At 44.7% G+C, this 71,595-nt stretch overlaps 1 protein-coding gene and 1 long non-coding RNA gene across 3 annotated transcripts; one reads left to right on the forward strand and one right to left on the reverse strand.

Annotated features, from left to right (window-relative positions):
- The first annotated feature begins 8,019 nt into the window (after positions 1-8,019).
- Positions 8,020-28,189, forward strand: LOC118933444 (myosin-3). Of its 2 annotated transcripts, XM_057500860.1 has the most exons (41): positions 8,020-8,096; positions 8,732-8,790; positions 9,474-9,685; positions 10,351-10,494; positions 10,858-11,014; positions 11,506-11,533; positions 11,901-12,009; positions 12,550-12,642; positions 13,393-13,456; positions 13,536-13,634; positions 14,474-14,577; positions 14,662-14,800; positions 15,223-15,341; positions 15,424-15,573; positions 16,297-16,467; positions 16,555-16,861; positions 16,968-17,038; positions 17,575-17,662; positions 17,749-17,866; positions 18,245-18,368; positions 18,451-18,587; positions 18,673-18,928; positions 19,111-19,353; positions 19,443-19,619; positions 19,730-19,875; positions 19,955-20,045; positions 20,476-20,865; positions 20,967-21,093; positions 22,151-22,269; positions 22,443-22,639; positions 23,010-23,193; positions 23,889-24,054; positions 24,340-24,464; positions 24,966-25,274; positions 25,383-25,586; positions 25,658-25,783; positions 26,623-26,793; positions 26,886-26,990; positions 27,154-27,249; positions 27,358-27,495; positions 28,046-28,189. In XM_057500860.1, exons 3-41 carry the CDS (start codon positions 9,482-9,484, stop codon positions 28,070-28,072), a joined length of 5,823 nt encoding a protein of 1,940 aa, XP_057356843.1. In that variant the 5' UTR covers positions 8,020-8,096; positions 8,732-8,790; positions 9,474-9,481; the 3' UTR covers positions 28,073-28,189. The 2 variants fall into 2 exon arrangements, with proteins under 2 accessions (XP_057356843.1, XP_036783624.2); XM_036927729.2 differs by having other exon boundaries at positions 14,474-14,800.
- A 15,226-nt stretch (positions 28,190-43,415) lies between these two features.
- LOC118933449 (uncharacterized) lies at positions 43,416-47,861 on the reverse strand. The gene is made up of 3 exons (XR_005033118.2): positions 47,561-47,861; positions 45,068-45,140; positions 43,416-44,955 (listed from the first exon to the last, which is right to left on the reverse strand). It is a non-coding gene; the product is annotated as an uncharacterized LOC118933449 (long non-coding RNA).
- Between the last annotated feature and the right edge of the window lie 23,734 nt (positions 47,862-71,595).

A 71,595-nucleotide genomic window follows, 5' to 3' on the forward strand; every position in this document is an offset into this window, starting at 1 on the left:
AGATCAAGGCATTCCTGGGCTGGCTTTCTTTCTCTGACCTTCCGTCCACCTGGAGTGCAGAGGATTTTTCTGGTCCTGGCAGCTCACATTTGACAGAAACTTCACGTGTGTGTGTGTGTGTGTGTGTGTGTGTGTGAGACAAACTGTACCTCTCCCCGGTCCCTGCCCATCTTAGAGTATACACAGCCACAAGCTTGGGACTCCCGTGGAGGACCGCCTGGCCACCTGCTTTCTTGCCAGGCCCTCCTCTAGTTCAGCTACTTTGGTTGACAAAAGAAGTGGGTGGTCACCCCTCAACCTCTGCAGCTTGGGCCTCAGGTCACTGGAGTTGAGACCTCCTGACTGCTTTTCACATTTTCCTCCCAGAATCATCCCCACCCTGCCCTACCCACCTGCTCAGCTCTGCGTCCTCTCCTTACCCACTTCAGGTGCTATTTAGGGAGCATCTGCGGGCTTTCAAATCTCCCTTTCCACTCCAGAAGTCTCCCTTCTAAGCCATGCCTCTCTCTCTCCCCTCAACGGCCCCTCACCAGGAACTCTGCATGGCTGGTTCTCAGATGTGGAAGTATGTTAAAGCCCAGGGTGCACGTTAGAAGGGAGCTTTACAGGACAAGGCCAAGCCTCACACCTAGAAATTCTGGTGCTGTTGGTCTGGGGCAGGGCCTGGGCCAGGGTTTTGTTTTGTTTTGTTTTTTACATTTCCCCCCTAAGTTCTTATCTGACCATTTGCAAACCTAGAGAACACCCATTTACTCCTCTCCTGGAGTCCCGAATTTTCAGGTTTGCCCCTAAGAACTTTCTTTTTTTGGCTGAACCATTTGAAGTTCATTGTATAAGTTATGAGTTCTCCTGAAATAGTTCCGCATGAAATTCCTATAAATAAAGACGTTCTCCTACGTAACTACAATCCATTTTCGCACCCAAGAAAATTCACAATGATTCTGTAAGTATCATCTGATGTCCAGCCTCCATTCACATCTCCTCAGTCTGTCCCCAAAACGCCTTGTCCCGCTGTTCTTTCCTCCCTTCTAAACTTCAGTCTTTGTTGCCAATCTCAGATCTCACCCAGGTTCACGTATTGCATTTGGCTCTCCCCTCTGTGGTCTCTTTTAACCTAAAACAGATTTTTAAAAAAATGGCATGGGTTCATTTTCACCCATCGAGGCCAGTTCCTCACAGAATGCCCCCCACCGTGGTTTCTTCATGGTGTCACTGCCCTGAGCCTCTGTCTGCTTTCTGGAAGCGTGAACACTTGTGTGCAGAGGCCTGATTAGTATTCAGGTTAACATTTTGGTGGGACTGTCTCGCAGGAGATGCTGTGGAGTTGGCCCTGCACCATCCTTTCCGGGGTGTCACATTGCCCACTTTGGGGGGGGCTGAGGTTCACCCCCAGGGTGGTGCCGGTGAGTAGCTCCCCCTGAAACGCCCTTTCAGCCTGTGCTTCTAGTGGCACTGATGGCCCTTACTCAGATCAATTAAAACAGGTGGCAAATGATGATTTTCCCCATTCTGTATATTAATTAGCGGCCTTCTACTGGAAAGAAGTGCCCACCCCTCCATAATAAGTTATTTTCTATGCAATGTGTTGATACTCAAATACAGTCATTATTCTTTCAGATGCTCAAACTGATTCATACTAATAGATCCTGTTCGAATTAACGTTACTGGGTTTTTCTTACCTTTTATTTTATACTCGTGTCTTTTTTCTTAGTGACATTTTCGTTTCTCATAAAATTAATGTGTTTATTTAGTTACTTGCATTAGTCAAAACATGTATCCATTTTTTCCAATTAAAATCCAGTATTACAACCAATAATGAAGTTCCTGAGACCTCCCAACTGATTGGCATTTCTTCTTACTCTTTGAAAAGATCTCCCTCGAACATGCAGAACACTTTGTGAAATCAGCAAGAATTAAGTCTTTTATGTTATTAATTTGATATACATTAGGTTTAGTCTGTTGGTATTCAATTTTAGGAAAATTGCTTTTTTTCCTTCTTTTTTTATTTACAATTACTTTGAAAATATAAACCATGTATTCAAAAGTAAAAACCACATCAGAAGGCATAGATAGTTCTCACGGTTCCCATTCACCCTCTATAGGAAACCATTTTTATTAGTTTCTGTTTTAGCCTTCCTAAATTTCTGTTTGCAAAAATGAACAAATATGTCTGACTAGTCTTATAACTACTTTCTCACACAAAAGGTAGCATTGCCTGGTCCTTTCTTAATTGGCTTATGATATATCCTGGGAATTGCTCTCTATTGGTTCATATGGATGGAATTCTTTTTTATGGCTGCATAGTCGTAGATCCACCTATTCCATTGTGTGGCTGGAACATAATTTATTCAATAAACATCCCATCAATAAATAATTGGGCTCCTTTCAATCTTTTACTATTATAATAAATAATCTGCCACAATGAATAATCTGGGGCTTACAATGTTTCAGTGTTCTCTGACGTGTATTTTAGGGATGGATACCTAGCAGGGTTTTGTGCATCAAAGGGAAATTGCATGATTAATTTCATTAATTTTTTCTAAATTCCCCTCCATAGCAGTTGCAGTTTCTCACCCATCAGAAAAGTATGAGAGTGTGTGTCTCATCATAGCTTGCCAACAGAATCTGTTGCCCAGTATGTAGATTGCCTCCATTCTGATTGGGGAGAAAGTGTGGTATTAAACACATTTCTCTTAAAATAAGCATGAGCATTTTTCCTGTTTTAACACCACCTGTATTCCTTTCTGGGAATTGTCTGCTTGTCTGTTTGCTCCTTGTTCCTATCTGAGGGTTTATTTTTTCTTTTTCATCTCAGCCTTTAAGAATGTTTTATATAAGCATAAGGAATATAGTCAAAATATTGTAACAACTTTGTATGGTGATAGCTGGTAGCTAGAATTATCATGTATATAAATGTTGAATCACTGTGTTGTACACCTGAAACTAATGGTTTACAGTATTAACTGTGTGTCAACTACCCTTCAGTAAAAAATAAAATAAATAAATAAATAAAAATAATGTTTTATATATTAAGGAGAGCAGCCCTTTGTGACTGGAATTGCAAATATTTTCTCACAGTTTGTCATCTGTCTTTCGACTCTGCAAATTGTTTTGCATTTTTTTTGCCTTTATGTTTTTTTAAATTGTGTGATGTTGAGTTTATGTATTTTTTCTTCAACTCCTCTGAACACTGAGCCACAGCAGGCTGTCCCCACTCGCAGACTGTAGGGAAATTCACCCCCCTTCTCTGTAATGCTTGTTCCATTCCTTTACATTTAGATCTAACGCATTCATTACTTAATCTGGAGTGTGGTCTGAGATAATGGATCCATATTTATCTGTTTCCAAATAGCCATCCAGCTGTCCCTTCACACTCATTAAGGAGTCTATCTTTGCTCCACTGATTTGAGATGCTACCTTTATCCTAAATCAAATTCCCGTACATATTTGGACCTTTTTCTGGCCTTTCTGTTCTGTTGCTTGGGTCAGGCCGCCCCTTCATGCACCAGCACGACACTCCCCATTATGACTTTATGGTGTATGTTCTAAAATCTGCTAGACTGTCCTGACTGTGACCTTTCTTTTTTCTTGACTATGCATGCATGAAATTTAGAATTAATTCTTTAGTTCCAGGAAAAAAAACAATTTTGGGGGGGCATTGCATTAGATTTGGTTTTATGTATTAACTTGGGCATGATTGGCATCTTTATGCTGTTGAATCGTCCTATCCAATAGCAAGGAAAATCCACTTTTGTGTCTTTCAGTATTACTTTAAGGTTTTGCACATATCTTGTTAAGTTTATCTTTTAGTATTTTGTCTTATTTGTTGCTATGGGGTTTTTTCTTCCATTTGGGGCCATCTCTTCCAATTGGTTATTGCAAAGTTTTGTTTTCCTTAAAGTGCCTCAGATGATTCGGTGATTCTAAGGTATAGCTAAATTTGAACACCACAACTTTAAATGAACATCAGTGGCATCCCCCAATTTAAAGGTTATGGCTTCAGTCTTAGTCAAATGCCACCCCAGAAACTGACCACCTTTCTTAGATTCTTTATTATCCCAGTGCCATTTTGTTGTCCACTGGTGGTCTTTGAGCTTTACCTTCCACATTGCAGAGACAGCTGGTGGGCTAGTTACTTGCTTCCTTCTCTATGGCAGTGTTCAGACTCATGCATTACTTTTCATTCCTATCCCCGAGTGCCCTGGCAAGGTGCTGGGCCATGCCTGCCTCCTTACAGCCTCCCTTCCCCTGGAATGCTGTCTTCTCCCATCCCACTGAGAGCATTCTTCCCGGCTGCAGTCATATCGCTCCATGCTCCCTGCCACAAGGGCCCATCAATCATGAGCCAAATGCAGACTGACAGCCGCCGCCACTGCCCCACCTTAGGCATGGATGCAGCTCCTCTTCGCCAGCGACCACCTCTCCAGGTACTCTCACTCCCCTTGCTATGCCTCTCCTTGGCTTTTCAGTGCATGGAGTCATTGTACCTGGTCCCCTTTCAGCACCAGCTCTCCCTGCTGCTTATAGATTAAGGTTTGACATTTTCAAGAAGTTTGCTCTGATCAGTTTCACAAACTCAAATCAACTCCTCAACCACCCATTCCTTGAACACCTCTCATCCAGACCGTGAAGCGGCTTTGACATCAAACCCCACTGCATTATAATCCTGGGTGTTTGTTTCCTATGCTTTGAACTTATCTGTACATTTGAAATTCTTCATAAGAGAAAATTGGGGTGTGTGCTTGTCGAATCGAATCAAAGGGGAGTCATGGGCTCCTCTGTTTGAACTTCTACCTGGGCCTTGTGTGCCAGGAAACGCTGGGCTCAGAGTAACCGAGTTCCTTGCCCCCGCTGACACCTACCTAATCCCTCCCGCAGCAGGACACAGAGAAGGCCCGTGATCCCGGAGGCATCCGCTCGGAGGCTGACGTCATGCTCGGGCAGAGAGCAGTCTGGGAGTGCAGCTGTGCAGTGGAGCCCTGGGTCCACGTGTGGGGCAGCTCAGACAGTAGCGAGGCAAAGAGCTGGCAGGAAGCGGCCAGGCTCCGGGACGGGATGAGGGAGGCCGGCAGCCGGCAAGCATTCCTGAGCCACGATACCTTTTTTTCCCAAGTCACCCAGAAATCATTGCAGTTCTGTGCCCTGGCTGTTGCGATTAGCTCTAGCTGGGTGATGGCTGAAAGAGCAAGGGCTCTTCCTGTTCCCCAAACACTAGCTAATAATATACTGGTAACTCATCTGTCCTTGCTCATCAGAAGAAGAATTCCACAGCGAGAGTGCATCCAGTTAGCCCTGAAAGCTGCCTCTTGAGGCAACAACAGGTTGTCTCCTTTAAGATTTCTTTCTCTTTCGATGAAAATATATTTTAAAATATATATTATATATGTCCCTTTCCTCCTCCTCATCTCACTAAAGCAAATATTCAATATAATCCACTCAGGGTCATTAAGAAAATCAGTTGTACTGTGCTGTAACACATGGAAACCTTCAGAAAGAGAAGAGAATTTAAGCATGTGCATTGTGCCAAAGAGCACCAGGCACAGTGGTGGTGACATTTTAATACTCTAGTGAACATGCACAAGTGGTCTGCGGGGCGGCTCCATCATCCCCACGTTACAGATGAGAAAACAGAGGCTCCAAGAAGTTGGGCACACAGCCCGCCCTTGCGCAGCTGACAGGAGGACAAGCTGTGGGATTCACTTGCCAGCCAGTCTGACTCCAAAGCTCCACACTGTTCCTGCCACGACCTGCAGCTGCCACCATTGCATGTAGTCCTTCCCTCTCCTAGGCATGATTTTCCAAATGCCCGTGATTTCATGTTTGATTCCTAATATCTAGTTTTTAAACCGGTTTCTATTTGGTGCTGTCGTCACCTCCATCTTCTTCGGGGTATCTTCTGGAAAGCTGAGCTCCACCTCTAACACTGACCCCCTTTTTATGGCCTGGGGCAAACTTCCAAGGCAAACTTCTGACCTGCCCGCTTCCATGTGTTCTCCTAATGCAGAAGCAGATCGTTCAGCAAACCTCTGCTCTTTCAGCTGAACACTCTGCGATTCTCCCAGGAAGAGGTCTGAGGGAGAAGGAGGGAAGACGGTGTACTTCCCACCCCCGGGGGTGGGAGGCCATCAACATCTTAGAGTTTGCACCTAGTCTAGTGATGTGACATGGCACTCTCCTACAAGAAACCTGAAGAAATCCTGCACCCTTTCGGTTTCCTGCAGGTGGGAATGGATGTGGTTGTGCAGAGAGGTGGGTAAGCTGGAGACTACAAAAGGAAAAATCCAAACAGACCACGTTTGCTTCCCACAAAGTCTCTCCTGGTGACAGCTCGGCTCTCTCACTGTTGGAGAGGAAACTGCAAGCACCCACCCCCACCCACAGCCTGTGGAGTCACTACCCAGGGGTGGCCAGGGCCCCTCCCATTGTCACTTGGCCCCATGGGGCTTACTAGCACCTCTGCTCCCCCAGCGGACATTCATCTGTCCCTGGCTGTCCTAACCAGGCCTCCCGAGGGCACAGCCCACCAACAGCATACAGACCTGGACTGCCATGTGGCTGAGGGTCAGGCTAGGGCCCCAAGGAGGTGACTGGAGGCGGCAGTGTGCAGCGCTCTCTCCGTGGACGTGGAAGAGGAGGGCTCCGAGGCTGGGTGTTTCAGTCCCCTTGGAAGGGAAGGGGCGGTGACATGCAGCCACCCCGAGGCCACTTGCCTTGCCTGGCCTTCACGGAACAGGCACTTAATAAGTGTGGTGTTCTGATCCGACATCAACTACATCTCAAAAATGATGGACATGTCGCTTCTCATATAAACGATTCAGAGTAAAGGCTGCAACTTCTGTCTCTCTGCACCTTCTTGAAGTGCTCTGTACAGGGGCTGCAAGCAGTGGGTGTTTAATTCCTGTCCCTTCGTCCTGAGGACCGCAGTTTTCCCCTTGCGCACTCCACACACCTTTGAGTTGCCTCGAGGGCTTGTGCGGGAGGGCTGGGAGGTGACACTTCTTACCTCAGGTGGGAAAGGTTGACAAGCAGTTCTGTGTAGAACATAAGATGCCCAGCAGGTCACGCTCCCAAGGGGAAAAAGTGGGAAAGAGAATAACAAAAAAAAAAGAAGAATGGGAATGGGCAAAAGCTTCAAATATACCCTTATTCTTCTCTTGAGGCTTTGTTTTCCCAATCCTGATATAGGAACAACCACATTTGTTAGACCCCCTTGCCCTCCCTTTCTCCAGGGGCCTCTGCCATCCCCTCCTCTGTCCCCCACCCAGGCCAGCAGCTGCTCTTTCCTAATTGGTAATATATCTTCATAACAACACGTCTTCAGGCAGCTGGTGCTGTGAATGCTGGCTGGCGGGATAGCTCCCTGTCATTATTTTACTTGTTGGTCCTACTGGTGCTTAAGGAAGGATTAAGGTAATAACAATACTAAGGAGACAGAAAGTTGCATAGTAAAAGGAAGAGGAGAAAGGAAAGCTGGGGGAGCCGGAGGAGGGAGAATTATTATTATTATTATTATTGTTCTTATTTATTCCTGGCATGAGTTTTACAATCACTGAGTCCTGTCACAACCCTGTGTGGGGACAAAAGTCTTGCTCAAAATTCCAAGGAGACTAACTTTTCATCCTCAGTTTCATCCATTTTCCCACACGATGAAGTTTCTAAGCAATTTGATTGAATGTGCTCCACGGCGAGGCAGGAGCTTGCCCCTGCCTGCAGCCAGCCTGTCCGTCACATCGAAGGAAGAAGCCCCAGCCCCAAGCTCAGAGAAGGGCATCTCAAACTTCCAACTTTCTACAGTTGGAAAATGGTTATGGATTCTGCTCATTTCTATATATACTTTTCTATTGGCAATGACAAAAAAAAAAAAAACGTGAGGAAGGAACTGCTTCTGAGCTTGTGGTGTGGGTCATTCTCTTTCCAAATATAGAGAAGGAATGAGCCGCAGGGGCTGGTGGGGGGCCTATAAAAGCCCAGACAGGCAGCAGCCCCCTGGTAGCTTGCTCTCTCTGAGGGGTGGAGGTAAGTCACAGGGCCTCTCCTGTGTGTGATGCCAACTTGGAGTGGCCTGGCACTCTGTACCACCACCCTGCCTGGCTTTGGTAAGACTTAGATGTGGAGCCCGAATGCCCATCCATCTTCTGCCTCAAACACCCACCAAAGCAGGGCTCCTTCAGGCTCTCCTTCCTGCACCCCACTCTCCCCTTCAAGTACCTCCTGGGCAGGACGCCTCCAGATGCCCCACGGACTGCAGCCTGATGTTCTCCTTGGCCTCTCCAGGCCGCACAGAGGGCCAGTGGGACCTGCGCCTTCCCTGGTCCTCACCTTCCCCACTTGGGCTACATGCCTGGGGGATGTTCTGTCCTCCCAAGACCACTCTGGCTGTGGAGCCAATCCCAGGGATTCCTCCCTGTGCACAGAAGACAAGGACACCTGACCCGGACTTGGGGCCACAAGCTTTTTAAACAGGGACTCTGTCCTTAACCTCCCAATTCTAAACAGGAGGCATCACAGACAGAGGAGGGTGCCATAGTGGGCTGGGGACATGGGGGCTTTTATTACCTTAATGGCTTACCTGTGGGTCGTGTCCATCTGCTTCTCCAACTTGCCTCTGGGGTGAGGCTCTTTTTAAGTTATTTATCCCTTATCCTTATGTATTTACTCATCAAGAACTGATTCGAAACTGAACCAGACTCTCCTACGTGTCCTGAGTGTTCTTTTTGCCCATTTATTGCAGGTCTGATTTCCCAAGGCTGCTCTTGTCTTCTGCTGTCTTCCTGCGGGTGTGACTCTCAGGTGAGAAATCGAGTCAGGGCCTCGCCTGTCAGAAGTCTCCAGGGGAACCAGTTCCTCCACCTCCCAGTGGCCTTTGGGGTGCAGAGTGTAATAGAGCCCTGCAAAGACAGGTTAGACTGGAGAGGAACTCAAAAGGTAGCACTTTGGGAGACTTTCCAAATGGAAGCTGATGTCAGATGCTGCTTCTATTCTCAGCAGCTGAAGGAAGCAAAGGCCATTTCCTTGTGTGAGGAGGTAGCCACCTTGAATCAAAATGGTTCAAACATTCCTTAGCTATTTGTCCTAATTAGCACACTCCATGAAGAAGGTCACTTATTTTTTATGGTGTTTATTTTTAAAGCTTCCCTCAGCAACACTTGGGTTTTACAGAAAAGGAAAGTGAGGTCCTAGAGCTGCACCCACTCCTGGGAGCCCTTTACCAACCCGGGCCTCAGCTAATCCAAGAGATGGGATTACATATGCTCTGTAAGCTTTGCCCAGAAGAGCCACTCAATGAATATGTTCCCGTTTGGTTTTCCCAGCACCTAAGTCCTGCTGGTGGAGCTCCTGGGACCAGGGACAGCCTTGCCCCTGGGGCTCTGCCTCCGAGACTCCTGTGGCGGCTGGAGGGCAGAGGGATGGGAGACAGGCCTGCAGGCCGGCTCAGGAGGCAGCTGGGCTCATCTGGCGGGCTTGCCTTCCAGCCGGCACCATGAGCAGTGACACAGAAATGGAAGTGTTCGGCATAGCCGCGCCTTTCCTCCGCAAGTCGGAAAAGGAAAGGATCGAGGCGCAGAACCAGCCTTTTGATGCCAAAACCTACTGCTTTGTGGTCGACTCAAAGGAAGAATATGCCAAGGGGAAAATTAAAAGTACCCAGGATGGGAAGGTCACGGTGGAAACTGAGGACAACCGGGTAAGCCTCGTCCACGCCCTCTGCTCCTCACGGTTGCCTAGTCTATGCATCCCCCCACCCCAGTCTCCTCCAGATGTGGCTCCGGCACCAGAATGCCTCGCATTGTGCCACTGTCTTAGCTTTCCAGGTGTCCTCAGAGAAAACAGGGCACCTCAGGGCACTGAAAGGGGCAAGATGCAGGTGGGAGGCTGGACAAGCTGCTTTCAGGGAGCTCGGAATGTGGGCTCCATGTTGATCCAGGGTCACCTCCTTCTTCCCTTCCTGGCCCCGCCTCAGGGTGCTGGTGGGCATGCCATGTCCTCTGAGTGGGTCGGAAAGACCCCTCAGCTGCCAGAGCTCGGTTGGGTCCTGCTCGCATTACTGAACTGCAAGGTCCCTGCTGGCTCCTGTGCCTGCACTGTCCCCCATGTCCACTTCTGTCATCCTTCCTCACCTTTGGGCCCATGGTGGGGGGAGCGGGGACATGAGGCCTGAGTCACAAACACCTCGCATTCTGTCGCCACCCCCACAGCCACCCCCAAGTCTTGTCTTCCCTGGCTGCCCATGGGTGTTTTCTCCAGTGCTCGCTCCCTCTGATGGGGCCCCAAAGCCTCCTCCTGTGAGAGTGTCTGCAGAGGGCAGATGCCCAGGGAGTGCCAGGCGAACACGTGCCACTTCCCTTTCAGACCCTGGTGGTCAAACCAGAGGATGTGTATGCAATGAACCCCCCCAAGTTTGACCGCATCGAGGACATGGCCATGCTGACGCACCTGAATGAGCCAGCTGTGCTCTACAACCTCAAGGACCGCTATACCTCCTGGATGATCTATGTCAGTGTGGCCTTGGGGGGCTTTCCTGGGACGTGTGCTGGGGCGGGGTCCGGGGGCCCTTGTGTAGGTGATGGGATTTCAGAAGATTCCCATGTGAGTAGCACCAAAGAGGGGGACATGGTGGGGAAAGAAGAGTAAGACAGAAGATGAGGAAGTGAGAGACGGACCTCCTGGCATTGTCACTTACTGGCTGGGGGCAGTCTGGCTACTCTCCTCTTTGCATCTCTGCAGCCTCACCTATAAAGAGAAATCATAGCTTCCCTTCTTTTATTGCAAAGAAAAGTGAAATAATATGGAAAGCAAAAGGTTTTGTATATACACATACACACACAGACATACACATGTATTGGTTACCCCCCCCAGACCTACTCGGGCCTCTTCTGCGTCACCGTCAACCCCTACAAGTGGCTGCCGGTGTACAACCCCGAGGTGGTGGACGGCTATCGGGGCAAAAAACGCCAGGAGGCCCCGCCCCACATCTTCTCCATCTCCGACAACGCCTATCAGTTCATGCTGACTGGTAGGTTTCCGAGGAGGGAGCCTGGGCTGGTGAAGCCGGCAGTGGACAGGGCTCGGGAGGGCTGCTGTGTCATCCTGGGCCTGCCTCCTCTGGAGTGTAACCTCCAGCACAAAGGGGAGGTGCGTACAGGTCCTGAAACAGGCAGAAGGAGGCCAGACCCTTTAGAGCCTTGCAGGCCCTGGAGAGGAGTTTGGATTTAATGCAAGAATCAGCTAAATCACATGAAATGAACATTTTTGTGGGTCCAAACCAAAGAATGACAATTTCATATGGTTCTACCTGATACAATTAGTAGCTGTTGGCTGGTGTTAAGCAGGGAGTTAACCTGAGTCTCTTGGTCAAGAAGGGGGATCTTCAAGCCCCCAGCGAAGACTACACGAAATACCACAGGGAAGAGGACTTGCACACTGAACTCTGCTTGAAAAATGGAGGAGAACTGGAAAGCTCTTTTTGTATTGCCACCAACTCTGTTTTATTTTTCCTATTGGCAGATCGTGAAAACCAGTCCATTCTGATCACGTAAGTACCTGAGACACAGAGTGGTTTCGTAGCTGTGGCTCTTTGTCCCCAGTGCACAAGGCTTGATTTGTCTTCCTCATAAGAAAATACTTAGAGCAAAGTCTGTGATGAAAAGATAGGTATGGGGATAGCCAAAGAGGTATGTCTAAGGCCTCTGAAAACTGGCATTACCCATTCTGGGGTCAGCTCAGCTGGGGTGAGTCTGGCCTTGGCCTCTGCCTCCCAGAACGGTTGCCCACATTTGTTTGGTAGGTGTGGGTCTGATGTGTCTCAGAGTATGTCCGGGCCTCTATGTGACTCTTGGGGAGTCTATTTATACTAACAGGACCGGTTTCTTTTCTCGTTCTCTTTTGATCCCTCCTAATAGTGGAGAATCTGGGGCAGGAAAGACTGTGAACACCAAGAGGGTCATCCAGTACTTTGCAACAATTGCGGCTACTGGAGACCTCGCCAAGAAGAAAGACTCCAAAATGAAGGTAGGGAGAGGAAAACTGTTTGCTTTGTTTCCACGCCCAGCCTTTGTCTTAACTTCAGAAGGAGGGGCCTTTCCCAGGAAAGGAGAGCAGGCCATGATTTGAAATCTTGACAGGTAGGCAGTTACTTCAGACAACCCTGTGTGTGGTTGATCTAAAAGGACCAGATCCTGCGATTTCTGAGAAAATAAGTCTCTTACATCATCTGGAGCAGCTCAGAGAGTTTGTTCTTTTATAGCAGAATCACATATACTGACTTCTCAAAATGAATATACTGCATGAAATAAATACAAACTTATTGGAGAATCAAGGAACTGAAGCACTAAGGGCATTTTAAGTCAAGACACCCAACTGTAACCAAATATTACAAAATGGCAAAAGTGTTTGGAGTGAGTCATGCAGATGATTCGGTTGATAATCAAATCAGAAAGTCAGGGAGGGACTGGCTCTACCACTGTTAGCTGGCTGGTCTCAAGTGATAGAGCTCGGGAGCAACTTCTGCTGCCTTCAGTGGCTTCTTCCTGCCCTGGTTTCCTGCATTAGGGGACCCTGGAAGACCAAATCATCAGCGCCAACCCGCTGCTGGAGGCCTTCGGGAACGCCAAGACCGTGAGGAATGACAACTCCTCTCGTTTTGTGAGTCTGAGTTCAGTTGTGCTGGGATGTTCTCTGTGGCCTACGAGATAGACAAGGTCCCTGTCCTCATGGAGCCTGCAGTCCGGTGGGGGACAGATGCTGAAACATCAACAAGACAGTTTCGGATAATGATACCTTTGTGTGAAATTCAACAAACAGGGCATGCAATAGAATGACCAGGGGGCAGGGTCTCCTTAGATAGGGCTGGCCGGGCAGGCCTCTCAGGAGGCTGGCCTGTGAACCCCGGGATCTGCACAATGAGGACAGGCAAAGGAGAAGGCGAGAGCGCACTCTCCAGGGTGGGAGGGGCCTGGTGCGGTCAAGGGGCTGAACCAGGAGGGTCCACGCAGCTGCAGCACGGGGGGCAAGGAGGTGAGTCCTAGAGGTGAGGGAACAGGTGCAGGAGGGCTGGTCACAGAGGAGCGTGTAGGCCATGAGGAGGGGTCATGTTTATTCAGGAAGCAACTGAAGGATTTTTGTAAGCAGGAAAATGATACGGTTTGATCTGAATCTTGAAAAAAAATCACTTTATCACTGTGCTGACTGGATGGGGTGGGAAGTTTGGAGGCAACGTGGAACAAAGGGGATGGAAAAAAGGAGCACATCAAACTGGAAGGAAAAGAAGGGAGAAGAAGGAGGATGTGCTTAATTTCAAACCATAGGGGAATAGAGCTCCTAGTCACACTTCCCAGGGGACTAGCGGGAACACTCGGAGCCACGGTAGACACAGTTCTCCCTTTCCCCACTCAGGGCAAGTTCATCCGAATCCATTTTGGTACTACTGGCAAACTGGCCTCTGCAGATATTGAAACGTGTAAGTAGATTACAGATTAGATAATGTTTCAGGGTAGCAAGGAGCAGTTTGGAAAACAGTCCTGCATTTGTGTTTATAGATCTGCTGGAAAAATCAAGAGTGACCTTCCAGCTGAAGGCTGAGAGGAGCTACCACATCTTCTACCAGATTCTTTCCAACAAGAAGCCTGAGCTCATAGGTGAGGGAGTCCCCAGTAAGGCTGGTTCTGCAGCAAGCATTTTGGCTCTGAAATCCCTGGGCCGAGGAGGGTTGTACTTGTATATGCATAGGTGACTCAACAACTAATGGAAGAAGTTTGTTTTGGAAATGAGTGTGAGTGTTTGGACGGTGTGTGGCCATTTGACAGTTTGGCCACATCTAAGGTATAGTAACAAGAACAAACCGCTACTGAATTCAGCACTGGTTTATTAAAACCTTGGGAACGATTTAGCGTTTCATCATCCTTCCGCGCCCTCTAGTGTTCAGACAAAGAAACCACCTTTCGCCGAATGTGAGGCCCGTGCAATAGGAACAATCCAGCCCGAGGATATTCACCTGCCCTTTGTTTCACACCACACAAAGGCCTCTTTGGTGATGTGTGTTCAGCCTTCTGGCCCCAGAGCCTGGAAATAGGCTGCAGCTTTTCAACAGGTTTTGGAAAAGGTGACCATTATACCAAAAAACCTGTGCTTCCCTCTCAATGTGGGCTTCTGTCCACAGTCAGCCAGTTTTCCCTGTTAACTTGCCCCAGACTACACGGATACGCACCATTCACGTGCAAAGCAAGATAATTTAAATATTCTCTCCAGGGTTCTTAATCTACATTGCATGGACAGGCCACTGAGGTTTCCTGGACTTTCAGCTACACCCTGAGAACTTCCAGGCTGTTAAGAGAGGTTTCTAACTCTGAATTCAACTTGGGCTCCAGCAGTCAAAGTCAGTCTCAGCCCAGAGTACAGTAGCTCACATCTAATGGGTGGATGTTTTCTTTGCATCTGTGTGACCTCCTCACATTTCAAATGGAATTTATTATTTCAGAGCTGCTGCTCATTACAACCAACCCTTATGACTACCCATTCATCAGCCAGGGTGAAATCCTGGTGGCCAGCATTGATGACGCCGAGGAGCTCTTGGCTACAGATGTGAGTACAGTGTACAGGAAGGTGTGGGGATGCATGCTCCAGCACAAGGGACAGCTGACAGATGTGCTGTTCTCTGAATGCCAGAGTGCCATTGACATCCTGGGCTTCACCCCAGAGGAGAAATCTGGACTCTACAAGCTGACAGGTGCCGTGATGCATTATGGGAACATGAAGTTCAAGCAGAAGCAGCGAGAGGAGCAGGCAGAGCCCGATGGCACTGAAGGTACAAAGTCACCACGACCAGCCATAGGCCAGAGCTGGTAGTTGTTCAGCTGAGGTCCTTTGGTGCCTTTTCTGAAAGCAATTAGTCCTGCTTCCACCTAGAGGTGAACCTCTTCAGGGCTCAGAGGCCTGTAGGCACTGTCACCAGCCCTATTTGCTGAATCACTGGAATGTTCCTGTTTCAGATGCACTGATGAGAAGTGACCGGGGCTTTCTAGAACCCAATCATGCCTTTTCATAAACTCTAGTATTTTCTGAGTGACTTAGCTTCCCTGACCACATATACACAGTCTAGAGATACAGAATGTACAATACATTGAGGCAACTTAGCCAAGCTTTGACACACCTGGGTGGTTTTCCAAGCAGTTCTACTTGGCCAAGTATCAGGGGGTTCCGTTTGTCATCGTTTTCTTTTCTTGGCAGTGGCTGACAAGACAGCCTACCTGATGGGCCTGAACTCTTCAGACCTCCTGAAAGCTCTGTGCTTCCCCAGAGTGAAAGTCGGGAATGAGTATGTTACCAAAGGTCAAACTGTGGATCAGGTAAGCGACTGCTTCACGTCAGGGATGCGGTTTCCCACAGTCACTGCTCTCTGACTCATTAGCTGGTCTTTTCCCCTAACAGGTTCACCACGCTGTGAATGCCCTTTCCAAATCAGTGTATGAAAAGCTGTTCTTATGGATGGTCACTCGCATCAACCAACAGCTGGACACGAAGCTACCAAGACAACACTTCATTGGTGTTCTGGACATTGCAGGCTTTGAGATCTTTGAGGTTTGTGTTATTTGTATTCATGTTTTCATGTGCCTTTGGAAGCAGGGACTAGTTATCATGGCCCTATAGGGAAGACGTCAAGGTGGGCCATGTGTTGTAGCATCATATCTTGTAGGAAAGCTTGTAGGGTGGATCAGGTAGAAGAGAAGTACCATGTGGGGAGGGTTTATATTATTTTAAGAGAGGAGAAAACGGGTGGCAAGTAGAATTTTTAAAGGCATCATTAAGTGAATAAAACAAAAACAGTCAAATGCAATATTGACTTAGGGAGAGCCAGGCATATAGAGAATTTGATGATAAGCCAGTTGTGCAGTATTTTACACAAATATCGTATTTGTTCTGGGATACAGGCAGATGGCCATTCATCAAAGTGTATACTTAGTGTCTGCCAGATACAAGACATGCTGGTGAATGGAAGATGAGCTTGTGTCTGTAGAGGAAAATGGGAAGGATACAAACATATAGAAGAGTAACTTCAAAATTAGGCAGCACACAGGAGAGGCCTGGAGCATGGGAACTCAGGAGAGGGAGAAATACCTCCCAGCTGGAAGTTAGAGAAGACTCAAGGAAAAGATGTTACCTGAGCTAGGCCCTGAAGCAGTGACCACAGCTGAAAGTGTAAATGAGCAGGCGAGAACCTGTGGCAATGAGGAGGAAGGCCGATGGGTCTCTGAGTCTGACAAAGGTCTAATGTCGCCTGTGAACATTGTGTTTTGGTGTCAGTATAACAGCCTGGAGCAGCTGTGCATCAACTTCACCAACGAGAAACTGCAACAGTTTTTCAACCACCACATGTTCGTGCTGGAGCAAGAGGAGTACAAGAAGGAAGGCATCGAGTGGACATTCATCGACTTCGGGATGGACCTGGCTGCCTGCATCGAGCTCATCGAGAAGGTATCCTAGTGTATCTTCTCATATACAGTGCTCTTCCTCCATGCAGCTCATATTTACCCACATGCATTATGCCTTCTCTTAATCTAGCCGATGGGCATCTTCTCCATCCTGGAAGAAGAGTGCATGTTCCCCAAGGCCACAGATACCTCCTTCAAGAACAAGTTATATGACCAGCACCTGGGCAAGTCTGCGAACTTCCAGAAGCCCAAGGTGGTCAAGGGCAGGGCCGAGGCCCACTTCTCGCTGATCCACTATGCAGGCACCGTAGACTACAGTGTCTCAGGCTGGCTGGAGAAGAACAAGGACCCCCTGAATGAGACCGTGGTCGGGCTGTACCAGAAGTCCTCCAACAGACTCTTGGCACACCTGTATGCCACCTTCGCTACAGCAGACGGTAACAGACTCCACCTGGAGTTCACACTTTCTCCCTCTGTTGAGGCCACAGGGCTGAAAAACCTCTACAGATGCTAACAGCATGTGCCGTCTTTTATTTCTTTCAGCTGACAGTGGAAAGAAGAAAGTTGCCAAGAAGAAGGGTTCTTCCTTCCAAACTGTCTCTGCCCTTTTCAGGGTAAGATAAATAAAAGTTTATTGGCCTGTAATTGGTTTAACTCATCTCAACATAAGCGATGTAGAGACTTTAAACTTGGTTTCTTCAACAAGAGTAATGTAGTCTTAATCTGATTGCTGTTGCTTCGGGGGCAGCAGTGGCCCTATGATAATATATACATGAGGTTTAACAAAGGTAAGACCAGAATTTAAGTATCATTTTGTGCTTCAGCTAGTTGGGTGGGCTGGCCTGGGAGGTGAGCCCCCAGCACAAATTTCCCAACTTGCTGAAGGACACAGGCAATAGGATCTCATGCTCCCAGGGGATTCTGGAGAGCATTTTGTACTTGGTTAGTGTGTGGTAAAGAAAAAAGACCATTATATCAGTTATTTGCCTACACCTCTATAGGACTGTTAAAAGAAACAGTCGAGTAATTTCATCATTCTTTAGAATTCATGGTAAGTTTAAAATGTATGTCTCATTTTCCATTACAATGTATCTCTGTCTTGTAAAAGCCTGCAGTAGGCTAACAATCAAATTTAATCTTTTTCTTTTAGGAAAACCTGAATAAGCTGATGTCAAATTTAAGAACTACCCACCCTCACTTTGTGCGCTGTATAATCCCCAATGAAACCAAAACGCCTGGTAAGACGCCTGCTGGCTCTGTAGGTGGTGCTTGGGTTTCAAGACATTCTGTGCGTGTTCCTGATGTTTCTTGTTTCTCTTCTTAGGGGCTATGGAACATAGCCTTGTCCTCCATCAGCTGCGGTGTAATGGCGTCCTGGAGGGCATCCGTATTTGCAGGAAGGGATTCCCAAATAGGATTCTCTATGGGGATTTTAAACAAAGGTGTGTAGTAAAAACATTCTATTGCTTCTTGGTGAGACGCATAAATGCTGGAATCTGAGAGGGAGAAATACTGGTATAAAAAGACCCCTTTCAACGGAACAGTTATGGACTTCCAAGTACAAGAATTAACCTACCCCTCAGCCTAGGAATACATATTTCTTCCACACTTCCTCAGGAGCTTCTCTGATAGACAACAGGGCAGGAAACAATCTGACCTAACTGTCAGGAGGCCTGGATTCCAGGCCACTATCTAGCAGTTTCTTTCCCTCTCTGGACCTTGGCCCTCTTACCTATTAGAAGAGAGGCCTGAACTAGTTGGTCTGCAAGGTTTATGTCTTTGCTAATAGTCTATGATTGTTTCTGCATCTACAATGGCAGATACCGAGTGCTGAATGCCAGTGCGATCCCTGAGGGACAATTCATTGACAGCAAGAAAGCTTGTGAAAAGCTGTTGGCATCTATCGATATTGACCACACTCAGTACAAATTTGGACATACCAAGGTAATGCATTGATTTCAACAGATGCTGGCCTTTAGACTGCTCTAGAACACTCACTCATGTCATCGTTCTTCTCTCCTCTAAGGTGTTCTTCAAGGCTGGCTTGCTGGGAACCCTGGAAGAAATGCGGGACGACCGCCTGGCCAAACTGATCACCCGAACACAAGCTGTGTGCAGAGGGTTTCTCATGCGTGTGGAATTCCAGAAGATGGTGCAGAGAAGGTCGAGCAGGGTCTCTGTTCAAACATGAGCTCTTTGGGGGAAGTGGGGGAGTCTCTATTAGAAGTAACCGACATTTTGTTTCTAGGGAGTCCATCTTCTGCATCCAGTACAACATCCGTTCATTCATGAACGTCAAGCACTGGCCCTGGATGAAGCTCTTCTTCAAGATCAAGCCCCTCCTCAAGAGCGCGGAGACTGAGAAGGAGATGGCCACCATGAAGGAAGAGTTTCAGAAAACCAAAGATGAACTGGCCAAGTCAGAGGCAAAAAGGAAGGAACTGGAGGAGAAATTGGTGACTCTGGTCCAAGAGAAGAATGACCTGCAGCTCCAAGTACAAGCTGTATGTGTTTAGGATTCTTTTCCCTTGCTTTCCTTCTAGATTTCATTATTTAGAAAAACTGGAGTTTTGGTGGGAGTTTTGCTTTTTAGTTGGGAGGCTTTGTAAAGGACTTTATACATAACAAAATACTAGAATGTCACAAATCTAACCTCATTAAAGGAAAACATGACTCTTGTTTTAAGGAAAGTGAAAACTTGTTGGATGCAGAGGAAAGATGTGATCAACTGATCAAAGCCAAATTCCAGCTGGAGGCCAAAATCAAGGAGCTGACTGAGAGGGCTGAGGATGAAGAAGAGCTCAACGCCGAGCTGACGGCCAAGAAGCGGAAGCTGGAGGATGAATGTTCGGAGCTCAAGAAGGACATAGATGACCTTGAGCTGACACTGGCCAAGGTGGAGAAGGAGAAACATGCCACCGAGAACAAGGTATTCTCTTAAAGGGTCTCTCCAACTTGATGTAGTCATTGCAAACCAAACGTTATTTCTTCTTATAATGGCTTGTGGCTTCTTCTTAGGTTAAAAACCTTACTGAGGAACTTGCCGGGTTGGATGAGACGATTGCAAAGTTAACCAGGGAGAAGAAAGCCCTCCAAGAGGCCCACCAGCAGGCCCTGGATGACCTTCAAGCTGAAGAAGACAAAGTCAATTCTTTGAGCAAAATCAAGAGCAAACTGGAGCAGCAAGTCGATGATGTAAGTAAATAATGCTAATCGGGAATCCTAGAACGTCAGGGCTGGGAGAGCCTCCGAGAATCCTCTGGTGCAACGCACTTATTCTCAGAAAGAAATGGTGCCTTTTTCAGCTGGAAAGCTCCCTAGAACAGGAAAAGAAGCTCCGTGTAGACCTGGAAAGGAACAAAAGGAAGCTTGAGGGTGACTTGAAGCTTGCCCACGAGTCCATATTAGACCTGGAGAATGATAAGCAACAGCTGGACGAAAGGCTCAAAAAGTAGGCCCTCAAGCACTGATTCCGGTTCTCCAAGTTGCTGGGAATTTCGTCTTCACACATTCTACATTTCCTTTCCCAGGAAGGATTTTGAATATACTCAACTGCAAAGCAAAGTGGAGGATGAGCAGACTCTGGGCCTCCAGTTTCAGAAGAAAATCAAAGAGCTCCAGGTAGGAGGCATTTGGGGTTTCTCTTTCACCTGTACGTCCCTCACAGGGGGCTGGGAGCGGTCCACCAGGAGCCATTTGGAACCAGCGGGCAGGACCGCGGGTCTGCCTGCCTCATTGGTTTCCTCTCTGTTAGGCTGACACAGCAGTGATGAGCAATTTTTCCATAATTTTAAGTGAGATACATAATTAAAATATCTGGGGTCAACATTTGGTTGAAAGGACAATGTCCTGGGTTGGTCAGTGGAGGGGCAATTGCCATGTTAGGGCAGGAAAAAGTCATATTAAAGGAATTTTGCAACAATTCACATTTCTCTGGGAAAAGTCCAAGAGTGGGCTCATCTGTGGGGAATGGCAGCCATCCTGTTCTTGACATTCCAAATAAGTCACTCTGGGGACAGACTGCCCCTGGGTGACTGGCTGCCCTCCACAGGCTCGAATTGAGGAGCTGGAAGAGGAGATCGAGGCCGAGAGGGCGACCCGCGCCAAGACAGAGAAACAGCGGAGTGACTATGCCCGGGAGCTGGAGGAGCTGAGCGAGCGGCTGGAGGAGGCGGGGGGCGTCACCTCCACCCAGATCGAGCTCAACAAGAAGCGCGAGGCCGAGTTCCTGAAGCTGCGCAGGGACCTGGAGGAGGCCACCCTGCAGCACGAGGCCACGCTGGCCGCGCTGAGGAAGAAGCACGCAGACAGCGTGGCCGAGCTTGGGGAGCAGATTGACAACCTGCAGAGAGTCAAGCAGAAGCTGGAGAAGGAGAAGAGCGAGTTCAAGCTGGAGATCGATGACCTGGCCAGCAACGTGGAGAGCGTGTCGAAATCCAAGGTGTCGGACAGGATGGGCCCAAGGCTCTAGGTCAAACAGACCTCTGGGGTCATTCAAATCTGAGTATTAACTTACTTTTCTCCCCCTTCTCAATCCTTCAGGCAAATCTGGAAAAGATATGCCGGACCCTGGAGGACCAGCTAAGTGAGGCCAGGGGCAAGAATGAGGAAATTCAGAAGAACATGGGCGAGCTGACGACACAGAAGGCTCGCCTTCAGACTGAGGCCGGTGAGCGGCGGAAATGGGAGGGGGCGACACGTCCCAGACCGTCAAAAGGGGGCGACTGGTCAGAACCAAAGGGCAGTATTTGTTTAGGGGGAGAATTTCTAGGAAAGCATACTTTCAGGAGAGGAGCCATCAGAGTAACTCACAAAAATGGCCATTCAAAATGCCCTGAAAGAGGAAAACATTGAGAGCTTAGTAAAAACAAGAGAGAAGTAGATCCGAATGAGGAGGGACCCAACTTTCACCTGGTCTGAGAGCTTTCAAAACGAATTCCTTGCATCAAAAAAAACCTGAATGGCAGAAACAGAACTAGAAACCTGGTACTATCTATGGCTTTTCTACTTCTTGCTGCACATAAATTCAGATTCAGTGTCTGCAATCAAGTATTTTAGACGAGAAAGAAAGAAATACGGCCGATTTGCATGGGTTCTTGGTGTGTAATAAAAGTATAGGGGACACGACCTGGGGCTTTACCTAGAAAATGTGGCTCCACCCAGCCTGGTCCTCCAGCCCACCGTTGCAGGTGAATTGATTCTTTGCTTGCAGCCATAACCAAGATGACAAAGAAAAGAAGTTTGGTTGCTACTTGTCCAATACCTTGGGAATTCACCTCTGGAGTCATAAGGCCTCTCCCCCAATCTTTTTTCCCCTCTTACCTCTATATAAACCTGAACTTACTGTATTTGCCTGAGTCTAACTGCAAATTACTAGATATAAAGCCCTAAAGAAAGCAATATTTCTCGTCGTGGCAAATCAACAAACAGCTGGAAACACCAGCCACTGGGAGGTCTAATGGGAGTTTTCAGTTGGTAATGTTTAAATTTGCAGTTGTTTTGCATGGGCTTCATTGACAGAAGTCACTCCAAGCTTCTAGTCATTTATAATGGCATCTTAGCAGGTTGTGCTTTGAGTTTCCTTTTCAGGGACACAGCCCTTCTCCCCCAAGAAAAGACCACTATTTATCATTAACTCCCTCCCCAGATCTTAGAGCAGCACCTTACACACAGTAGGAATTTGGTGAATGAATGAATAAAATGAACATGTTTCCTTCTGGATACAGGAGAGCTGAGTCGTCAACTGGAAGAAAAGGAAAGCATAGTCTCCCAACTTTCCAGGAGCAAGCAAGCATTTACCCAGCAAATAGAAGAGCTCAAGAGGCAGTTAGAGGAAGAGAGCAAGGTACGTGGCCTGAGGGAGCCCTTCCTTGACCTGATTTTCAAGTACCACCTGCAGGAAAGAAAGGCGACTTTACTCGGTGGTGAGCGTAGCAGGAACATACTCAGACTGTATCATGCACGTGGCACTAAAGTATTAATCCCCTGGGAGCTCTCCTCCTGTCTTGACTTTTATAGGCCAAGAATGCCCTGGCGCACGCCCTGCAGTCCTCCCGCCACGACTGTGACCTGCTGCGGGAACAGTACGAGGAGGAGCAGGAAGCCAAGGCCGAGCTGCAGAGGGTGCTGTCCAAGGCCAACAGCGAGGTGGCCCAGTGGAGGACCAAATACGAGACGGACGCCATCCAGCGCACAGAGGAGCTGGAGGAGGCCAAGTACCCAACTCCATTTGCCTTTGAAGAGCTAGAACTCTTGAATGATCGTATGACAGAGGGCCCTGACTTTAGAACTACTTGGGAATGCATTTGTTTTGTTACTGGGTGTTTCCCCACCTCATCTGTGTTCAATGCAGTGCTGAGCCATTAGAAGGACCTGGTGCCTTTCTCTAAGACAGTTCACCGTGATGTTGGTTAGAGGCAAGGCATGTTATCTATCACTGATTGTTAGCAGTTGGGAAATTCTCCTGGGCTATGAAAGCAAATGGGTATTTAAATCACACAGATTAGTGATTCCAACTTGATGAACAGTGATGTTCAAGAGGAGTGAAACCTAAATAGCATCTGCTTCTCTTTCATATTCTTTAAGGAAAAAACTTGCTCAGCGTCTTCAAGATTCCGAGGAACAGGTTGAGGCAGTGAATGCGAAATGCGCATCCTTGGAGAAGACCAAGCAGAGGCTGCAAGGAGAAGTCGAGGATCTGATGGTTGATGTGGAAAGAGCCAACTCGCTGGCTGCTGCTTTGGACAAGAAGCAGAGGAACTTTGACAAGGTGCAGGGTCAGCCCCATGCTGGCTGAGCACTGTGATGTGAGGATGGGAGTTGGCATGGGAGGAGGAGCCTGGGGTCCAGGCCTGACTTCCCCACCAGCAGTGTGACCTTGGGCAAGTCCCTAAACTTCTTGGGCTATAGTTTCCTCAACTGTGAAATGGGAATGGGATGGGGGTGGAGGTCCCTTTCAAGCACTGTCAGTGGAGACAAACCAGTACAATATCTACACTGCTGTTCAGTCCCAAACATTTTTGTTCCCCACACTTACTGCTGGCCTGTCTGGGCAGCTGACATATGGGAATCTAACTCAGGTCCCACTGAGGGGCTTTCTGGAAACTCCCCTCTCAGTATGGCAGGTAAGATTGGTTTCAACCAAAGTTTCAATGAAATATTTAGAAATGTAAGGTCATTTTCATATTAGGAAAAGGGCAATTATTCCCACCCACCTAATTCCTTCTCAAAGGATCCATTTGCTTCTTGGAGATGGCAGTTGTTATGGATCAGTGACTGATCTTGAGTGAATTTATGGGACAAAATCTTGGTAAGTCCAATAATCAAGAACAAGGAACTAGCCTAGAGAACACCGCTGAGGATAGCCCCAAGTCTAAGAATATTTACCTTGTTGGTTATACTGAGTTAGAAGCCTTCGTGGAGAAGAGCTAGTAAAGGGAGACTGCTTCCATCTCGGTGTTCCAGGTGCTAGCCGAGTGGAAAACAAAGTGTGAAGAGAGCCAGGTGGAGCTGGAAGCATCTCTGAAGGAATCCCGCTCCTTGAGCACCGAGCTCTTCAAACTGAAAAATGCCTACGAAGAAGCCTTAGATCACCTTGAAACGGTGAAACGAGAAAATAAGAACTTGGAGCGTAAGTAGTTTGAAATACTCTGAAATTTCTATTACCTGAGCATGTGCCAGAGTGGCTGTGACTTCAGAACTCAAGTCCCTATACACGTGCCCTTAATGCATACACAGGAAGTGTGCATCATCTGAAGGGTTATTTTTGAGTCTCTCTCTGTGTGATATCTTCTCTCTAGGAAACAGCATCCTTAGAATTACAATAAACTAGTTTAAAAGCAGTTAGTTGGTGCTTAGCATGCCTGGAAGCCTGTGCAGAGGCATTCAAATGCTATCAAAACTTATTTCTTTGCAGAGGAGATAGCAGATCTCACAGAACAAATTGCTGAAAATGGTAAAACCATCCATGAACTGGAGAAATCAAGAAAGCAGATCGAGCTGGAAAAGGCTGATATACAGCTGGCTCTTGAGGAAGCAGAGGTGAGCTGGGGTCTGGGGAGGAAGCAGCAAGTAGAGAGGCAATAACGGTGGAGCTCTGGCCTTGAGGCTGGCTGGCCCCACTCTGTGTCTTTAGTTTTGCCTCTGGAAAGTCACAGTTCTAATGTCCCATCAAATAGCCTAACTGTGAGTTTGAATGAAACAATACTGTGAATTATCTTGACTTTACTGGAGAAAATCATTCTGTTAAAGTAAGTCTAAAAATGAGATTTTACAAAAGCTTAAATGATTTAAAATATACATAAGTTGCTTTATGCTCCTAAAAATTGTGAATTCAATGTTATCACTGTTCATAGTATAATCAAAAACAAATAATGCAACAGACTTTTTTTTTCCTGCATTGAAGATAAATTAGGAATTTTTTAAAATGAGAGTTCTGCCTATTGTAGAGTTGGAGTTACACACTTTATTACCCCAAAGGGTACTGTAACAGGCTCCATACCCTCCCTGGCACTATTTCTATTTTGTTTTTGTTCTTTAAAGGCGGCCCTTGAGCATGAAGAGGCCAAGATCCTTCGAATTCAGCTTGAATTGACACAAGTGAAATCAGAAATCGACAGAAAGATCGCCGAGAAAGATGAAGAGATTGAGCAGCTAAAGAGGAACTACCAGAGAACGGTGGAGACCATGCAGAGCGCCCTGGATGCCGAGGTGCGCAGCAGGAACGAAGCCATCAGGATCAAGAAGAAGATGGAGGGGGATCTGAATGAAATTGAGATCCAGCTGAGCCACGCCAACCGCCAGGCGGCAGAAACCCTCAAACACCTGCGCAGCGTCCAGGGCCAGCTGAAGGTCTGACACCGGGAAGCCTCTGCTGTCCTCGGAAGCTCAAAGATAGAGGCTACGCTCAGGGTCCTGAGGCCCCAGGTTCAAAAGACGCTTCCTTCCTTCTCCGGCTAGGACACGCAGCTGCACCTGGACGACGCCCTCCGGGGCCAGGAGGACCTCAAGGAGCAGCTGGCCATCGTGGAGCGCAGAGCCAACCTGCTGCAGGCCGAGGTGGAGGAGCTGCGGGCCTCTCTGGAGCAGACGGAGAGAGCCCGGAAACTGGCTGAACAGGAGCTCCTGGATGCCAACGAGAGGGTGCAGCTGCTGCACACCCAGGTGAGCGGTGGGCCAGGTGGGGCGGCCCCCACCCCAGACTCCCCTGGGTGACACCGCTCCTCTCGCCCTAGAACACCAGCCTCATCCACACCAAGAAGAAGCTGGAGACGGACCTCACGCAGCTCCAGAGTGAGGTGGAAGACGCCAGCAGGGACGCAAGGAATGCTGAAGAGAAAGCAAAGAAGGCCATCACTGATGTACGGCCCTGGCTCCCTGCTCCTGCGTGGCTCCACGGCTGTATTTCATTAAAGCCCCCTCCCCGCTCCCGACCCTGAGATGGTCCCCGTTAGACAGGTCGGGGTCCCCTGGGGGCACACGGGAGGTGTGCTCTCTCCAAAAATGCTCCGCACCTCTCCTCCAACTCAGTGTCCCCTCCAGCACATTTGAAAGGTGGGTATGCGAAGTAATGGAGCACAGGGAAAAGAGGCCGGAAGGGATTGTGTTCCGTTTCCTATGCCCATGGAGAAGTATACTCTTCTTTCCGTCAGCCTGTGACTTATTCCAAATATGAAAACGAGGCCTTCGGATGTCCATGTCCCACCAAATTCCCCCTCACCTAACCCGAGGCCCCGGCTCCCACAGCGCCACCTGCCGCCCGAGGGAGGACATGACCTATTTTTCTCTCCGGCCCCTTCCGCATACCTCCCTTCCCTAAAGGCCTCCCAGCCCTTGATCTAACTTCTCCCAAACCTGGGACACTAGGTAGCAACTCAATCTTCTCTGCGTCTAAGGTTCCTTTGGGAACATATATTGGTGATAATGGTAACAATTAACGAATTTCCTTAGGGCTGGGGAAGGTCCTGGGGAGGCCCCTTTAAGAAAGGGGAAAAGCCATATCCCATCCAGGCCTTGGAGGTTCCATTTCTTATGCACTTGGTGCAGCTCTTCTCCCCTTCCTCTGCAGAAAGGGGGCTCAGTCATTACCTTACTTGTTATCTTTTCTTTAGTGGCTCTGGCCCTCTGGGTAGCCAGATTTTGACAGGTCCGAGGCACTAGATCTTTGTCTGCATTTTGGTGGGTATGATTTGCTCTTCAGGCGGCCATAATGGCCGAGGAGCTGAAGAAGGAGCAGGACACCAGCGCCCACCTGGAGCGGATGAAGAAGAACCTGGAGCAGACGGTGAAGGACCTGCAGCTCCGTCTAGATGAGGCTGAGCAGCTGGCCCTGAAGGGCGGGAAGAAGCAGATCCAGAAACTGGAGACGCGGGTACTTGCGGGATGAACCCTAGCATAAGCAGAGCTTCCCAGTCACCCCATTCTTGCTCCCACCCCAGACCAATTCCCCAACCATTTCCCCAGATCCGAGAGCTGGAGTTTGAGCTTGAAGGGGAGCAGAAGAAGAACACTGAGTCTGTCAAGGGTCTGAGGAAATATGAGCGGCGGGTCAAGGAGTTAACTTACCAGGTAAGTGGAAAGAAAACCGGATAGGCATTTTCTCCGTCAAGTGCAAACACCAACCTGGGTCTCTCCCTTGAATACAGGAAGAAACGCTTTATCCCTAGACAACTGACCAGACCTCATGCACGCCACCCCCAGCCCAGTTACAGTCCCATGTTCTCACCTTTAGAGTGAAGAGGACAGGAAGAATGTGCTGAGGTTACAGGATCTGGTGGATAAACTTCAAGTGAAAGTCAAGTCCTACAAGAGGCAGGCTGAGGAGGCTGTAAGTCAGACATGTTTGTGGTCTTAGAACAACAGACCGGTCTGCTTCTCAATAGGAGCACCAAGGGAGGTGTATGTTGATCTTACCGGTCTTATTCTTTGGTTTCAGGATGAACAAGCCAACGCTCATCTCACCAAATTCCGAAAAGCCCAGCATGAGCTCGAGGAGGCTGAGGAACGTGCCGATATTGCAGAATCTCAAGTCAATAAGCTTCGTGCTAAGACCCGAGACTTCACCTCCAGCAGGGTAGGTGGTTCCCGTGGGCACTAGATGGAGAGCAGCAGATGTGTGCTGGCATCGTGGCTCCCGAGCCAACCTGGGAAGCACTCACAGTGAAGGAGAATGTTTTGAACTGGAAGGAACCTTAGGGAACTCTTTGCTTTAGACCTGCTCAATCTCAGGCTCAGGAAAGGAAGGATTTGCTTAACGTCACTTTGCTGAGAAGGGTCCCGCTAGAACCCAGGTCCTGTAAGTCACAATAAGCCAATCACCATCCTGAAAAAGAAGTTTCTCCCAGAGATCTTCCAAGTACCCTCTGTGCACACTCAGCTTCAGTCACAGACATGCAGGTAGATGACTGTAGGCTGAAAGCCTCAGCCCATGGGGCTTATGCTCTCTGAGGGCCAGTTTTTCAGGCTGTGGGGTGACTTCCTCCCCATATGCAATTGTCTCTTCTCTTGACATCCAAAACACATCCTGTGTCCTACTGAAATATACAAGCAAGAATCTCCCTGAGAGCAGGAAGAAATGCATCCCTGCCATCTGACATAACTAACCATGCCCTCTTTCCCTGCAGATGGTGGTCCATGAGAGTGAAGAGTGAGTGATCCTCTTCTGAACAGGACAGAAAATATGCAAAATGTATATTTTCATGATTCCTATCATGCTCAATTTCCATGTGACTGCTTTTCACCTGCATTAAACTTTGTTTTCAATTTGGGCCTGTTTCATTGTATTTGTTTTCTCTTCTCTTTGTGGAAATAGTTCATTTTTGGGTGACTTTTATGCCTAATTTGGAATTCAGTAAAGCAGGTAGCTTGATGAATTCATTTGATGTGTGTATATGGGAACAGGCAGAGATGGCTTTGGGTTAAATTTGAGATTAGATCAGAAGGAAAAAAATACTCTGATGTCAACCATTGCTTTGGCAGTGGGGGAGGGAGGGAGTTTGTCAAAAGAGCAGTCCCTCACTCATGCCAGAAGATGATCATCAAAAAACCCCAACAAAGATCCACGCACTGCTACAGCTGTAGATGCACTCATCCCACCAGTTCCTGGACTTGCCATGGGAATGAGGAAGGAGATATCTAAGCTGGCCTGTGCATACAGTAAAACAACAAATTTGACTGGATCTATACTGTTGGAACTCAATCAAGAATTAGGAGAAGTGCAAATTGTAGCACTCCAAAATCTTACAACTACAGACTATTTACTGTTAAAAGAACATAAGGGATGTGAACATTCCCCAGGAATGGGTTGTTTTAATTTGTCTGATTTCTCTCAGACTGTTCAAGTTCAGTTGGACAATATCCACCATATCATAGATAAGTTTTCACAAATGCCTAAGGTGCCTAACTGGTTTTCTTGGTTTCAGTGGAGATGGCTGGTAATTACAGGTATGCTTTGGTTATGTAACTATACTCCTATAATGTTAATGTGTGTGCGCAATTTAAGTAGTAGCTTAAAACCTATACATGCTGAAGTTACTCTACAAGAAGATATGTCAAAGAAATAATCAATCTTCCCATGTTTTCTTCCGCCTGCTACTTCTATAGCTTTTCTTCTTCCTTCCTAATTACAACCCTTAAATAGAATTCGTGCCTCATATCAAATTTACCGAGTATCATAATTCTTCCAAGTGGTAAAGATACCTCAGGACAAATGCTGGGCATAGAAGCTACAGGGCATAAATATGCAAAGAAATAAAAAGCTAACCATTTCAAACAATAAGGCTTCTCTCTCACTTACCAACTTTACATTTCCCTGTATGGCCCCGGAAGATGACTGGTTAGCCAGAGACGGGTAAGATTCCTCAAGGGAGGAACAACCTAAGACAGGCACAGTCACAGGGGGGCCATCAGGTGAGAAATTGGGGATCAACAGAGGTGAGGCTTAGAACCTCATCCCCCCTGTTCTGAGAGAAATCTTCTGCATACGTGGATGTTTTATTGTCCTTGTCTAGCTTGGATTAACACATAGTCTACAGGCACACACCTGATCATCTACATTTGCTCTCTTACAACACTAAACTATGTTTTCTACCTTTATCTTCTGTCTACCTACCACTTCAGCATTTTATTAAAAATAATAATAATAAAGAGAGAAATGTGGTATCCACATATAAATCAAGTATAAAAATCAAATGAGTATTCATATTTGAACTGACTGTTTATAGTTCATAATGCATGAGCAAAACCGAAGGTTTCTGTGATGGCTGCCCTTGTACTGTTCACCATGTAAGAACTTATTCACTATGTAAGAATTTGTTCTCCATGTAAGAACTTGTTTGTTATGCCTCAGAAGATTGGAGACTGACGAAAATTAGGCTTGGGGTGGATTAATGATTGTGCATTGAGCATTGACTCCCCTATACAGAATTTTATTGTTGTTAACAACCATTTGATCAATAAATATGAGAGATGCCCTCACACACACACACAAAAAAGTACACACTTCCAATGTTAAAATAATAAGTAACCGGGATGTAATGAATATAGTCAAGATATTGTAACAGCTTGGTATGGTGATAGCTGGTACCTAGAATTGTCATGTATATAAATGTTGAATCACTATGTTGTACACCTGAAACTAATGTAATGTAATACTGTGTGCCAACTACCCTTCAATAAAAAATAATTATCTACAAAAAAAAAAAAAAAAAAAAAGAGCAGTCCCTCAATAAGATATGAGGAAAATACCCAAAGGTTCAGGTCAGGAAAACCCTGCCTCAGGTTGAATAGGATTATAGGGCAAGGGACAGATTCCCCTCCTCTACGTTCTATCAGGGGTGTATCTCTGGGATCTAGCAAAACTCTGTCGGGCAGCCCCTCCATGCAAACGCTGTGCTATCAGGAATACACAAATGAATAAAATAGCATCAGATCCTTCTAAAAGCTCGGTCTAAATCTATCATCAAGTCCTTGGTTCTGTCTGAACTATTTCAAAGCCACACAGGAGAAAATCTTACCCTTTACTCAGGGTCACCCTGGGTAATACGGCCGGTTGTTGTATTAGGCAGGAAGTCAGTATAACTGGCTGGCTGGTCTGCTACTGGGAAGAGTGTCATCTAACCTGGAATTATTTGTAAGCTCTGATAATTAAACTTATCAGAAATAGTTGACAAGTTGCCTTCTTTATCTGATTCTAGAAGATGAGGAGGTGACTCTGTGGGAATTAAAGGTGCAGAGTTCTCTATAATCTCCAGCACCAAGTTCAGAACCTTCTGGGATTTGTCATTACATAGAAAGGAGATTCAGCCTATCAGTGTTTTCAGATAATTTTGTCTCAAAGACCATCCCTCCTTGTCTTGCTCTCCTTACTTCAAGGCACCGTGGGGACTAAAACTGGCACGTCTTTCTGGTGGTGGCTGTTGCCAAGAGGAAATCACAACCATGAGGACAGGCCCAGGCCAAAGCCTGAAGGGCTGCAGTTGTCCACAGCCTCTCAGAATTTATAGGACTTCTCTAGATTGCCTTCTGGGGGAGGTGGGTGACAGAGAGAGCGCGTGCGGTTTCCTGCTGCAGAGTATCCAAAATGATACATAAAGACAGGGGGAAAGAATGGGAATATCACCATTCTGATATGAATTAGGAACCCTTCATGAGTTTCAACTACAAGTATCACAAAAATGTAGACAACTAGACATATATACCTCCCAACAGATGTACACATCACTGCCTGGGAAGAATTCCTGCCCAAAAACCTAACTTGGGTCTGATCATGCCTCTGTATGTGACCACCAACTTACAGGAAATACAGAGAACAGAGACTCAAGATACAACCAATAAACTCAACTGAAAAAAAAATCTAGTTTTTTCAATATATAAATTTCAAGGAAGAAGATAAAAAAGAAGTAGAAGGAGGAACTCAGATTGAAAGGGACTTAACAGACCAGTCCCCCAATTGCACTGTATGACCTTGTCAGGACACACACACACACACACACACTCCAATTGGTAAGATTTGAATATTGACTGAATATTTGAAAGTGATATGGGATTATCATTCATCTTCAAGTATAAAGTGATACTGTGATTACATTTTCTAAAATAGTTCTTATCTTTGAAAAATGCATAGTAAAATACAGATCAGAAAGGAAGAAAGAAAGACGAAGGGAGGGAAGAAGAAAGAAAGAGAAAGGAGGGAAGGAGGAAATAAACAAACATGGGTCATCTTTGATGTGAACTTCTTTTACAGACTTTCAGACTTAAAAAAGTTGATAAAAGAGGTCCCTCATACATTTTATGCAGAACTGGACCACAAACGAAAGCCTCTGTGGCTGCAAGACTTAATATGTCCCCTTATCAGCAAAGCACGATATTTCCCCCAAAGGAGAAGGTGAGGAGTTGGGTTCTGGAAGCTATCCATGACTATTAGGCTCTGATTTTCTGAAGAATAAACTGGAAAAACTAATTTTCTGAGAGTTCATATTATTACCAACATTGCCACTGTTCAATTTATTCCATAAAGCAAAGGGTGCCCATAACTCTAGAAAATAGAAGCCCTTTTATTGTAGAGAGAAAAATAAAAGCATGAGTCTCATTCCAGAGGAGGGCCAGATGGCCACAAAAGCAAAGAGGGGGTGAGCCTTCTTTGGGAACGGAGAGGAAGATAACACCAGACTCTATTCACTGACCTCTGACCACAGCTGTCAGCATGCACTACCTCAAGTCATTCATGTAACAACTCAGCAATGACATAATGGGCCCATCATTCTGCTTTACAGATGAAGAAAAAACTGGAGCACAGTAACTTGCTCAAAGTCAAAATGGCAGAGCTGGGATTCTCTCTAGACCCCAGGACTCTTTTGCACTACAAAGCACTGCCTACCCGAGCAGCTGGTAACACAGACACAAGAAACACTTTAGGATGTGGGGCGTGGGCAAAGCTGTGTTGGAACCGTGCTGATAAAACCCAGAGCAGACGTTCTTTTTCTTTTCCGACTGTTGATTATTTCTGTTAACTTCTTCCAGGAGCTCCACCTAACCCTTCTGGTGCCCACCCTCAGCCCATCTTGACTTCACAGTCTCCCCTCAGGCCGTTTGACCATTCAGTAGGAACTTGGGTGATCTTCAGCTCATTTGTGATAGCTACTGGTTCTTTTCTCAAGATCTCCAGAACAGGATGGCAAAGAAGGGTGAAGGGCCCTTCCTCTTCTGGCTAACTTCTGTAGATGGAATCCCACTACCTCCAAATTAAGGGGCACTGCTGATTACTTTTCCTTTTTTCTCAATAGCCTTTCTTTTCTCTTCCATAATTCTGTAATTCTTTTATTATCCAGAAACCTCAGACTTTTTAAATTCCTCACTGAGCCTCAAACCTCTTAGCAGTAGATTTCTTCTACCTTTTATAATTTTAATTACACAAGGACCATATGTTCAAGCACAGGACTAAAAAAACATCTGTCAGCTATAAAGGGACCTCAGCTAGGACGCTAGACTCCTTTATTTGGAACAGATGAGATCTTGATTTATGATTGGCAGATGGCCCCCTTCTTAAGGACATGTGAGGGACACAGCTTCTAATAAGAGTACCATGCCCTTATGGGGTGAAAACTGGTTGCATTTGCAGCCTGCCACCAGCTGGTGAGGGCAGCCTTCCCTTTCTCCATGCCTGGATCACTGTGACAGCTGAAAGCTTTAATAAAGCAAAGTGTGCCTAGGAATGTGGGGTGAGGAAGCTGTCCAGAACACGGAGGTCTATTTCCACCCTTGCCAATAATCCCACTACTAAAAACAGCTGTGGTGGAGAGGTTCTGAGGCTGCTTGCTGGAGCTGTGTGGCGATCCGGTTACCCTGAACAACGCTGAGACATTCCGGAGGCTCGCAAGCCCCTGGCAGCAGGCCATCAGGACTCAGGGCCCCAGGGCAACATGATTATTTTTAGCTAAGATGTTTTGGGCTGTCCATGGTAGTGAGGAGCAAGAGGCCCCAAGGCCTGGGCCTTTGTGGACCTTCTCTGTCCTCTACCAAATGGGACATGGCCCTCGTTCAGGAGCTCTGAGGAGATTTAGGGGAGCGGGTGATGGACACCCTTAGGGTACCTTCTTCAAGAACCCTGACACCAGCTTGCTGACAGAAGGGCAGCTCAGATGAGGACAGCTGTGGACAGTTGTCATCCACATAGGGTTATCCAGTGGGCCAAGGACAGAAAGATAAGTAGGACAGAATCTCAAACCTTGAGGACAGTTAAGGAAATACAAATACTCAAATAGTAATGATGAAAATGAAACACAGAGGGGGGATATGGGGAAAGGTGACAGGGTGACATGCTTTTATAGTCGGAGACCAAGAGAAAGTCCATCCCTTTAGCAATGAGCAGTGCTTTGCACACAGCAGGTACTCAGTGCATAATTGGACTGAATTCCAGAAGGAAAAATAAAGCGGTGGGGAATCCACGTGCCCTTGGGAAAAACGAGTTATTCTTATGCTGACTTCCAGCCTCCACATATCATTAATAGAGACAGTGAGACCCGGAAGTGGTTCTCTATAGATTTGTGAGCAATCCTGACCATGAACTCAGTTCCCTTGTATTTCTGAAACAATGTGTATGGGCATAGCTGTGTGCAATTCACATTGGCTCAGAAGCCTGAAGAGAGAATTGAGTATCAGAAAGGAGGCCCTGGGGGGTGAGGTGCGGCCGTGCGAAGACCAGCCCCAGCACCAGACCCTCTTCTTTCCTGAGCTTTGCCACTAAAAGCTTCAGTTCTGTGTTTCTCTACATGTGTATTCAATCATCTATCACTTACTGATGCCTACCATGTGCCCAGGAATGGGGAATAGGAGGAGCAGGCGTCCCTAAGAAGGCTGGATCAGTGAGAGGCAGAGAACTCTTGTCCTGAGGACCCAAGGCTCAGAATGGGGAGGGCAGGTAGGGGTGAAGGGACACACATCTCCAAACAAGGCTCAGCCTCAGCTCTGGGTGAGATCAGCATCCGCAGCAGCTGCGCCTATTTTGGGCCTGGGGTCTCTGTCCCGCAGGCAACAGGTGTTGAGACCTGAAGGGCAGGGCCCGAGATGCGGGTGCTTATTTTGAGGGCATCGTGGCATCATTCCCAGGGGCAAAAGTCAGCCTTTCGATTAACTGTGCCCAGCTGAACACAAATTTCCACCTTTTTCATTTCCCTAGTGGGTCAGCCAGCCTGCGGCTATCTCCTCCCAGCCCCCTAGCCTTGCTCTGGGACCCATGGGTTTCTGGGAAGGGGCAGGTTTGGGACATGTGCTCCTCTCTGGGCTGTACAGGGAGGGGGTACACAACTCACATCCAGCTCCTGAGAAGCCCACGGAGCAGAGTCAAGTCAGGAGGGCAGAGGGAAGTCTTCCCCCTTCTCGCCACCGACACCAGGGCTCAGAGTCCCTGTGCCTGACTGCGCTGAGGAAGGAATGATGCCAGCAGCCTGACAGGAGGACTTGCCTGGGCACTGCCAGACATGGCATTAGACCACCTTCCAGGGCACACTAGCAAGGCCGTTTCCACCACCTCCCCAGGAGGCAGCACAGGCCGCAGGCCTTGTGGTTGGAAAGTAGATTTGAAGGACATGAGTTTTTGCCTTATCAGTGACATGCTTTCAGTCCCACAGCAAATCCAGACTGTAAGAGGGTCTTACATGTAGTGTAATGAGTGATGGATAAATACACATGCTCAGATTTGATGTGGCCACATTAATCTGCCATGGCCTAGTGTGTGCAGCCCCATGGGGCTCACTCTTACCTTTGAGAGGTTCAGCTATGACCTCAATCCTGCTGCCATCAGTGGGAGCCTTAAATAGAGGGTATCTTCCTGTTTCTCCCCCCTCATCTGTGTCTCCCTTGGTGGGAGTCAGAGTGGCACCAGCTGGGCTGGTGTACCCTTGGGCACACTTCTTTCAGCAGTCAGGGACCCCCAAACTTCTGAACACCGTACAGCAACACAAGCTGGGATTCAAATTCCTGTCTGTGACCCCAGGTCCATTTCTGCTGCCTGGGCAGCTGGGTACCGACACACGGTTAACACTCACTGGACCTGGGTTCCGGCACCCCACTTCCTCGAAGTCCTGCCTTGTCTTGTAATGCCATCTACTGCCTTTGTTTCACTGTCTGAAACATGAGACTGAATATGAATACGGGCTCTCGTCATCTCTGTAAGGGAATATGAGTAGCAGTTCTGGGCTTTAAATCATGCTGAGTTGCTGAGATAAAAGACAATGAATATTCGTTATTACACAAAAGGAAGAAGCAATTTTCACAGGTCTTTTCCTACCTTTCATGGTTCCACTGAAACCCCTTTTTGGATTTTAAAGCCTGGTGATAGGAAGGTGTGGGGATCTGAAATACACACACACTTCACAAGCCATTTGGCCAAAGGAGTTAATAAGGTCCAGGGCAACCAGCGTCAGGGCCAAGTGCGTTCATATTAGTTGATGCAGCTTAGTCCTCCTTTGGGCCTACTTGGAACACAGCTCTGCCCTGTCACCACTCTGCCCAGACACATCAACGGCCCCCTCTGCCTGTTGGTTGAGTGTACAGGCCTGAGACTGACCCTCCTGGCATTCCACCTGCCCTCAGACGTGGCTCTCATTTGCTCCTCCCACCACAGCCACGAAATCCTAACACACGTGAGTTCTCTTGGTCCTCCACATCCACTAGTAGTCATCTCCTGATCCTTTGTGTGCATTTCTGGGGATGCATCTCTTTTCCCTCTACTTTCCCCAAGTAGTAGTGACTTATGGTCTTACCGTATCCCAGCAATCTTACTTTGTATCCCAGTTCCTATCCCAGGATGAGATTTTCAATTTACACACTTATACACAGAGAGTTTAGTGGAAGCACACTGAACTAAGAATGAGAAAGTCTGAGTTCCAGTCTTTGCTTCCAGTTTCATGATCTTGGGCAGCTCATTCTCCAGGTTTCAGGTCCTTACCTAAAAAAATGAGAGCTCTGAGCTGTCCCAAGGGTTCCAAAACCTAGTACATCAGAACTGCCTGGTGTACATTTTAGAAGTACGGGATTTAGGACTCCACCCTGAGTCTGATCCAGCAGGTCAGGTTGGAGCCTGTGGATCTACATTTAAAGGCTTGCCTGGTAAGTCTAGTGATCTTCCTAAAGGGAAACTCTTGGAGCAGCTATTTTGCAAAGCAGATTCCTGGGCCCCAAGCCAGAGCTTCTAAAGGGATGTCCAGGGGAGAGATCTGGTAACTTGGGCGGTTAACAGGCACCTAGGTGATTTCTACCACACAGCCGGTCTGGGAAACGCAGGCCCAGATCCTGCTATCCAAGGACCAGCAATGCCACCATCACCTGGGAGCCTGTGAGAAATGCAGAATCTCAGGCCCTTCCCCAGACTGTTGAATCCAAACTGCACTCCAAAATGATCCCCAGGGGATTGGTAGGCAGCTAAAGCTTGAAAAGTACAGCTCGAATTGGGGGTTCTCAAATATTAACATGCCACTGAATCCTCAGGAGGGCTTATTAAAACTCCCATTACTGACCACCACCCCCTGAACCCCAATTTTCTATTCTCAGGTCTAGGGTGCAGCCAAGGACTTTGCATTTCTAACAAGTTCCCAGGAGATCCTGATGCTGCTGGACCAGGGCCCCCACTTTGAGAACCACTGCTCTGGATGCATTCTCAGAATCTTTAGCTCTACATGCCTTTTGTTGTTGCTGTTTATTTAAATTCTCTGGGTAAATCTTTGCTTATTTCCCTCTTGTTAATCTACTTGGGCACTCACAACTCCTAGTCACCCACTCTGACTAAGATTCTATGGATTAGTTATAAGAATCATGATTTAGTGCCAGATTGTTCGACACAGACTGTATTTGCTCTGAAGTTTTAACCACGAGCTGCACCCTGAGGCTGGCTGCACTCCTCCACACAGGGAGCCCTTTCCTCCTCCCCTCTGTGGACTGGCGGAGATGCTGAGGTGGGGATGCCCCCTGAGAAGTCACCTGGAGCTCCTGACAGGAGTGTGTTTTGCTTCCCCCAGAGCTGGTTTTCTCACACCCGTCCGGAGTTAGAGATTTGGGCAGAGAACCCTGGAGAGCACGGGAGCCACAGAGAGGGTCTATGCCCACCCTCTCACTTCCCAAGTGAGGACGTGGAGGAAAGTGGCTGCTGTGAGGTCACCCCAGTAGTGCTGAGGCTGTCGTGGAACTTCCTGCCCTGGGGGTACATGGCTGGCAGAACTAATAGGGTGACAGGACACCACATCCTGGTCCATCTGTCGACATAGTCCCCGGCTATCACCTGAGAATGTCCCCAGATCGTGTCTCCCAGGCACAGGACACCTGTCTCCTGGACGGCATCTCTGTCGCTCCCCTGACATCACCTGTCGCTCCTTGGCATGGGAATCTCCCACTAGGTGGCGCCCCTGCTCTGCCAGCCTCCACAGTCCCCAGCCAGGGACTATAGTGCTAAAGCTCTCGGGGTGCCAGAGCTCACCGGTGGCTCTGGTGAAGTGCAGCTGGAAAGGGACAGTAGACTTCCCCTCCACCCTGAGCCGGCACTTTGGTAGAAAAATCCAGAGCTATGCTTGTGCCATTTTGGAACCAAGGCAAAAGGAAAACCCACTACAAATCCTTTCTTAATCTAAAATGTTGACATTCTGTTCATCATAGATTCTTTTACATTAATCTTGGTTGATAAAATACTGCATTGAAATGTTGATTATCTCATTAATTACCGAGTTTTTGTTACCCCTTAAATTTTGCACTCACTCTGCTCACCCCAGTCCCAGCCTGCACCAGAGCCGCGTGGTTTGTGGCCAGTGTCTTAAGCCTTATGGGAATAGCTGTGTCCGCTTCTCCCTGCGAGACCCCGACGCTGGGCTGGGCATATCTGAGGGCAGAGCCGTGCCTGGGGACGGCGCTGTAGGCCCCGCAGCTCACTGTCACGGTCAGGTGCTCATTCCCCTCAGGAGGCCTCTCATCCTCCCTGAATCCGCCTCTGCCAGCCTACACCCCCCAGAGTCCTGAATCCCAAACTGCCTCCGCCTGGCCACAGGCCAAAGCCTCTGCATTACGGGGCACGCTCTCCAGCCCCAGCTCAGGGATCACCCTGCCTTCTGGAGTATTCTCCTGCCCTCTGCGCGGCTTGGTCAGACTCGTTCCCTGCGGGAATTCAGTGCCTATCACGCCCTCATGCATTGCTTGAGCTCTTGTTTCTCTCTCCTTGTTTTGGGAGGGACCTTTTATTTTCCCTCTCTGAATGAGCTAGTATTCTTTAAAGCGTCTGGTGACATTTCTTTTGATGCGTCTAGTTGTTTTCTGTGGACTCCTGCAGAGTTCAGTGAAAGACAAGAACCTGCAGCAAGCTGCACTAAACCAATAGAAGTAGCAGGGTCGAGGCACTCAATCAGTCCCTTCCCCTAGGCCCAGGGGAGCTATAAAAATCCCAAGGCCCAGGCCACACCCAACTAATTAAATCAGAATCCTTCCCTCCAGTGAATGCCCTCAGTGAAAAGATACCAGGCCAAGTGAGAAGCCCGGCACACAACGGCTTGGGTCCCTTCTGAGCCAAGATTGCCACCTACAGGCGGGCGTGGGTACCACAGGCTCGACATCAGAGGCTTTTAAGGACTTACTACCCACTAGCTGTACCCATCAATGATTCTCCTGGTAAACTTCCCAGCGGCCTCCTGCTTATGCCCGTCCAAAGATGTCACACCTCAACACGTCATTTTCACTGGTGGGACAGTCCCTACTAGCCAGCAAAATGCTTTGACATGCAGCTGAAATCTGCCATGAGCAACCCACGGCCCTGGCCCTGGCTCTGTACGCAGGAGACACACATGGAATATACCCACTCTTGGCTCATCAAGGGTCACACAGCAGCTACCAGATTCTTATAAAGCCATGCCTCACAGGGGGAGAGAGTCCCAGTTCTTGTCGCCTGCCCCTCCTTCTTGGATGTCCTCTTCTGGATATGCTTGACTGGCATATGCCTTCATCACGTGTGACACCCAGAAAGCAGTCTACATTATAAAATACATAGAGAAGTAATATATATTCATTATGGAAATGTTTCTGTAAAACATAAAATAGAAGTGTCTCTGCTCCCTCCATTCCCCTCTCATTCTCACTGTCTGGGGTGGGGCTGGGGGTGGGGGTACTGTTGTTAACAGGTTGGTGGCACCCAGGACTGAATGTTATATTCTTGCAGCAAGAGTGAAGCTTCCTCTCTGAGCCTGTTTCTTATGGGCAATGTGAATAATTATAGCACCTTTCCTAGAGATTAATATTATGGCACAAATAAAGGTTCTAGCACAATGCCTATCATATACTAAATGTTTACTAAGTGGTAGTTCTTAAAGGCTAATTAAATTGTCTCAGGCTGTTGGCAGAATCAGACAAAGGCATGAAGTACATTATTGTTCCTGATTATTATGCTCATATCATGGCAGGATTGAGTTCATGTAGATTGGTAATATTAGTCTGAAAGCCAAATGCTGAGGGCATCTGCTAAGAAATTGTAAATAAAAACAGGCTCCCCAAGGAATCCTTTTAGTCAATGTGCCTTCGATGGGATTTGCCTGCAGAGGGCAGTCCTGGGTCACTAATGGAGGGATGCCTTCCTGGTTAGTCAAACGCGCGCCCATGGAGCAGAGCTGCTGTGGAGGCTGCCTTATTCTGCTTACTTGGGGTTGAGCCTGGGGGCATCCTAGACCACTAGTCTGCCCAGGTCTGAGCTCAGCAGAGGCCTCTGGTATCAGGTCATCCTGAAATGGATGCACCCAAACTCTTCCCCGGAGCCCATCTGTAACTTAGGGCCACTTGAATGTCTTCAAGTTCACATCTGTTCCCACTTCCCACAACAGGACTCCGCATGCGCTGTGCTGCTCTCCCTGGCTCGCCTGCACCCACAGCAGATCAGCCCCAAATTACAGCATTTCCCGCTAGGCCTCAGGCTCTTCTTCATCTTCTCATGCCAGACGGTGCCTAACTGCTCCGAGACACCAGAGATGCGGTGTTACTGCCCCGCAGATACTTACTGCATCTGCTGTGGGCCAGGCTCTCTTCTACTAGCCGTCCGTTCCCTGCCCAAGGCAGGCCCAGTGAAGGGCTGGTTTCTGTGACAGAGACTGACTTTTCTTGGGTCTCCATATTCACAGCCACACAGAGCTGCTCTCAGCAAGTATGCCCTAAACTTCTGGGCTTTTCCTGACCATGAGCATAAGAGAAGCCCTGAAATCTCAAATTCCCGCCACCTACTGCTGGTCAGACCCTGCCGCGCTCTTCCAGCCAAACGCAGGACGGCGACACTTCCCTCCCTGACAAACTGAGTCAAACCTCAGGCCACAACCTCTGTAAGAGCCTGAGCCAGACCCAAGCCGGTGCCCCAAGACTCTTCCCCCTTCACCTTATTCCTACCAAAAGGTGCAGAAAATACAGAGACTCTGCTTTCCAGGGCAGTTTAGATGTCAAAAACCCTCTCTCCCTGCCACACATTGAAATGCTCTCGGACTTGGCAGAACATGCGCCCTGCTGACTTAGGGGCTGCTCTGCTCCAGCCTGCCTGGAGGTTCAATCCGAGAATGTTTTGATTATGCATGCTCTTCAAGGGAAATAAAAGAAAGACTTCTTATGCAATTTTAGAGAAAGGGAAGTCAATAAAGTCCTTGACAGGAGAGCCACAGACTATTTTAAGAAAGACGAGAGGAAGGATAGAAGGAATCAAATGGTTTAACACTGCTTAAACTAGAGAGATCATAAACTCCTTGTGGGGGATTTATCTCTAAGATAGAATTTAGCTGACTGAATGATACAAGATGCTGAAGACAGCAATAAAAGAAGAGGAGTTCAGCCTGTTTCATCACTCCCAGAGAGGGAGTGAAGCACACCAAACAGGCCCACAGTGAAGTCACATTAAGAGCCGGGTAAGGGAAGATGTGAGACCTCAGGTCTGATCTATTTTAGGTACTAATGGTCCAACTTTGCAAAAATGAGAGGACGGGAAAGGAATAATTAAAATGAGAGTTAAGGGTCATAAAGCAAGGTATTCAAGAAGGAGCAACAGAGCCCTGACAGAGTCATGCACGTCTTATAGACCATGGAATCTGGAGGCAAAGAGCCTTCCTGCCTCAGAATTTCATGAGGTTGCCAGAGCATCCTGTCAATAATAATAAGCCCAAATTGTCAAGAGGACATACAATACTATTAACTCAACTCTGTTTCAGAGAATAAGAACAAGAGACCACATGTTATATGATTCCATGTAGGTGACAAGCCCAGAACAGGCAAATCCATAGACAGAAATAGTTTAAAGGAATGCCTGCTTCACAGGATGGAGGTTTTGGGGTTTGGCGAAATGTTCTAGTATTAGATCATGGTGGTGTCTGCACCTCTGTGACTATACTAACCGCCACCGGACTCTTACAGGTGAATGTTAAGGTATGTGAAATATATCTCAATAAAGCTGTAAAAAAAAAAAAGAAGATAGGAAGGTATGTAAAACAACATGTGACTATACCATTAGAAGTTATTCCAAACTTCAACAATATAAAGGGATTTGATTCATTGACCTGGTGAACTCTGTGGGAAATTTCATTCTCAGGCAATGCTGGAAAAATGAGGTATCTCTAATATAACCAACGGAGTTGAATTTAATAAAGACATTAAAGAAATAAAGTACAAGAGATACCCTCAGTTCCAGAGAATTATTATAGACTCTTAGAAAAGGGACTCTAAAGATCTTATGATCATTCAGATAGTACCTCTTGTTTAATGGGTGAAGGAGCAGTCTAAAATAGCAAAAAGATTTTAAAATAAAAAATAACGTCTCTTTCCTTCCCTAGCTCATCAGTCCCCTTTCCTAAAGTAATCAGTTTCTAATTTCTTGTACATCCTTCCATACATGTTCTATTCGTGTACAAGTACCTATACATACACACAATCTTGTGCATATCCATCCTCTGTGGTCCAATTAGACTGTAAGTGTGGCAGGAAAAATATACATGAACCTTAAAGAAGAGCATCCCTAATATAAGAGCAAGTCCTCAGAGTTACTCTTACATTTTTATAAGATGGAAGCACTTCCTTTTATTTAAGCACACTAAAAACCGGAGGACAGCAAGTGTTGGAGCCTAAAAAAAAGTATGCCCCAAATCAGACACTGGCAAACTCTGCAGGTGAGTGACCGTGAGCCACACTCACACGGCTCTTTGAATCAATGGTTTACAGGGATGTAGAAACATACCAGTACCTGGGCAACACAAATACATCTCTGTTCCTCTGATGTCAGGTTTATGTGGAAGCTCACAGATCATGCTACTGGGGGTGGGAGATGGAGGTGGCACGTAGGAGCATCATGACACTCACAGATAGGAAAAATGAAGTGTGAGCATAATGCCCAGGGAAGGTGGGCTACGTGCAGATGGTGCTCTGAGGGCAAGCACAGGCAACATGATTATTGGCCACGTTGGTGGGGAAAAGGTGACATAATCACAAGGCTCAGCATCAAGATTGGCTTCTAATCAACTATAACATGAAATATTGGTCTAGCAAGTAGCATACAACTTAGCACAGTACAAGGGCTAGTGCCTTGAGACTATGGCACCAAAACACAAGAAATACTGTCCAGGTTGCAAAGTCTCCTTGAAGATTCGTCACCTTCCAAAGTATTTTTAGTTGTGGTAACTGTAGACGGGGGATGAGGCACTGCAGGCCTCAAAATAAGACGGCTCCCAAAGCATAAGGTCAGCAGATGCCATTTCTGTAAGTCAAGCTTGCAAGAAGGATGGGATTAGCTGTCTACAGGACAGCTTTCCTGAAGTAACCCATCTTGCAGAGTGATTTGCAGTGACCTTACCAAGGAGATTAAAGTGCCTGTCCCAAGTATGTCATTAGCAGGCAGCCTCCTAACTCAAGTGCAAAACGATCTGACACTTAGGAAACTGTGTTGTGGTAACAAGTGTAAACGGCAGGGTGGTGGTCTGCATGGATATTTGGAAAGGGGAGGTTGGAAAATGTGTCACCAGGAGGTCCTCCAGCTGCTCTGGTTCTGGATGACTGAGCCTGACTCTTTACATAAAAATAGCCTTAAAGAAGTGGAGGCCAGGCCACCAGATCATCAGAACTCAATAGGAATAGCACATAAGAAGGTCCAGCTTTGGTTCTGTGCTCACCAAGTAACCTCCTGATCCATTCACCAAGAAGGGACTGCAATGGGACAAAGAGTGGTTCCACTTCTTGGACCCAGAGGGCTCCCTTTGGAAACAAACTGGAATTCCGGTATAAAAACTAGTCTCTTAAGAGTTTGGTTACTAATTTCCAACTGCTTGATGAATCCTAGATGCCCTGATTAAATATGTTCCTGAACTTCAACCCTCATTATTTCATCCAATATTTATTGAGCACTTACACTCTACTAAGCACCAGGGTAAGAACTGGCAAAACCCAGATAAAGGACATAGTCCCCACCCTCAGGGAGCTTCCAGATCAGTGCTGACCAAGCTTGGACAGTAGTTAACTATCACACTTGCTGTGGCCAAGCCTACAGGGGGCAATGAGCCTCCTCCACTGTCACTGAATCAACAACCACTCTGCATTTGTAGTCTGCCTACAGGATCAGGAAAATCCGTTGATCTGGGAGGAAACTCAGACCTCATTGTATCTAGGGCCCATCCTGCTAGAACATAATCACCTGGAGAAGCTTTTTTGAAATACAGATGCCTGGCCTAACCCCCAGTGACGTTCACTGAGTTGGTCTGGAGAGGATGGCAGGCATCAGTATTTTAAAAATTTGCCCTAAGTGAATTAAATGTGAAGGCAGGGCTGTGAATCACTGATCTAGTCCAGTTCCTGGATTTTCCAGGTAGGTAAACTGAGACTCAGGGAAATGAAGGGAGGCCCCCAAAGCCATGCCCACCTAAGTGTGCTGCTCGTGTAACTTCGGTGACATACAGTACATTCAGCCTGGCAGCTCTGGCTCAGGTAACGTGCCCCAAATCTAATCATTTCCATGTGATCTGAGCAATACCTGCCAAATTCACATGCACTTTTCCGTACTTAATATTTTTATTTTAAAACTATGATTTTTTAAACTGAAATGCTCATTTTAACCTTGCCTCAGCAATTACATTGGTGACATATGCCTCAAAATTAGTAACTGATAAAATGCAACAGACTGTGAGCAGTGGGCCCCCTTGGTCTATCCTGCATACCATTTCTAGGCATGCAGCACACTTTGGGGCACAGGGCTTAGCTGTGGGCAGCACTGAGAGGCCTTGGGAAGGTCTGGGGCAGGTGTTGCACGCCTCTGCAGCAGGTGCTCAGGTGACCACAGGTCCCAGGCTGTGGCCGATCGTCATGGGCTCTGTCAATCCTTGGTGGCTCTCAGATGGAGAAGACAGACATATGACAGGGCCGGAGGGAGGCAGGAGGGGGCAACACCAGGAGGATTTATTTTACCTCTTCTGGAAAGGCCACAGGTCACTGTACACGAACAGACGATCAAAATGAAGCGACCTGTCCATCACCTGGAATCTGTTGATACACACACGCTGTAACTGACCTCGAAGGAGGGAAAAAAATATCATCAGAGGATGCTCATCAAGTAACAGAGTAGGGACATCCGTCAGTCTGGCTCGTAAGGATTCAGGATTTTTCATTGTCACTCTACTTACCAAGACATTTTCTTTCTTGAATAAGGTCGTTGATCTTGAGATGTCGTTTAACATGAAATGGATATGCAATATTCTGACAGGAAGGAGGGAAAAAGCAACCTATTCATCAGTTCTGCTTCAGGAGGAGTTAGTTCTTTGAATTCTGACCAACAAATGCTTCATAATCAGGGCTTTGATTAAGAAGTTTCCCAGTTTTCAAAGTTGGGAGAAAGTGGTGAGAGGGAAGTGGAAAATTCATCCTTAGGTGAAACAAAATGATCCAGAATCCTTATTACAACCCAACTTCCTGAAGAAAACCTGAAACTTTGTACATTTTTTTCCCTCTCACTCTTAAACTTTAAAAGGTGTTTCAAGGACCACTGGGACAATCCCTGGGGTGAGTTCTGATTCAAGGGCACAGGAAGTCATGGAGAAGGGTGTTTGGTAAAGCATTTTTTACAATAAGAAAAATGAGAAAAGTCTTAAATGTCCATTAGTAAGAGAATGGATAAATAAATTGCAGTGGAATTATACAGTGGAATGATATACCACAATGAAAATGAATGAGCCAGAGCCACACATACCAATGTGAATAAATCTCCAAAAAAAAATTATTGAAAGATAGCAAAACAGTAATTATATATGTAATTATATATATAGTGCTGTACTATTTTGGTGCAGTTAAAAATTTTTAAACAGTGTATGTTGTTTATGGATACACATAAAATAAAAATCTGAAACACAGGACAGGAAACTTTCAGGGAACAGTAGCTATTGGGATGAAGGCAGGAAAGAAAGAAGTGTAATATTTCATTATTATTATTATTATTATTTATTGCAATTATTTTTAAGGATCTGAAACAAATATGGAAAAGTGACAACTGTTAAATCCAGAGGGTGGATCATAGATATTTGTTAAATGATTTTGCGGATTTTGCGGTCAGCTTGAAGTTTCAGTGTTGAGAAAAGTTAAGCTATTGAAGCTCTGAATTAAATGCACGTGTCTGAGTTTATCTGGTGTAAACATCTGCTTGTGAAAGAAAGACCTGTATGGTCAATATCGAGGGACAAATGCAAAACTCACCTTTGGTCAGATGGGATGACATAAAGTAAAATTGGCAGAAATAATCTGCTAAAGAGTTAAGAAAATAATGTTCAGTTAACAAAATTTTATGTAATTAGAAATTAGTGAATTCAAAGTGTTTCACTTAATGAAACAGCCTTGCTTTTTAAAAACACATGGCAAAATTAAAATAATTTTTCTTTCCTCCTGGAATTTACTTTCAAAATGGCAAAGGTAATACACATTCATTCTAACAAGTCAAGCAATATAGAGACAGTTTAAAAAGTTGACAAGCTTACATCTCTTGTTCCAATTCCACCTCCATCCCACATGTTAACTAAGTTTAACAGTTTGATTTGTATCCTTTCACCCCTTTCTCTACAAAATTTTAAAAAATTGTTTGTAAATTTTTTCAAACCAATTCAATTTTTATAATTGAAAACGATTTACTTTTATTGTTGCCAACACAAGCAATATTCATTTCGGAAAAACTCAGAAAATGCAAATGAGCAAAAACAAGGTAAAATAAAAATGTTTAAATGGGCGTGCAATTAATTCACTGTTTTAAAAAACTTAATACATATTTAAATCCTAAATCAAAGATTTAGGACAAACTCCACGTGCTGGCTTGCAGTTGGCTAGCTTCATTTATAAGAGCCACTTGCCATTCAAGGACCTTAGTGACCCTGGCGGTGGGGGTCACCCAGGATGGTTTCCACTATAGGCAGGGTGTAGTTTGCACTGGTAAATCACCAATCGTACCCTGAGGTTCAAAGTGAGTGCCATCTCAGTCCCCCAAAGTGCAGCAAGGGGTATGGACAGGGACAGGATGCTCTGCTCCCTGCCCCCAGGCTGATCAACAGCTGTGGCTCATCGCATCCTACACATCCTGGGTCACTCATTTCTCGCCCACCCCCTACCTTGTCCTCCTCTCTCCTCTGTCCTTCTCTCTACCACTTCCCTAGCCCCACTCCTTTCCTTTCTCCTTCTGGCAAAGTGTCCTTGTCACTCCCCTCTTGGGTAACTGGAGCCCTTCAGCTGTTTGGGTCCCTGTTTGGAAGGACATCTCAGCGTTGCCCGGGGCTCCGGAGGCAGCCAGCTCCCCATCGGGCTTCATCTGTCAGAGCAGGAGGCTGGCTTAGATTTCCTTATAAGAACTTTGCAAGAGCAATTAAAGTTAAGTTGTCTTGGGTGCTGAAAAAAATCCCTCCAGAATTGTTCCAGTCTCCCTTTCTGAGACTTCTTTATCAAAATAAAACTTTCCCCATCACAGTTTGGGGGCCTCATCCTGTAGCCCTAGAGGATTGGGGGTGGGAGAGAAGAAGCTGCAAGGGAAAGTTTCAGAGGTGGTTATTTCTCGGGGAGGACGAGGGCCCAGCGGCAGGATGGCAGAAGGAGATTTAGGAACCAGGAGGAGAGCGTGGACATTTTAGGCAAGAACCATCACTAACCTCCATCTGTGAAGAGCTTCACAGACTGGGGGTGAGGGGGTAGTCCTTTCTCTTTTCTCTGTCTTCTTCCTTCCTTCTTGCCTTTCCTTCTTTCTTTTGCACTTCTCCTCAATCTTATACGCTCTTTTCCAAAGCAAGTCATTTGGAAATAGGTTAGCATCACCAGACTTGCCCATTTCATTTGGATAGGCTTCCCTGGGGCAACTGCTGATGTACAACATCAACTCCCATGGAAGGTACAACACCAGGAGGGACCTCTAATGCAAACTGTGGAGCTGGGAGGATAATGACTCGTCAGTGTAGGTTCATCAACTGTGACAAGTGTGTCACTCTGCTGAGAGGTGCTGATAGTGGAGGAGAAAGCTGGCGAGGGTGCAGCTGGCAATAATGGGAACTCTGTGCACTTTCTGCTCAATTTTTCTTTGAACCTTAAACTGCTCTAAAAAAATTAAGTCTACTGAGAAACTTTCCTTTAAGGCAACAGTCACTGCCAGGAGGTGGAAGCACCCTGCATCACCTGTATAACTCAGATGCTCAACACAAAAGGACAAATGGGAAAAAAACAAGGATCTTAAAGACAGTCCCCAGAGTCTAATATCAACAGACACCTAGTAATCGTGTGGGCACAAGGAGCCTTGGATGGGGGACACATTCCCTTACTTGATGCCAGGAATGTTTGGCATTATCATTTTACACAGGGAGATGCAGGAATGTCTTCATAATCCAAGGCTTGGGCTCCCTCTCCTTGATCCCCATGGGGGAAGAAATCTGAGGACAGAATGAGCCTGCTGGGCATGTCCTCCCAGCATTGCATTCTGGCCAAGAGATGGGGCCAAAGCTGTAAATCCCACCAGGGCTCTTCTCAGAAACCAAGTGATGGAGTTACCTGACCTTAATTGATCTACCTGACCCTGGGCCTCTGTACTGAGCCTGACCAAGGAAATGTTATTATCTATGATATGGTATTCATCAGTTATTATTATTCACCATATATTATTTTCAACTCAACATCTGTTGAGTACTTACTGTGTACTAGTCACCATTTGTTAACTGCACCACTACATTCTCTTCCCTATTCCTTGTGTCCCTAGTTAAGAAAAAGATGCTACTCTATTACTGTTAATGAAACTGAGGTTTCGGGAAAATTAGTAATTTTCAAAAACCAAACTACAGTAAGTTTTTTTTTATTATTAATTTTATTTTGGTATCATTAATCTCTAATTACATGAAGGACATCACGTTTACCAGGTTCCCCCTTTCACCAAGTCCCCCCCACATCCCCGTTCACAGTCACTGTCCATCAACATAGTAAGGTGCTGTAAAATCACTACTTGTCTTCTCTATGTTGCACAGCCCTCCCCGTGCCCCCCACACACTATACATGCTAATCGTAAGGCCCCCTTTCTTTTTCCCCGCCCTTATCCCTCCCTTCCCACCCGTCCTCCCCAGTCCCTTTCCCTTTGGTAACTGTTAGTCCATCCTTGGGTTCTGTGATTCTGCTGCTGTTTTGTTCCTTCAGTTTTCCTTTGTTCTTATACTCCACAGATGAGTGAAATCATTTGGTACTTGTCTTTCTCCAGCTGGCTTATTTCACTGAGCATAATACCCTCTAGCTCCATCCATGTTGCTGCAAATGGTAGGATCTGTTTTTTTCTTATGGCTGAGTAATATTCCATTGTGTATATGTACCACATCTTCTTTATCCATTCATCTACTGATGGACATTTAGGTTGCTTCCATATCTTGGCTATTGTAAATAGTGCAGAGATAAACATAGTGGTGCATCTGTCTTTTTCAAACTGGAATGCTGCATTCTTAGGGTAAATTTCAGAAGTGGAATTCCTGGGTCAAATGGTATTTCTATTTTGAGCATTCTGAGGAACCTCCATACTGCTTTCCACAATGGTTGAACTAATTTACATTCCCACCAGCAGCATAGGAGGGTTCCCCTTTCTCCACAACCTCGCCAGCATTTGTTGTTGTTTGTCTTTTGGATGGTATCCATCCTTACTGGTGTGAGATGATATCCATTGTGGTTTTAATTTGCATTTCTCTGATGACAAGTGATGTGGAGCATCTTTTCATGTGTCTGTTGGCCATCTGAATTTCTTCTTTAGAGAACTGTCTATTCAGCTCCTCTGCCCATTTTTTAATTGGATTATTTGCTTTTTGTTTGTTGAGGTGTGTGAGCTCTTTATATATTTTGGATGTCAACCCTTTGTTGGATCTGTCATTTATGAATATATTCTCCCATACTGTAGGATACCTTTTTGTTCTATTGATGGTGTCCTTTGCTATACAGAAGCTTTTCAGCTTGATATAGTCCCACTTGTTCATTTTTGCTTTTGTTTCCCTTGTCTGGGGAGATATGTTCAAGAAGAGGTCACTCATATTTATGTCTAAGAGATTTTTGCCTATGTTTTTTTCTAAGAGTTTTATGGTTTCATGACTTACATTCAAGTCTTTGATCCATTTCGAATTTACTTTTGTGTATGGGGTTAGACAGTGATCCAGTTTCATTCTCTTACATGTAGCTGTCCAGTTTTGCCAGCACCATCTGTTGAAGAAACTGTCATTTCCCCATTGTATGTCCATGGCCCCTTTATCAAATATTAGTTGACCATATATGTTTGAGTTAATGTTTGGAGTCTCTATTCTGTTCCATTGGTCTGTGGCTCTGTTCTTGTGCCAGTACCAAATTGTCTTGATTACTGTGGCTTTGTAGTAGAGCTTGAAGTTGGGGAGTGAGATCCCCCCCACTTTATTCTTTCTTCTCAGGATTGCTTTAGCTATTAGGGGTCTTTGGTGTTTCCATATGAATTTTTGAAGTATTTGTTCCAGTTCATTGAAGAATGCTGTTGGTAGTTTGATAGGGATTGCATTGAATCTGTATATTGCTTTGGGCAGGATGGCCATTTTGACGATATTAATTCTTCCTAGCCAGGAGCATGGGATGAGTTTCCACTTGTTAGTGACCTCTTTAATTTCTCTTAAGAGTGTCTTACAGTTTTCAGGGTATAGGTCTTTCAGTTCCTTGGTTAGGTTTATTCCTAGGTATTTTATTCTTTTTGATGCTATTGTGAATGGAATTGTCTTCCTGATTTCTCTTTCTATTAGTTTATTATTAGTGCATAGGAAAGCCACAGATTTCTGTGTGTTAATTTTGTATCCTGCAACTTTGCTGAATTCCGATATTAGCTCTCAAACTGCAGCAAGTTTTAAAGCCAAGAAAAAACTCAAGTCTGTTACACACCAAAGCCCACATTCTTACTTCCTAAATCCTACTTTCTGGGTCTCAGTAATATTATGGGTGTAAGGATGAGCAGAAGAGTCCTTTGGGTTTTAGTAGTGGTTACATCTATTTCCTAGCGTTCAGAACTGAACTAACTGAAGATCCTTTGTCTTTTACCCCTACGCAGCTCCCCAGACTCGTCTATGCTCACTCTCCCTGCCACACTGCATACAACAGCCACGCTGGAAGACTTGATTTTTCCAGACTCATCAAGCTTTCCTGTATCTCCATGTGGTATATGTTGCCATGCGGTTTCCCTGCTGGGAACGTACTTTCTCTATTCTCTGTGTGGCAGAGACGCCTTTCAAGAATATTCCAGAGCTGTCCCTTCCTCAGCCAAACTTTTCCTAGTCTTGCAAGAATTACTTTTCCTCTTCCCACTGTTATTGCCACATTGTGTTAGGCTCTCAAAACAAATCCCTAGCATATTGCTCTTTATTATATGTGTTCATATCTGTTCTTTCCACTAGACTCGGTTGTTCATCCCTTGCTTTTTCTTACTTATCTTTATAGGAAATCCTAGTACTATTGCACCAAATGCATACTGGGTGCTCAAAATATCTATTGTATGAGTACGTGCAAAGAGTTTAATTGGAAAATATAATGGGGACTTCAGAGATCGTTGTTTTGCATTTGGATTTGTAGACTCTAAGACCCACAATTAGTGGGTCACAAAAGAATTAAAGGCAAAAGGTACATCAGAACCAGTGTTAGTTCATTGAGCAAACTCTCAGTCTTAGCTTGCAACCTCCTTGCTGTGAATTGTGTCCTCATGACAAGTAGTCCAAGGTGGAAAATACATCCTGAAAACTGGATTTATTTGGTGACACTGAAGGATCTAATGGGATTTTTATTCAGAAGGATGCAGAGGACTTTCCTCATCTATTGATGGCTAAGTTTTCCTTTTCTGGGACTCCTTGAGAAAGAGAGGAAATTGCTCCTTCTGGTATAGTAAGCAGAAACAAACTGGAAATAGGTTTTCTATGTGGCAACTACTAGCTCTTTACGATGTGTCCCATGCTGCTAAGAGGGCCTTTTTAGGTCATTCCAAACTGGGTTCTGCATCAGTCAGGGGGACCGATGTGCTTACCCCAGGGTGGTTGGTTGCCTAGCCTAGAAGCCGTCTGGACTACAGGTCCTGGGTAGTTAGAAGCCCTCTATGTATTAGAGGCTACACAATGCTTCGGAGGTGTGATTTGTAAAGCAGGGAAGACTTAGGGATTTCAGCTGCTGACCTGGCCCCCAATTCCACTGGTGAAAGGGTATGTGAAGTCATTAGGTCCAGCACTAACATGTGTCTGTGTCTAACTCAAACTGCATCCCAGGCATTGCCCTCTCCAAGAGTAACTGCAAAGTGGTAGAAAGGGGCTAAGCCAGGAGATATGGACCCTGCCATTTCATCCTCTGTCTCTTCTTCGACCTTCATCACTTATATATTATACACACAACATAAACTCTGGCTCCTATCCCAGGTCACTGTTGATATTTCAGGTTGACTGGTGAAAACTAGGTTGTGTGCTAAGAATGATCAGCCCAGGTTATCTGTGGCAATACAAAAGGAAAGCTTAGCTGTGGGTTCGGCTTGGCTCACAGATCGCATGCCAGGTTGTTAGCATATGGATGTTCTCTGAACACATATTCAGGTCTGGACTGCCATCAGCAATGGTAATGGCTGCAGAGTGAGTTTATGAAATAGGTGTAGGCTGAGATTTCTTCCTGGGAAACTCCTAAAGTGCCTACTTTTTCTTATTTAGAAAAAAATCGGATCCCTTGGCAGGGTGAACTGGCATGTTTTGGTTTCCCTGGACAAGGAACATCAGAGAGAACTCTTCCTCCTCTTTCCGGTACAAATGAGTGGCCACAATCTCTACTCTGTTATGATCCTGAATCATAATACTGGCAAGAAGCATAACACTGAAAGAATAAATTATACTTAACCATTTCAAAGATGGTGAGAGTAGTTTCTGTTTCTTAAGCTTCCACTGAAAGCCGAAGGAGGCCTGTAGTTTTAACCACTGCTGTTTGAGAGGGGGAGGTTTTGCAGAGGCTCGTTATTTTAACAAAGCTTATGATCATATTCTCTATTAGACTGGATGCTCTTGAAAAGTGATCTTACTACAATGTTACTTCTTTGAATGGACAGCCCCCTCAATACAGTAAAAACACCACTCCACTAGGAATTACTGTGCATGATTTGTAGCGCAGCCTTCTCCATGAGAGCATGCAGGAGAGGGCCAGACGGGAGTCCTGGGATTACTACAACAATAAAGTCAGCAGCCGGGAAGGTAAAACAGGGCCCGCTAACATGATGGAATGCTTTATCCACATTCCAAAAGCTTAAAAGAGGTGGTAGCTCTGGAATCCTACAGTGGTCAGAGCAGGGACTGGCCACACCGATTCCCACTGCTGCCTGGGTAAAGCTTAATATACAGTGACTTCTGGCCCCCACCTGCTAAGCCTTAACTGTAGGAATTGCCTGAAATCACTGAGCAGCTTCCAAAAGTTCCAAATATTTCGTATAGGATATCTCACTCATTCATATGGACAGTGATCCCCACCAAGGAAGTGAGTGGCCTGTGCTTACCACATTGAGTGAATAGCGCCAGAGATTTGAAGGGAGCTGGCTAGGCACAGACTAACACTTAGGAAATGAAAAAGTTGTTTTGTCCATTCTGGCTCTGCCACAAAATTGCTATCAGACCAGAGATAAGTCATTCAGTTACTCACCAAGCATCCTTCCATGCATTCATCAGTGTCTAGTATGTGCTAATAACTATGCTAATTCTGGAAAGCAAGAGAAGCATGGAACGTCCCTCATGGAGATGATGGTCCAGCTGCAGATTGTCTCCTTATGTGCCACATGCTGGAAAGGAAATGCAGTCATCTTCTTAAAATCCTATTTTTAAAGGAAACTTATGATCACCACATGCCACACTCCTTCTCGCTTCAGGGCCTTTGCATTTGCTATTCCTTCTGCCTGATGCTCTTTTCTGATTTTTCACATGACTGGTTCCTCCTATCATACAGATTTCAGCTTAAATGCTTTCACCTCACAGAACCCTTCCCCAAACATCTTATCTAATGTTATCGTTCTCTCCTCCTCAGTCACTGTATCATATCCCTTTGCTTAATTTTCTCTGTTCTCTGAAATTATTTCATTTACCTGTGTACTTGTTTATTCTGCTTCACATACTTGAATATATGCTCCACAGGAAAAGAATCTTGTATGTATCTCCAGAACCCAAAGAGCATCTGGCATATAATAAGTGCTCAGTGCATGTTTATTTGGGGGCAGGTACAGTGCAGCATTCCCCAGAAGTACCTTATGAGTAGAAGAGATGAAGTTTTGTAAACACTCGAAGGAGAATGAAAATAGCCAACCGGGTTGATCGGCAAATTCTATTTGAAGAATTAACCCTGGGATCTGGATTATAAGGAATGAAGAACAGACACATGTGGCTGGGGCCATATGAGGGTGAGTTAGAAGGGCCTGAGCCAAGGACTCGGAAGCAGGATGGGGTTTTAGAGTGGCTGGACCCAAAAGTTCATGGACACAAACAGGGAGCCTGGAAAGACAGGATGGACCAGCCTGGGGACAGGTTTCATGCCGGTTGTGGAAAATATTCTCCAAGAGGAGAAAGTACTCAAGAATATGCAGTTGCATCCCTACTGACAAAAGCCCAAGGCTTGTTATTGTTTGAAAGGATGACATTTCTTAGAAAATGCTATACACTGTTTAGACCTCTCATCTCCTTAGTATGTAAGTCAACCAATGGAAAGCTAGGCAAAGGATAAATAAATCCATTCAGACCCAACTCCTCCAGGGCTCTCCCAAACCTGCCACAGTGTGAAGGGCAACGGGGAGCTGGGGTGGCCACAGAGAGAGGGTCCCAAGTGCTTCTGAGGGAAGCTTGGGAAACGCATTCATAGCAAAGTAACACACAGCACATTGAAGACCAGACCCCGTACTTAGGACCATAAATCTATTGGCAGCTTAGGGACTTAAGAAGAAGTAGGTTACCAAGAAGCTTCCCTCTTATGAAGACTGACTTTGCCATTTGAGACAGCTTAGAGGAGACTAAAAATAAACTTCTGCAAACCATTTTGGGATAGCAGAAGGAAAATTGATTTAAAACTTTAGGAGTGAAAAGATATTTTTCTTGCCCCTTTCTTCTTTAAAAACATAAAAGCAAAAAAAAAAAAAAAAAAGAAATCTCTTCTTACAGCCAAGTGGAAAACAGTGAAAAAGGGTCTGTGTGCCTGTGAAGGAGAATGACACTGCAGAACTTATAAAAAGAACCTGATGATGTCTAACAGCAAATGCATAACACTTGAAGCTTCCTTAACACAGATCAGCTTCTGTTTGCAGCTCAGCAAACCATATGCTCTATTCACTCACTCCTCAAGGATCATCTGCTCCTTTCCAAGTATTAAGATGTCAGCGAAAATCTACCTTCTGAGGAAATTTAATCTGCCAGAGGAGCGCTGCTGACACTCATAAAAATAGATGTCAGACATTCTGACTCCTCTGGGACACGTAGGATGAAGAAAGGGTCATGGAGCCCACAGGAGAAAAGCAAAGCTACTTAGAATCCTCAAAGATGAGGCAGGCCGGAAACTCTCAACCTGGGGTCTGGGATCCCAGGGAAGTGTATGGGTGGACTTTAGGTGTCCGGTATTGAACAAAAACTTTGTGGAATTAGAGGGGGTTAAATTTTCATCAGATGCTCAGAAGTCAAGACTAAAAAATAATTAAGAACCATCAAATTATTATAGTATTTGTCCATAGGCATTTTCTTCCCCCTCAAAAATGATTTTCCATTGCTCAAGGAATACTTGAACACATAAATCTTACAGGAAATTTTTAAATGATAGAGAAGTCTGAAGTCTCTTTTACATTTCTATTCCAGATCTTTCTCCTTTTGCCCCCTACAGAGGTAATAACTGTTCTATCTTTCTAAGCATTTTCATAATTATGCACTCACAGAGAAAATTCAGAGCATTTGGGTATGTTTTTCTTAACTTCAATTGGTACCATGTTTTATATATATTTCTGCAACTTGCCTTTGCATTCTGCAATGTCTCAGGGAGAGTCCCACATGTGTACAGGTAGAGTCAACTCATCCTTTCCCTTGCTGCATAGGATTCCATACTAAGGCTGTACTTGGTGTACTCAGCCATTCTTCTGCTGATGGGCATTTAAGTTGTTTCCAGTTTCCCTCCATTGCCCACAGCAGCATGTCTCTATGCACAGGTACAAGCATTTCCCTAGCAGAGAGGCTAAAAGGGGAAGTTGCTTGGTCATGAGATATGCATATTTAAAATTTTAAATTTGACTGCTGAACTCTGCTCTAAAGATCAGCTGTACTGGTCTCCCCCACTAATTTCACATGAGGGTATTGGTTCCTGTCCTCTCCTGCCACACTAGATAGCATCAGTCTTTTTCCTTTTTACCAACTTGAAGAATAAAAACTGTATTTCCTTGTAATTTTCATTGCCATTTCCTTAACTGTGAGGTTGAATACCTTACAGATGTTCCCTACATGTATTTCCTTTCCCATGAATGGACTGTTTGAAGAGCAGTGATAGTCACACCTTACGACACCCATCAGTATCATCCTGAGGACTGAAAACTGTATGGTGGGGCACCATCCCCAGAGCTGCTGTATCACTGAGGGAATGTGAATGTGCATTTCTAATGTGTTCCCATGCTAATGCAGCTGGTCCCAGGACCCGACTTTAAAACCAGTAAACAAGAAACCATCTTGTACCTCTCGATTCTTTGATCTCAGTGTTTCTCATCCCTGGTGCACACGAGAATCATCTGGAGAGCATTACACTAATACCAGCACCTGAGTACCACCTCAAACTAATTAGGTCAGAATGTCCTCCCCATCTGTATCTTTTAAAGATCTTCATTTGAGTCCGATGTTCAACCAGGACTGAGAACCACTGTTGGCTGATACAAGGGTACAGTCCTTCATTCTATTCCCCACTTAGGGTATATATCATATTTGCACAATGCTTTGCCTGGGACCACCTCAAAATGCTCTTGCCCTTTGTTTTACCCAAAGGCTCAATTCTGTAAGTTTACAGCAAAAAAAATACTTTTACTAACATTTGTTCACAATGTTTATTTTTGTTCTGTTTGAGGGCATCTCAAGGTGGTAGACATTCAGACCTGATTTCTTATCCCAATTCTGCAGTTTCCCAGCTACATAATGCTCAGAGTAGTAACTAAGCTACTGTTTGTTCATCTATGAAATGGGCTTTGGCACAGCTGCCTGACAGGCTTATACAAATAAAATGAGCTATGTTAGATGTAAAGGACCGTGCCTAGTGCAGCAAGAATTCAACAAAACTGCCCTCAGATCCCTTTCCACTTTGTGACTTGTTTAAGGTGAAAATCTGATTATAGATTTCCTCCTCACAGAGGGAACAGTCCTGCTTTCATCCATCTTGTAGATCAACTGCAAGTCATTCCCAGGCCTCTAAACAAAATTCTCATGCACTCGAGAAACATAATCAGCCCCGCTGCTTCAATGCTACATAACTGGGTAGGAATTTACTTAGAAACAAGTCTTCAATAAAAATAGTCTTGGTCCCGAATGATAAAGGACAACCAACCAATCAATATTATTGAGCATCTATTACATGCAAGGCACTGAAGGAGTTCAAAAATGAATAAGATTGCCAATCCCATCTCAAGAACTTGCAATGGATTTGGGGAGAATTGCAGATTAAAGAGAACAAAATCAGGTGGGAGATGGTAACAGTGAACACTGAGGAGCTCCAACAAGGAAAAGAGAAAGATCTTTGTGAGAGGGGTTGTCAGGAAAATCTTCAAATACTTCGAAGGAAAAGCACACTCTTACCAGGTAGAAGGGAGAGAAGTGTTTCTGACAAGAAATGAGGAGTAAACAACAGCAAAGTCATAGCAATTTTCAGGGGTGGTAAGGAGACCAGGTGGGTAACCTGAGCCATTCATGAGGTGGGTGGTGAGAAGCAGAGTTGAGAAGGCAGAGTGCTGGGGGTAGCTTGTGCCAGTCCCTAAAGACTGGTTGGGGTAGGGGTGTTTGGTGTCATCTGATAGACTGGATTGTTAGTAAGAGTTGCTTTGTTTCCCCAAAATTGAAGAGAAGTATGATTAAACTATTTTTTTCATTGTATTATTTGCTTTTTTAAAAATTTAATTTAATTTTTTTGGTGGGTCTAATTATATGGTACAAAACACAAAGGTGTTATAGTAAAAAGTCTCCTCCCACCCGAGTTCCTCTGCTCCTTTGTTTGCTCTCTGGAATAATAGAAAGATAGATAGATGATAGATAGATAGATAGATAATAGATAGATAGATAGACAGACAGATAGATAGGCAGGCAGACAGCTGATTCTCATCTCAGTAGTTATAAAATAAAAGCACAATAGAGTCACTGCTGTGAACACTAGACTAGCATATACTGAATTATTGTTCTTAGGGGAAATAGAGGATTCAATTCCTGTGTGCCTCTGGTCACAATATTTTTACCAATTTATCAATACTCCACATTGCTTGATGTGTTTTTCTGTTTATTTCATATATATCATTGATTCATTAGCACTGAGCTCCTGGCCAACAGCACTGTAACTCGTGCCTGAGGAAACTTATCTAATGTGCATATTTTCTTCAAAAGGTACATCACAGCCTTCTTGCACTTTGGAATGTTAAACAGAATGTTATCACTAGTGTTGGGGGCCATTTGAAACAGCAAAATTACAAACAGAAAGAATAAAAATGCAAAAAGGATGGCACCAAACAGACCAGGAAAAGGACACTTATTTACAGCACGAGAGCTGATAAAAGAAGGCACAGTGCCGCCTTGTTAGGCCCGAGCTGCAGACATGCAAGTTACGTGACCCAAAATGTCCACCACTCCGAGCACGTCCATGAATGACCACCAGAGTCTGAGTACTGATTTCGGGGTTACAAATGAATGTTAGCACCTAGGTGAATTAGAAAATACGAAATCATTGAATAGTGAGGCTCAGCTGTACACACCAGTCACTAAAGAGATATACTTTTTCCCTATTCTCAAATGATGAAAGCTATAATTAAGAAAGATGATCAGTGTGCTGAGGGTGGAGAGATGCACTTAGGAGCAGTCCCCACCCTCGAGGAACAGAATTCTAGGAAGGAGCGCATGACGTCAACATTCACAGTCGGAACACCAGGCAGCTCCGGCAGTGGTGGTCATAGTGTCTCCTTCCACATGAGCAGCTTGGGAAGGAGTGGGAGTGGGATGTGAAAGGCAGGGAAGGGACAGAAGCAGCGAGCAGGAAAAGGAAGTAGGGCATAGCTGTGACCTGGGAGAGTTGGAGGGGTCCGTGGTGGAGCAAAGGGACTAGTGGGGGGACCTTAGTGATCCAACTAAGGTCTAAGAAGAAAAGTTGAAGTCTAGACATCATCATTCATACAAAAAAATGTTCAAAGTCTGGGCTGGAGAGAAGACAACAGCCTTAAGTGTCTCTGAGCCGGTGCCTAAGGAAACTCCAGGGGCCACGGCAGCCCTGTTTAAGAACAGCAAAGTTTCCAGAAACTGCTGTAGGGGCTGTTGCTGTTATCAGTCATCCTTGAAGCTCTGTGGAAGAGAGACTATTTGGGTAGGAAGTAGAATCTTATGGTTGGGAGGATTTTAGAATGATTGGATTCAATTCCAATCTAACACTGTCCTTTTCCTGCAGCACCCAATAGGAGGGCTTTGCTTAAACACAGCTGGGGGAGCGCATTAACTTTCTGACCCTATCTCTCTGCTGCAAGCTGAATGTTTATGTCCTCTCCGAGGTCTCATGATGAAACTTCTCCCCAGTGTGACAGTATTTGGAAGAAGAGCCTTTGAAGGGGAGTAGGTCATAAGAGTGGAGCCCTCATGAATGGGCCTTATAAAAAAGACCCCAGGGAGCTCCCTTGTCCTTCTACCTCATGAGGACACAGCAAGAAGATGTCTATCACCCAGGAAGTGGAAGTGGACTCTCACCAGACACTGACTCTGCCACTGCCTTGATTTTGGACTTCCCAGCTCCCAGAACTGTTGTCTGTGAGCTTCCTGTGTATGGTGTTTTGTTATAGCAGCCTGAACTGACTGAGACATTCTTAAAAGGATCACTGGGAGTACAGGGCTCTGGTCAAAGAGGACAAGACCAAAGGTTGCTGTGCTTGTAAAGCTCTCGAGGAGTCACCATTTTTTTGAGAACTATTTGCTCTGTGTATTCAAACTGCTCTGTGTGGGTCATGACTGTATCTCCCAGAGTCTCCCAATTCCAAAAGCAATAAAGGCCTACACAGATCTTCAGCAAAAAGTTATCATGTAAACTGTAACTTCAGGCCAAGGGTAGAACAGAACATCCAAGAACACTAATGTTATCAGACAGAAAGCCCACTAGCTAAGTGACCTCATCTTCAAAATTCAGCCTTCTAGATATTCCCAGCCACTGTGCAGAAGCCTCATTGACTGATACAGTGTGGCTATGATCTCAGCAGAACTTCCAAGAAACAGACATAACCTTTTTTTGGTGAATATTAAATTGCAATAGGTCAGTGGTTCTCAACTGGGGGAAATTTTGCCCCCTCGGGGACATTTGGTGGTGTCTGGGGATATACATCTCAGAGGAGGGGAGGTGCTATAGGTATATCTAGTGGGGAAAGGCCAGAGATGCTGCTAAATCCTACAATGCACAGGTCTTCTCCCACAACAAAGAATTACCTTGTCAGGGCAGAGGTTGAGATCCTGGAATAAGGAGAACAAAGGTGCTTTGTCTACCCTGCAGTAGCATCTTGTACAAATAAATTGAAATGTATTTCAATTGTTACTCCACTCAATCTGCTGACAGGCCATTATCCATCCAACTCATGATTTATAGCTCAGGGTTTAAAATATGATTGGCAATCAAAAATCCAGACATAAGAATTACTTTTAGAGATTCATATTTTCTGTTATATGCTAGAGCATTTCATTTGTGAAACCTGCACTGCTGGCTCAAAAGGTTTCCTTATTTTATCACTGTGTCCTCAAAACTGTCATTAACAATGACACTGAATGAAGTCGACTCAAGCTTATTTGATATTATCTGCAATTTCATAGGCTATTGATCCCTCCCCCGTGCAGAGGTGAGAGACAAGACTGCCTCCTACTCTTTGGTGTTTGTCTCCAGTTTCAAATGCCTAAGTAGAAAGGTGGTAAAGGTACAGAGACTACTCACTTGAAGGGATACAATAATTGTGTATATATAAGAAACAGTATGTTAGGAGATAAATGCATTCTAGAAAATTCTACTCTTATTTCCTTAGGAGACTCTAGAATGTGGCAAATGATTTTCTGAGCCCTAACTGACTTGAGTGACCATGTAACTATGCATCCTGGACATTGGACCAGGATGCATGCTTTACCATGCATGTGACTCAGCTGGAGATCTTACAAAATGGAGATGCTGATTTAGCATCTTGAAGTAGAGCGAAAGATTCTGGATTCTTAACAAGCTCCCAGGTGGCCCATGCACCACCTTTGAGTAGCACCAAGGTGTAGATGATTCTAAGTAGCTCTTTGTTAGAATCTGTTGCTATTTAAAAGCCATGAGGTCATAATATCTAGTTCTTAAAAATCACTCCTGTTTCTTCATTTCCTTCATTTATGCAATGAGATATGAATCTTTGGACTTTTCCTCCTTTGAAGGTCTAGAAAAGGGGAACATTTATATCAATTGAAAAATAATAGAGAATAGGTGTAGGTAATAACAATATAGTATCTCTTTTGACAAGAAAGATGGTTCTTATCCAAAATGAATGTCAAACACTTGCTTTTGAAGATATAATAGTGTGTCAGAGGTGAACATGAAAGCCCACTGGATCAAGGATTTGTAGAACCAAGCACCAGTCCTGCTGCGGGGTTGCCTTGGAGAGTCAGGAAGCCCCTGTAGACCAGCGTTAAGTTTATGAGGTTCCCATACATGCGGAAAGACCATGACCCAAGGATGAGGAAAACTTTTATGATTATTATTTAACCATACATGTATTATCTTGTATATGATATATTTCATAACACTAACAATTATTCCAAAAGTCAAATGGTGTCATTGTAAGGAGGTAAGAGATTGATGTTCTGTTTTTAGGTTAATGTCTTATTTAATCTGTAAATAGAGCCAGTTGCAATTTCCTACAGAACAAGGATGTTGGTATTTACCAAACATGTACCTCATGGCATGTATAGCACTTTAAAAGGGCTTTCAAATACCTTTATAAACGCATATGTTAAAAATAGGGCAATTAGCCAATGAAGTGCTTATAAATGCAGAATAGAAATCATAATCTGATAGAGATTTGGGATGAAAGGTTTCATGATAGTAACAAGGAATTCCAACCTTTTCTTAGTAATTGTGGCTCCTGTAGGCTCCCAAGGCAGCCAAGGATTACATAATTAACTCGACATACAGAATTTGCAGAAACTTTTCTTACAGTGTAACATCTGCTGACATCCTGGGAACAGGCAAGGGATGTCTCAAGTGCCCACTGAAGGAGTTAATTTTGACAGAGGTTTATATAAGTCATGACCTATGTCATTATTGCACAAGTCATTCCCAATTACATTTTTCCCCATCACCGTAACAAATCATTAGTTATAACAAATAGTAGGAATATTAGAAAAGGAAGGGACAGTGAACTTAACAAATGCAACCTATACTCCCCAGTTTGGAAGTCCTTGTCTGTGGGTGTCTGTATGGTGACTTTCTCTTTGTCTTGAATTCTTGGCATCTTGTTATGTGTGGGTTCTGCCTTTGAGTATAGGAAAAGTCCCCAGATGGATCTGGTGGCCCTAACGCTCCCCTCTCCAGTACCCAGCATTAAGCAGACACCACAATTCAACAAATGTTAAGAACTGCCACTCTCTCTTTAGTCACAACAGGAGTCCGTTATTAGAGAGAGGCCTGGGGGTTCATATGATGAAAACACTCCTTGGGGACTAGAGGGAAGAGGAACACTACAGTGGTGAGCTTGAAATGCAGGCAGGATTCAGCCCTCCAACCCTTTAACTAGGAACCAAGAACAGGCCATTGCATTTCTACTGGAGAACTCCACACTCCATGCTTCTTGCAACATGCAGGTTTTGCTTAGGACGTGGCTAGGAAAGGACCACTGTGTCCATCGTTATGCCAATCATAGTCGAGGTACTCATACTCAAATAGATATAATTGAAATCTACCCAGTCCTAATCATATGCTAAATGCTTTAGTACAGCTGCTTATAGTTAAGATTAAGCGTGGTGGTGAGAAGAATAGGAAAAATGTTGATAACATGGCAATTTTAAGAGTTGGATGGAAACCAGAAGAACAGTAAACCACTGGGAAGTGATTTCTCCTTCTCCATCATAGATTTAAAACATTCACATTTCTCTGAGTTTCAAGTGAAAAGTAATTGATTTGAAAAGTTATGTCTACACAAAAACCTATGCATGAATGTTTTATAACAGCTATATGAAACCACCAGAACTGGAAGCACCCAAGAGGTCCTTCAGTAGATGAATGGGTAAACAAACTGTGGTTCATCCATACAATGGAATATTATTGAGCAAAAAAAATTAATGAGCTATCAGCACACACACACACACACAAAACATGGAGGAACCTTAAATGCATATTGCTAAGTGAATGAAACCAGTCTGAAAAGGCTGCATACTATCTGATTCCAATTATATGACATCTCATAATAAGCAAGACTATAGACACAATAAAAAAGATCAGCGGTTGCCAGGGGTTTAGGGAGAAAGGGTGGAATGCAGAGGTGAAGCACAGGGAATTTTTAGGCCGGTAAAACTATTCTGCAGGATACCCTAGTGACGGATAAATGACATTATGCATTTGTCAGAACCCATGGAAGTTACAGCACAAAGAGTGAACCTTAATGAGTACAAATTTTAAAAATCATTTAGGAGACCAGACCATCCAAGTAAGGAATGCCCACTCTGACAGAAAAATACAACTATTATAAATGTATGGAACAGTCTCATTGAAGGGTGGTGGGGTGAGAAAAGGTGCTGATCTAAATAACCTTGGGAATGAACAGAGGTTGCAAGACTAAGAGCAAAAGGACCTGCATATAACTGCTGCACTCTAGTTGATAAAGATATTTCCTGTGGGGGTACAGGGTATAATTCTGATACTGCTATACATGTATACTGAAAATGAACAATCAAGTCAATGGCCAATGTTGGGACCATATTTCTCATTCTTGGTGTGGGAGTTTACAGAGAAGCAAAGGAAGGAGGCTAGAATGATCCATGTGGTAATAGAATAAAGTTCATCAGGATTCACTCGTGTTTACCTTAATACATAGATGGTCATATAATGTGTATATGCACAGGTGAGTATTCACTCTTTTATTTCTTTGCTCAGTCAGTTGAAAAGTTCTAAAATATATGATCCTCCAGTAACAATGAGCACACTGAAAGCTGATACTGGTTTCTAATACCATTCCCCAGCTAAAGGAACCAGAGTTTGTTGGAGAAGTAGCTGAAAATGAGGGACTAGGAAAGGAAATGTGGAAGATGAGCTTGGAGCATCTTGAGGCACTAGAAAATAAGGATGTGCAAACACAAAGGAAACTATCCCCCCCAAATTGGAATATTCAAAGGGACACCATATTCAACTCAAAGAGTTCCGAATGGCCAGAGCTGAAACAATTTGAGCCACAAAAATAAAGTAGTATTGGATTGTAGTCAAAGTATAAAACAAATACCCATACTGATATAAATAAATGATTGATTATATTAACAAATGAGGAAGAGACAAAATTCCCATGAGGAAGAATCCCAAGTAATTTAAGTAGATACTCTGCCCTCAAAGAGAGGGAGCATAACTCTCCAGTCCTTGGGAGTGGGCCGCCCATAGTAACTTGCTGCCCAAGAATACAGGATGGAAAGAGGGGAAAAGAGTGACTTCAGAGTGGAAAGCCTGACAAATACTACCTAAGCAAGGTGATCAAAGCCAACATTCAGAGAAAATGATATTTTACCTCTGTGATCTTAATCCCCCAAACCAATATCCCCAGTCTAATCACAATAAGAACATCAGACAGAAGAGGGGCATCCTATAAAATACCAGAGAAGTGTTCCCCTAAAACTGTCAAGGTCATTGAAAGCAAAGGTAGTCTGACACGCTGCCACAGCCTAAAGAGACAGGACCTTCCAGACCAAACGTAGTATCCTGAATGAGATCCTAGAACAGAAAATGACTATTAGGTAAAAACTAAGGAAATCTGAGTAAACTATGAACTTCAATAATAATGTATTAACATTGCTTTATTAATTGTAGTAAGTGTACCATACTACAATGAGACACTAATAATAGGAGAAACTGAGCACAGGTGTATGGAAACTCTCTGTATTATCTTCTCAGTTTTTCTGTAAATCTAAATCTTTAAAAAAAGATGAAGTCTGGTTAAGGAAATTCAGCATGTTAGATTAAAAGCCATTTTTAAAAAAGGAACTGTTGCTGTAGAAAAAACTGCCAATCAGGCCCTTTGGCTTCTTTTATATGAGGAAGTCCACATTTTCTTCACATCCCTCCTTTAGTCTATTAAGACAGTATAGAGAAGGAAGTGGGATCTAGCCAGCGGTAAGCAACGAAGAGCCCAGCCTCTTTCAGTCCTGCCCCCCATCATAAGAAGACTGTCCAACATTTGTTCCATGGACCTGAAAGCCCTATAGTTGTCGGTCAGAAGATCTACTCTGCTGAGTTCCTGAGTCGGACTGTATGAAAGTCATACGACAGGCAGCCAGGACTCGGCTTATCTACTGCAACGAGGGTGCTGAGGGAGTGGACGTACGTGTAAATCCGGCACCCAGCATTTCAGCAAGTTTTATGATGATGTCAAGTTTCCATATTTTCAGCAGTTCTTTTGAAACAAATCCTTAAATGCTCTCATGAACATGCAGAGGAAAATGAGCAGCAGTTTTATTTTCTGTAGCATGTACCTTTTACCAACAAGTGTCCTTGTATTCGTTAGGCTTTACAATTTCTCCTAGAAGGGATTTGGGAGTGTGAGGTTGTTTCAAGTTCCTAAAAGAGTATATCCTCAGGAATTTTACTGAGATAGACAGAATAGAAAATAAATAAATAAATAAACATGGGGCAAAAAGAAAAATAGTATAAAATAAAATAATAAATTAAAATAAAAGGGTATGGAGTCATTCTTTCCAACCTATCAAAATACAGGTAACAATCAGTTTAGTGTTAGATTTTTAAGTCTTACATTATTTGTTCAGGAAAAGAACAAAATTACTCTTTTTTCACTAAGTATGTATCTTCAAGTTCCTTGATATGTAGAAGTATTACTCTGTCATGCTCACTGCAAACACATATTCTTTTGAAATATTTTGTCTCATTTAAGAAGTGAACTTTGCTGAGCTAAAGAGTTTGTGTTAAAACTAACAAGGAATCAAGTAAAATGTTTCAAATAGAACAGCTGGCAATTTCTTTCCTATTCAGTTTTCAAGCATAGCCAAAGCCACCTGCAGCCATGAACTTCGCCTGTAGAATGCTCTGAGCAGTGAATAAGGGTTTGCAATGGCTCTTCAGTGGCTCTTTCCCCACTTCCACCTCCACAACCCCAGGAGATGTCATCCAGATTTGGGGTTAAGGCTTATCACTACTTAGCAAAACCATCTAGTCTTCAAGGGCAGGGCGGTATAAAATATTCATAGCTCCTGTGGCTGCAGCTGGGAGAGACGAAGAACCCAGTTTGAAATGCCTTGGGAAATAAGAGTGCTCCTTGGGCATTTATAATAGGCATCTTTAAACTCATTTTAAAAGCTCATTCATCATCCCTTTATTCACTTAAAAATGCAGTTGCACCTATTTTGTTTCAGGTACTGTGTTACGTGGTGGAGGAAAAAAAAAAGAAGACCAAATATATACGCTCACGGAGGTAAGAACACAGACAAATGAACATATATAGATTTGTCTCACACTTTTAAATATTGTTTAGTATTTCATTGAATGGGTATTCATGATGTGTATTCATTTAGGTTCCCATTGATGGGTATATAGGGTTTTTTCCCCCACTTTTTTTGTTCTATTATAGAAATTGCTACAATGAATCTTGTGGTTATATATTGATGCACCCATGCAACTAAGTGCACAAATTACATTTCTAGAAGTAGAACTGCTTGGGCAATGAATTTGTGCATTCTAAGTATGGATAGTCCCAAATTGCCCTTTTAAAGATATTGCCTCCATGTATGCTGCCACCAAGAGGAGCTGAGTATCCTTCAGCTCAGGCATATGTAAAAGGCAGAATGGGCCACAGACTGGAGCTGTCCCAGACCAGAAAGATCACCTAATCCAACTCCCTCACAAATGAAAATCCTCTTTCTGAGGGGAACAGCCATCCTGTTTACTTCAAGGTTGCTATGCGACAAATACGTCCTCAGCTCAAATTTACAAAGTTCTAGATGAAGGTGGCTTGTCTTTCAACACAAATCATCTTTCACCAGGTTGATCGTGAGACTCCCAAGGGCAACACTCTACTTAGCACTTCTGTGCTCAGACATGCCTGGGCACCATAAAGCCCCAGAAGAAACAAGAACATCTTCCTTTCATTATTAGCAGATCTATGTCATTCTGAAAGTGAGGTATTTCTCTTTCATAAGAATCTGTTTCATTCTTTCAGGAGGGTAGCAGAGCGGACATTTCAGCTGCGATATTTTAAGTCTTTGGCTAAGACCCTTGTATTTTGGTGACTTGATTAATGAAGAAATCTCTGCACAGGACATGGTATTCTATTGAGGTGGTTGCTAATATATTTATTACTAGGTGTAAGCAAAATATACACAATACCAATGCTCTTATGTACTACTTCTGAAACACTTGACAAATGAAAATACTCCTTCAAACTGATCAAAAAAAAAGGACTCACTTTGTTTTGGAGCAGGACCGTGCATTCAGTTCTCTGATTTAGACTTAAGTGGATGAGATAGAGTTCCTTAATTTTTCTTAGTAGAGTAAATGTTTATTCACAAGTCAGGAAATCAAACTCTTGCCTTTCCCGAGTTCAGTCAACAGACAGATGCTCTGTATCCAATTACTTTTCTAGACATGCTAACTTTCCATGGGAGCTATTTCAAGACCATAACTCTACAGGCTGGTGGGTTTGCTGGAAACTCATGTCACTGCCTCCTTCCCCCTCTTCTCTCTATCCTGCCATCCCTGGCTGCAGCTCCTCTTCCATCCCTGCACACTACAGTATCATGAGGTCCTCTTGTCTCCAGGGACCACCTCTCATCTTGATTGTCCTCTCTAATTTCTTCCTGCCTGCCTCCTCCTCCTCCCCCTTGAGCTCTCGAAGCCCTGCACTCCCACCACAGGCATTCTCACTCCACAGATCTACTCTGGCCTCTTCCCTCTAACTTCTCCAGTCAGCTGCCTTAACTCCTCCCTCTGTGTTTTACTGGGTCTCCAATCACCAGTCACCCTTACACTTTTCCATTAACAGAAACAGATTTGTAACTTTCTGGATCTCTACATGTTCAGTAACCTATAATTCTGAGCTTCCAAATTGCTATTTCTGTTTTACAGAGTACTAACGCAAACTTCAGCCCTTGAAGTGCTGTATTTCCAATAATCTATTTGACAGAGAGTGGCAGAGGGTCAAGGACCATCCATTACATTTCAGTTACTTTGAATGGGAGTTTAAGTGAAGGCAAAAAGTAATAAACCTGAAGTGTTGAATTTAAAACACATAGGGAGGGAAAAAGAAAAAGGTAGATTTAAACTGTCTTTCACAGAAAAAAATCATTTTCTGAGAATCAAAGAGCAAGATCTCCCCAGTATTCAAATTCCTTTCTTATATCCAAGTTCTTTCCTTATCGAAAGTTAGACACTTTGAATGTCACAACCACTGGGGTGGGTATTTCTTGGGAAGCAGAAATTGTGGACAAGGCACCACTGCAATGAGATAGTTACTTAAGTAACTTAAGTAAACATATCACATATTCACAAATGGTATAGTCATTATGGAAAAGAGTATGGCGTGCCCTCAAAGAACTGAAAATAGAACTACCATATGACCCAGCAATCCCGCTTCTGGGTATCTTTCCAAAAGAACTGAAATCAGGATCTCAGAGAGGTCTTTGCACTCTCAGGATCACTGCGGCATTATTCACAATAGTGAAGATGTGGAAACAACCTCAATGTCCACTGACAGATGAGTGGATAAAGAAGATGTGGCATATACACACACTGGAGCACTATTCATCTTTAAAAAAGAAGGCAGTCCTGCTATAAGCAACAGCATGGGTGAGCCTTGAAGACTTAGTGATGCTAAGTGAAGCAAGCCAGTCACACGAGGACAAATACTGCCCAGTTCCACTTACATGAGGAATCTGTCAAGCTCACACAGGCAGGGAGTAAAATTATGGTTGCCAGGGGCTGAAGAGAGGGGGAAATGAGGAGTTGCTATTCAACAGATGGAAAGTTTCAGTTTTGAAAGATGAATCATAAGTTCTAGATATCTGCCGTATAGCATCATGTCTGTAGTTAACAATACTGTATTATGCACTTAAAAATTTGCTGAAATTTTTAATTATATGATATTGTATCATTATATGATATGATATTGAAATGTCATATAATGATGTGTGTGTGTGTGTGTATCACACACACATTATTATATGCTAAAAATACATATGTTAACTATACTGTGTTGTCTACTTGGACATACAGCTTTTATGAATCAGGCATAATTTTCTAAGTCATCACATCATTTATTAACTAGCCTTGAACTGGAAATTTTATTTATTGAAATGCCATCTGTCTGAGTCAGCTTGGGCTGCCATAACAAAATACTATAGACACTGTGGCTTTAGTAGCAGAGTCTATTTCTCATAGTTCTGGGAGATGGAAGTTGGAGTTTCTGGTGCGAACTCTCTGGGCTTGAACACCAGGGCCCTGTCTTCATGCCGTGTCCTCACAGGGCCTTCCCTGAGAGCTCTGGTCTCTCTTGTCCTTGTTATAAGGTCACTAACTATTTGAGATCAGAGCCTTACCCTTATGACCTTATTTAATCTTAGTTCCAAAAAGGCCCTGTCTCCACATACATTCACATTGGGGCTAAGACTAGTTGTTTAAAGAGGAAAAACAGGACAAAAGTGAATGTAAAAAGACAAAAGTTGTAGAAGCTTTGTGGAAAGAAATCTTGGGAAAGAAATTTTATGTGCAGTCAAGCTGAATCAATCTAAAGTTTCTTTTCAAGCTTTAATATAGTGTGTATTATGTAAAACTAAATCTTAGTTTTCTTTTATCTGCTGAACGGACAAGTTTTCTTGGATTGTTGGTCCACTTTTAAGAAACTGTAAACAAAGGGTTTTCTTTGCCTCTTAAGTGATTTAAAAAAATTTTTTATTGAAGTATTAATGATATACACTGTTATGAAGGCTATTCACCATATTATCAAGTTGCCCCTCAAACCCCATTGCAGTCACTGTCCATCAGTGTAGTAAGATGCCACAGAGAAGTGATCTTTTTATCGAAATAATTACCTGTTTCCTATCTTCATCTGTTTATGTAAACCTACTACTTTTCATAGTTAAAGAGCTATGTTTTGCTCAGAACTATGTAACCTTCTATATTTGCCTGTGAAGTCTTTGTCACTTCAGTTGAATTGATATTAAGTATTGTTTCACAGTGATCTATGAGCCCATTTGACTGTTTTAAAACCTTTTGATATTTTTGACAAACCAGAAAAAAACAAAGTTCTAAATGAAGTTTTTTTGACCTTGAAGTAACTTTGGGATTTTCTAGAGGGTCCTTGGAAACCATCTCAAAAGATTTGTTCTCTCTTCTTTAAAAAGAATGAGAGAGAGAGAGAGAGAGAGAGAGGGAGATTAAACTAATTAGGCCAATTTGGTATGTTAAATTACATGGAAAGCATTGTTCCATAGGAAGTAATACTAAGCCTTCTTTATGTTGAATTTATATAGGTATATGTATAAGAGTTCCAGAAATTGTATGAAATTCCTAAAGTGAGATGTGTCCATGTATGCTACCATCATAATTCCCGTTATCATTTTAAAATACAGTTGATCCTTGAACAACATGGTTGTCTGGGTGCCAACCTCTGAGCAGTCAAAAATCCATATATAACTTTTGTCTCCCCAAAAACTTAACTACTAGTAGCCTACTGTTGACTGGAAGCCTTACCAATACTATAAATAGTCAGTTAATACATATTTTGTACGTAAAACATATTATATACCATATCCTTACAATAAAGTGAGCTAATGGAAAGAAAATGTTTTTTCACATTGTTGCAGATATCCAAAATTTTTTCCAATATATTTATTGAAAAAAAATCCACATATAACTGGACCTTGGAGTTCAAATCCATGTTCTTCAAGGGTCAACCATATTGTGTGTCACCAAAATAACCAAACTTCCTTGTGAGTTCCACTATAATGAACTCTTGCCAGACTTTTAACAGTGGAAGTGTTTGTCTTTGTTATTTACTGTTTTACTCTGGTGTTTTTCACAAAAGTGTTACTGCAAAAGTGCCTCATCTCCAAGGGGACTCATGGAAAGTACTCTAAAAGTAGGGTTTCTGATAAATTTAATATCATAAAACTGAACTGGGTAAGAATTTCCAGAACTAAGGGAAAAACTGGATGCAAACATAATGAGACTTAATGACATGGGACTAAAAGAACTATGAAGATTATTATAATTT

Source organism: Manis pentadactyla, chromosome 4, assembly GCF_030020395.1.
Source record: "Manis pentadactyla isolate mManPen7 chromosome 4, mManPen7.hap1, whole genome shotgun sequence".
NCBI lineage: Eukaryota > Metazoa > Chordata > Mammalia > Pholidota > Manidae > Manis > Manis pentadactyla.

Excerpts from the sequence above, each read along its gene's own strand:
- LOC118933444 (XM_036927729.2), top strand. The coding sequence starts at position 9,482 with ATGAGCAGTGACACAGAAATGGAAGTGTTCGGCATAGCCGCGCCTTTC. Across the intron at positions 11,015-11,505 it reads CTATCAGTTCATGCTGACTG|ATCGTGAAAACCAGTCCATT; the intron begins GTAGGTTTCCGA and ends TCCTATTGGCAG. Across the intron at positions 17,867-18,244 it reads TATGGGGATTTTAAACAAAG|ATACCGAGTGCTGAATGCCA; the intron begins GTGTGTAGTAAA and ends CTACAATGGCAG.